The sequence below is a fragment of the Triturus cristatus genome, chromosome 5_2 (assembly GCF_964204655.1).
Source record: "Triturus cristatus chromosome 5_2, aTriCri1.1, whole genome shotgun sequence".
NCBI lineage: Eukaryota > Metazoa > Chordata > Amphibia > Caudata > Salamandridae > Triturus > Triturus cristatus.
This window is the reverse complement of record NC_140588.1, coordinates 881,601,053-881,673,141: the sequence shown is the minus strand read 5'-3', so window position 1 is coordinate 881,673,141 and position 72,089 is coordinate 881,601,053.

Here is a 72,089-nt window from a genome sequence, read left to right as displayed (position 1 = left end):
TTCAGGTGTTGTTCCCTGGCACCGCTGGGTCTTAAGAATAACCCAGTCCTTCAGTTGGCGCCCAACGTGGGGCGACATCAACGGTACCGGTCCAAAGCCCGACGATCGTGAGGAACTTCGTGTGAAATCTCCGAGGGAAGGTGCACCCCGCTTCATCGATCCAGTTGTCGAAATAAGTGGCCCGACGTCTTTTCCCGCGAAGATCCCCGCCTCCTGACGGCTGCGACGGACCGATGCCCTGACTGTCGACCTGTTTTGGCGCCTGGCGTAGTCCTTTGTACGGCGAGACGATCGACGGGCCTTCCTGGTGACGCCATTGTTCTCTCAGTTAAGTATTTGTGGGTCGCTCCCAGTGTTGCTTTGTTGTTTGCATGGTTCCATAGCATTCGTGGTTCTTAGTAGTTGGGTTTTATTTGACGATTGCAATTGCCAAAACCGAGGGTCTTGCATTTTTGTGAGGACATCGTAATTCGATAAACCCTTGAAGTTTGTAAACTCGGTTAGTGTGCACGATGCCTGGCCGTAGTACTTTGTTTGGGTTTCTCAAATGTTGCAGCATGGATTCCCGGCTGGAGGATTCATGTCCGATACCTCCGGTTGGAACTCCGATTTACGAGCTCTATAGTCGTCATGGCGTGGGTCCTATCGTATATAATGAATATTGGGTCCGCTACACTAAAAAGGATGGCGTCCTCAGTTGGCCATCTCATGGTAGTTTCGAGACTGCCGTTTTAGATAATTTGGAAGCTAAATTGTTTAAAAAGAAAGCTAGGCCGGCCATGTTTGATTCCTTTCGGTTGTGGCGGAAAGAGGCCAAGCAGAAAGAAATCAAACAGAATAAGAAAAATAAAAGAGAAGGTGTTATTGCAGTGATGCGAAATGCAGAACAATATCAATTAGACAAAGATGAGAAAGAGCAGGAAGTTAGTGCTCGGCTACACCATATGGCAGTGGATAAGTGTTATCCGGTGCTACCTTCTAATATCGATAAGACAGGAGAAGAAGCGATGGAGGATCCGCTCTTGTCTTATCTGATGAAATCGCCACCTCCCTATGCTCCCGATGTTATGGGTCCCGTGCGTCCACCTCTTCCTCAACCCGCTGTTTTTGCGGCTGCTGGTCAGCCCGCCGTTCCTCTCGTACTCCCGAATCCCCTTGGGCCCCAGATCGTACATCCTCTTGTTCCGGCTTCTCTCCCTACTGCACCTTTCCAAGTCCCTCCTCAGCCTGTTGTTCCCGCTGTTCCTGCTGCTGCGTCTACTTCTACTGTTTCCACCCCTATTGTTGCTGCGCCCGCATCTTCTTCCTCTTCTCCTTCTGTTCGTAGTCGTCTTTTGACTGCTGTTGCTTCTCTTTATTCTCCGCTTTTTGGGCCGATACTTGGCTCGACTCTTTCAGATGTCGCTCAAAGGCGCAGTCAGCTTCCTGATGGTAGGGAACGTGAATCGTTGGTGAAAACGGCACGTAGATGGATTCATAACCCTGTTAAATACACCTCACGTGTAGTGTTTGAAACGTTCTCCCAGTTTAATGTGCCTACGCAACGATTTGTGTTTGAAGAACTGTGTAACTCGTTGAAGGAGGAGTGGGACGATGATGTGACAGATAATGTACCGTCAGAGGTTTCTGAGCTGCAGCATCGGTTTGCCTCGGGTGTAATCGTAGGCGACAAAGTTCGAGAGGCTTTAGAGCGCTTGTTATCCTTTCGATGTACAGTACAACCTCGTGCGTTGTTTAAGGACGAGACTGCAGAATGGATGGCACAACCTGGTCAATATCCTATGCGAGAAGTTCCTCCGGTATGGATGCCAGGTGATCCTGCTGCTAACCCTCCTGTTCCAGGCCGTTTCCAGAGAGTGTGGATACACCTCCCTTGGAAACGATCGGAAGTTTTACAAGTGAAGCAATCTTTGCCCGATCCCCGTAAGAATCCTGCAGGTTATTATAAGGAGCTGTCCCAATTGGTGGATGCTACTGTTATGAACCTAGCCGATATTGATATGTTGTTTGGTAATGTGGTGCCTCAGCCGATTTGGGCAAAAATTCATCACGAGAATCACGCAGCCGAGTTAGGCGGTGACTGGGCTGCCCTTACGGCGGCAGATGCCCAGCAGGTCGGTGGGGCTAAACCTGAACAGCTTATAGTGGCTTTGCCTCAGAGGATAATTACCCTCATGAAAACGCTTATGCCAGCGATGCGCGTCAATTGGGACAAATTATCAGCATGCAAGCAAAAGAGGGATGAAAGCGTTTCTGATTTCTTTACGAGATTCGAGGAAGCGTTTGTTGATCATAGTGGTCAGGACATGGGATCTGAGGGTGGTCAGCGGCTGTTTGTTGATAAGTTTGTATCGAACTTGCTGCCCGACCTTAGCAACAAGTTGAAGAATTCTGAGAGTTCGTGGGCTGTTTCTACCACTGCCCAAATATTGGCTACGGCCCAATATTACGAAAACAGAGAAAAAGAGGAAAGTGAGCGTGCAGATAAGAAAACGAAGGATCTTAAAACTAAGGTCTTATTGCAGCAAGCCTATCCTCCGCGTTCGCATTTCAGTGATACACAACAGCAAAATAGATCACAATCACAGTTCTCCAGATCGCAGACGCGAAATGCTCCCCCCGCACCTCGTTTTGTGCTGGGATATAATCAATGCGCATATTGTCGTGGGGAGGGCCATCTGAAGTTTGATTGTCCGGTTCTCCGTGATAGGAACAATGGTGTGTCGGCTCGAGGAGGACGTAGTGGCCCTCAACAGGCTTCCCGTGGTAGAGGTCGTGGAGTTACCCAGAATCAGGCCGAACGCTTTGCAACGTCTTCAGACTCGCAAAATTGTTTCGATAGGCGCGAACCATCGTCCGGTCGGTCTGCACAGTATCATGTGGATGACTGTTATGTTGAGTGTGATGTTGATACGGATGGTATCTACTAGGACAGCCATAGACAAAGGAAGGGAGAAGTATCAGTTCCGGTTGATCAGAGAGGGCCTTATGTTGCAGTAGCCACTTTGGGCGTCGTTGAGCCTTTTCTGTTGGACACTGGTGCAGCAAAAAGTTCCATCATGCATTCGAAACTCCCTGGCGCGCCTTTGTCTGGCTTAACGAATGTTTCCGTTGGATTTTCTGGCGCCCCCGTTAGCAATCCAGTTTCTAGCCCTTTGCCCCTTACAATTGGGTCTCATGAGCTAGAAGCTCCTTTGATTTTGACTACTGGTTGTGGTGAGAATCTTTTGGGTCTGGATTTGTTGAAAAGGTTACATGCGACTTTGTACTGTTCTCCTACGGGTGTGGAGCTTACGTTGGGTAAGAGCGTGATTTCCCCTATGTATTTATCGATCGACAAGCTCCCACCAGAATTGAGATCTCTTCCGGACTCCTTGTGGGCGACAGGTCCCAATGACGTGGGCCTGTTGGATATACCACCTTATGTTGTCCAACTGAAAGTTGGTGCGCGTTTGCCACGCATACCCCAGTATCGTATTTCCCTTGATGGTGAAAGGGCACTATTAGCGATCATTTACGACTTGATCGGTAAAGATGTTATTGAGGAGACACGGGGTAATGTGTGCAATAGTCCCGTGTTGCCTATTCTGAAACGAACGGATCCCTCCAAGCCTCCTGTGTACCGTCTAGTTATCGACTTACGGGAGGTGAATAAAGTCGTTGTTCCGCAATTTCCTGTGGTACCAGACATTACAGCTTTACTGACTCTGATTCCGGCCACTGCGTCATGGTTCTCGGTCATCGATCTGAAGAATGCGTTCTTTAGCATTCCGATTGCTGAGGAAAGCAGAGACTTGTTCGGTTTCTCATTAGGTGGTCGCAGCTTCAGATTCAAACGCGCACCACAGGGCTACTGTGAGAGTCCATCAATCTACAGCCAAGCTCTTAAGAGCCAACTTGATGCGTTTGTGTTACCGGCTGGTGCAGCCTTGATTCAGTACGTTGACGATCTGTTGATCGCTGCTGACACCGAACAGCTTTGTAGGACTGCTACAGTGTCACTGTTACAGCATCTTTGTGACTTACATCATAAAGTGTCACCTTCCAAACTGCAATATTGTTGTCAAGAAGTAACCTATCTAGGTCACTTATTGTCAAAAGCGGGAAGAAGGTTGACCCCTGAAAGAATTGCAGCAATTGCTCGAATGTCTGTGCCAACAACTCAGAGAGATGTGCGTGCCTTTCTAGGTATCACGTCATACTGCAGACAGTGGATCCCGAACTTTTCACTGTTAGCGAAGCCATTGGTAGCTCTCACGTGCAAGGACGTTTCGACTCCTTTGCCATGGACGGAGGAATGTCAGAAAAGTTTTTCTGAATTACGTGACTCATTGTGTTCGGCTCCTGTGTTAGGTACTCCTGATTACAGTAAGCCTTTCACATTATACGTCCATGAGAGGGACGGTTGTGCGTTGAGTGTTTTAACGCAACAATTTGGTGATAAACAGCGTCCGTGTGCATATTTTTCCTCGACCTTAGACCCGGTAGCTAGAGCGTTGCCGAGTTGCTTGAGGGCGACAGGGGCAGCGGCGGCGTCTATTCGACAGTCCGCAGGCCTGGTCATGGATAATATGCTCATAGTAATGGTTCCGCATGCAGTTGATACGCTCTTGAATCGGACAAAGACTCAACATCTGACGAGTGCAAGGTTGTCTGGGTACGAGCTGACCCTTTTGGCAAGTCATATACAGATTAAACGTTGTAATGTACTGAATCCGGCGACATTGTTGCCGATTAATATGGCATCAGATGATGTGCTGCCACATGATTGTTATTTACGGACTGAGGAAGAAACAAAAGGTCGTGTGGACCTGAAAAACACTCCCTTGGCAGATCCCGATGGTACTTTGTATGTGGATGGTTCTTGCTTCAAATTGCCGAATGGCGATGTGACGACTGCGTATGCTGTAGTGACGTTGAGCACGGTTGTGGAAACTGCGAGATTGAATCAGAATTCCGCACAAGCGGCAGAGTTAATTGCATTGACAAGAGCGTGTGTTTTGTCGAAGGGAAAGCGAGTGAATGTGTTTACTGACAGTCAGTACGCGTTTGGTGTTGCGCATAATTTTGGAAGGTTGTGGAGAGAAATAGGATTTATGACATCGCATGGTACGAAGATCCAACACGGGCAGCTTGTGAATGATCTTTTGGATGCACTTACATTACCTAAACAAGTGGCGATCGTTAAATGTAGTGCACATCGGAAAGTGACGGATGGTGTTGGTCGTGGTAATGCGTTTGCGGATGAGATTGCTAAGGAAACGGCTAAGAATCTTGCGACTCGAATGTATGCCACGAGTCCAGTGAGGTGGCCGACGGAGACTGGTATGTGTGAGAATACTGTTGAGAGTGTGAAAGCAATTCAGAACGAAGCTACTGAAGCTGAAAAGACCAAGTGGGAAGAAAGTACAGGAAAATTGGATGTGCATGGATGTTGGGTTGACCTGACGGAATGTCAGAGGTGGATGTTACCAGATGCGTATGTATTAGCTGTTGTGACGATGGCTCATGGGTTGTCACATATTAGTGCGAAAGGAATATGTAAGTTCTTGTCCCCTGTATGGAGGAATGAGGGTATTGCTAAGTGTGCCGAAAGAGTGGTTAAGAATTGTATGGTGTGTTTGATGCACAATCCCGGAAAAGGTACCCCCACTCCGCCTGGTCATTTCGCTCCTCCTGCTTGTCCCTTTGAGGTTATCCAGTTGGATTTTATCCATATGGAGAGATGCAATAACCTGAAGTACGTTTTGGTTGTGGTTTGCGCGTTCTCCAGATGGATTGAGGCCTATCCTCTTAAGGATAATACTGCCCTGTCCACAGCAAAAATCCTGCTGAAGGAGTACTTTCCTAGGTACGGAATGCCACGGATTGTGTGGTCGGATAATGGAAGCGAGTTTGTGGGAAGTGTGATGCAGAGTGTGTGTAAGGGCCTTGGAATTCGGCAGAAATTCCACAGTGCTAATCATCCTCAGGCAGCGGGTTTGGTTGAAGGGTACAATGGTACCCTAAAGCTGAAACTCGCTAAGATTCAAGCTACGACTGGTCTGTCATGGCCTGATGCCTTGCCTCTGGCTCTCCTATCGACCAGAGCAACCGTACACTCTCGAGTAGGGCTTAGCCCATATGAGATTGTGTTCGGTCGCCCTGCGAATATTTGGGGAGTCCCGAGGCCTAGGGCTTTTGATAGTCTTGAGTATCTAATGTTGATTGATTATCTGCATGATTTGACCACTAAACTACGGTTAATCCATCAACAGGTCTTTGAAGCTCTACCGGCGCAGACAGAGGGTTCTGGACACCAGCTCCGGCCAGGGGACTGGGTGGTTACCCGAAATTTTGGTCGGAAACGTAACTTGGAGCCAAGATTCGTTGGACCCTTTCAAGTTTTGTTGACGACGAGGACAGCGGTTCGACTGGAGGGCCGGAAAAACTGGGTCCATGCCAGCCACACAAAGAAGGTACCGATCCCTTTACCAACTGACAGTTGGGTGAGGACTGGGATTTCGGCCACAGAAACTGAGACTCCTTTGCACTTTGTGCCGTTTAGTGACGCTCAACTTGTGGATGAGGATTCGTCATTGCCAAACCCATATGTGGAGTCATCAGTAGCAGAAAACCCAAGGTCTGACTCGTTGTCCACTTCATCGAATCCTGTTGCGCCAGCTGAACAATTGTTTGTAGAGCAAACTCGACCTGGAAGAAATCGATACTTTCTTCGTTCAAGGACTAATAAAAATTAATAGTACGGTGGTTTTTGACGTTACGAATATTATGGACAATTACATCCTTTCTTTTTGAGTTTTTATGTGCCTTTCCACTGCTAAGAGATTTGTAATAAATTTGAAAGTTTCGAGGAAACCTCTCCATCCGGGTTACCGTAGGGCCGTGCGGGTACTTCTTTCTGTTTAGCAGGTTTCTGACGCTAGGTCGGTTACTTTTGTCGATCTCTGGGAACTCCTGGGGATTGATAATCGCTATTCAGAACGAAGTGCGTCAAGTACGTCACGGACGGTTTGTAGAGGATGGCATTCTCTAAGCTGTTGGAAGAAGAAAGGGTGTCGGCACAGAGATTAGAGTTATGGAGGGTTGTACGAACAAAATGTTTTTTGTTTCAGGTGTTTCTACTGTTTCTGACTTTATCTATGCTATTGGTGGGTGGAGTGTATTTTGGAGTATCGTTGTTCTTGCCTGTTGTTTCGCCTACCTTTTCTCCTAACCTAAGTTCCCTCACCACTGTCTCCCCACATTCCTTTCATCCTTTGCCTCAGCATGAGCAGGTTAGACGTGCGGAATTCATGAATAATTCCTTTGTTCAACTTCTACATCAGCATCAGTTGGTGGTGAATACTACCAATTGTTGGGTATGTGGTTTAATGCCACACACTATGGATAGGGGTATTCCGTATTTGGTCCTTCCTTACAGCTCCCAGGGTTCAGCTCGAGCATTCCAAACTATGTTCCGTAGTGCACTAGATTCCTACCCTAGTCGAGAGCCACGGTCTGTCAATTTTGGTCCTGGGCCGTACCACAAGCCTTTGGCGATAGCCATAGCAGATCTGGATAGAGATGTTTTTGATGCATCACTCATTCCAGATGAAGAAGTGCAGGCCTATAAGGATCTGAGTGAGACTGAGTATAGTACGTCAGTGGGTGATAGACAGCTTAAGAGCTCGTCCCCGATATGGATTGTACCGCACCTTGGTAATTTCTGCTTGAAAGGTTTGGGTCGAAATCCGAGAGCACAACTTGGGAACAGTGCTTGCACTGATACGTATGTTCTACCCATGCTCTCCTCCCCTGTTTTTCTGACTGCTAAGGGCACCTATTTTGTATGTTACGAACGCGCATATACATGGTTACCCCGCGACTTCTCGGGTACCTGTTATATTGCGAATCTTTTACCTCCGACTTTCACAGTTGCTTCAGACTACCACAGAACTAGAGTCGTGAGAGGCGTTATTAGCAAAGAGGACACTGCTGGTCAAGAAGCAGGAGACTTCTTTAAAGGTTTCTTGCCGTTTTGGGGACCTATGGTTAATAGCAGGAACCTAAGACAGTTGACCCGTGTAGTTGAGTCGACCGCTAATATTACTGCAAATGCCCTTGGTAATCTAACAGCTGAACTACAGGCGGATAGACTCATGACGTTGCAGAACCGTATGGTTCTAGACGTTGTTCTTGCAGATAGAGGGGGTGTGTGTAAAATTATCCATTCGAGTTGTTGCATTTTTATTCCTGACAATGCTCCAACTGTATACCAAGCCATCTCGAAGTTGCACAAGATTTCCGAGTCCATACACGTGGACGAAGGTAATTGGACGCTCCTAGGATGGTTGTGGGGCCTAATGTCAACCTGGGGTTGGAAGATTCTAATGGTCGTAGGGGCTGTTGTAGCGTTTCTGTTCACGTGTTGTCTTTGTGTACAGTGTGGTCCTGCCTTATGTGGCCTATGTGCTGCGACGTGTATAAGGCGGCCATCTGTTACCAAGGAGACATTGATGAATAGGATGATGTTCCAGCAGCAGCTGAACGATCTGATGAATATTGACATAGATTCAGATCTTGACTAGTGCTTGCCTACATGAGGGCAAAAGGAGGGTCTGAGGTTCCGTATGACACGGGACCGCAGTTTTGAGTGGTAACGAATATGGATGAGTTTGGTATCTACGAACCGCAAATGACGAGTATAATGGGTGTACGCAGTTTCGCTATGCAGCCACGTATGGTTCGTCTCATTTTTGGGTTCGTTCATCTGGACCCTCGGGTTCCATTTTAGATACAGCATCCATTTTGTTTCTTGCCCTCAGGTAGCCAGCGAACGGGCTTCTTGTCCGCTCCGTGACCCTGGGACTCTCAAGCTTACACGAAGGACACGTGTTTCTTTGAGGTGACTTTTACGATGAGGGAAACGACACGACTAAGGCAGATGGCCCCGCTCGAGGCTCATCTTGCCGCGCCGGTCTATTGTTTCAGCCATGCATACATTAGACATGAGGTCTTTGACCCCTCTATCAAGTTTCCTTTATTGCCCCCAACACTCTTTTCTAACCTGTTGTGCATCCTTGTCCTTTCCTTGCATCTGTTTTTCGTCCTTCCTCTTAATGTGTTTATGGTTAGGATGGAATGTGTTTATTGCGGAGGAAATATGTTTTTACAGTTGGGAACCGGCAAGACTGTCGTAATTATGTTCCGGCCTCCTGAGACATGAACGCGACCCTTTTGAAGTTTATTGTGGGAACTGAGTTGTAACCTTTGTTCGCCATACTGCGCTATGGCAAAAACCTGTATAAAAGGACCGACCCACTTCTACGAATTTGAAGCAGTCTCCGAGAACCTACACGTTGTGTACTTCTTGTGACCTCTGTATCCCTGCAGTAAATAAACGCTGATCTCTGACGTCGCTGGAAGTGTTCCGTGTCTCTGTGTTTAGTACGCCAGAACAGGTAACCCACGAAGGTTTCAGGTGTTGTTCCCTGGCACCGCTGGGTCTTAAGAATAACCCAGTCCTTCATGACGCTTGTCTGCTGTTCATAGAATAGCACAATGGTCCTAGGGCGCCTATTCACAAACTGAATTTTGTAGTTCATTTTGTAGAACTACAAAATGATAGTCACAGAATTATGTATACGATTTAATAGTAAATGTGGAAGGGGCACCATGGAGTGGCTGGAAAAGGAGCAATATGTATGAATAAAGCGAAGGGTATTTAAGAGGCATAAGGAGGGCTTTAGTGAGGTCCAGGCAGGAGCTTAGGGAGGAATGCCAATCTACCTACAAAACAGTAAGCTTATAGCGATTCATAAACTGCTCTTCATTAATCACTACAGACAAAATTTCATTTAAATGAAGAACTAAAAAATGGCACTGCATCAATAACTAATTTTTTCATTAAAAATGGAGTTATTTAAAATACATTGAATTACATTAAAATTATTTTTTTCAAGGTTACAATAAAAAAATTAATTATCATCTATGGTAAACAGATTAACTCTTTAATTGTGCATTAATAAATTTTAATTAAAAATAATCACTATTAAAAGTTACATATATAATTAATTAATTATAATGTAATTAATTCTATTTAACATAAATAAATGACATCATTTTTTAATTGCAAAAAAGGTATTAAAATATTGTCATATTAAATTAAACATATATACTACTCATATATTTTTTTATTAAACATTGAATTATATTTATTTATATTTTAAAATATTTTAAATAATTTAAATTAAACTAACATTGTTTCATATGTGGTTTACGCTTAACTCCCTGCCTCTATTATTATCTGTTGGAGGTTGTAGCACTACCAGGGGTTGTCCATGTGTGGCGCTAAATGTACTACTGTATTTATTTTTGTAGTAATTTGCATTGTAATTTTCAGGAGGGGAGACGTGTAAGTCTACACTTTTGAGTAACTTTAAACTTGAATTTTATGATTAGGTAAAAGTAGTTAAGTTACTCAAAAGTGTGAGTGTAAATATACACATATACATTTATCACAAGTGTAATTTGCCTTTGTGAATAACCCCACTAGTGACTACCCTTATTGCTATATTCTGTTTGTTGTCCCTTGTCTTTAGGTGCAGCATTTTTATCATGTCTGCCTGTGACCGGTGCAAAATGGTCGGATCAATTTTTGTCAGAAAGGATGGACACCAGCATGTCATATAATGGTTTCACCCATGTGGCATAATACGACAGACAAACTCTTCCAAGTTTTAAAAACCTTATAAGGTTTTGTTAAATGTATTTGAAGTATGTAGGGTGGCACATTACGGTAGAAACTCCGGCCTAATTCTCCGGACTTCACTGGATGACTCATGTCCCAAAAAGGGTTACATTACATCGCAATTGGGATGTTATATCACAGGTTAGTACTGTCAGAGCCCATGCAACTCAGGCCATCAACAAGGTTAATCCTGCTTTCTTTCCTTCTAGGTGGTGTTATTTCCTGTATCACACACCAGCAAAATAGTGGACACCTGATTCTGAAGAGAGAAAGAGAGGGTGTGGGATTAGAGTGTGAGATCACTTATTTCCAACAGGGTGGTTGGTAGAAGACCTGGACTCTGTGAGATACAGGATGGCACTGTGTCTGAGAGTCACTGTCAGGGCCGGACTGGCCGTAGTGGGCACCGGGCGTTTCCCCGGTGGGCCGCCAGGGTTGGGCCGGCTGTGGGCCCCGGGGGGCTTTTTACGTTATTGAGGGCCGGACTGGCCGTGGTGGGCACTGGGCGTTTCCCCGGTGGGCCGCCAGGGTTGGGCCGGCTGTGGGCCCTGGGGGGCTTTTTGTGTTATCGAGGGCTGGCAATATCGATACACTGTAACTAAATCGGCCGAAACCGTCCCTAGCACACAGCTCGGCTGCACCCCTCTAACCCCCCAGGGGGCCGGCCGAGCAGTTTGCCAGGGCAGGGTTAAGTTCCCAGTCTGGCCCTGCTCACTGTCAAGAGAGGAAACAGCAGATAGAGAGTATCAGATAATTGAATAAGGCTCTTATCATACTTGAGGCTGCTTACTCAGTGTGTTGTGAAGTGCTGTTTTAGCTAACACCAAGGCAAAACTGGAAAATGGCCCCAAGAAATGAAAAAGAGTAGCATTCAACTCTATGGAAAAGCTGAATCGTAATCGCCAAACCAAAAAACAAAACAAAAAAATCTTGAGGCAGGTGTGAAATAGGTTCCAAGTTGATTAAGTCAAATCACAGGGGTTAATCGGATCGAGATTGGCACAGGCATACTGCACCACAGAACTACGGATCCTGGCCCTTATCAAGGAGGCCACATCCGGTGTAGTATTGCGATTTATCGCACCTGCCAGACAGACACTTCTTTTTACGAACACCACAAGCATTCTCGAGCAAGCTCGCATCACACGTATCACAAGATACGATGACAGGAAGCATATTTCTCTTCACCGTCCCAGCAAATACGATCGCCCTGAAGAAGTTCATTGCTTAATGAACGAAACGTGTTGGCGGGAACTTTGTATTGTCTGATGACATTGAAAATAAAGGATTGATTTTGATAAAACAAAAACAAGTGAACATAATTTATTGAAAAGACCACCTGGGTAGTGCACCACTCCAAATTTTGGTGTAATACCCAAAATATCTGAACACCCAGCCTTCCACAGGCCAAATAACTTCCACAGTCAGGCATGGCATGGCTGCAGGGCCTGGCAGGAGCATGTGTCCTGTGTCCAACCCTCCATGGGAAATCAATCCTGCTGTTCATGGCATTGGCTATATGCAGTGAGGGTTGGTTGGAGACTCTGCACCCAACCCTCTACAGGTGCAGCCTCACCTGCCATGGGTAGTCAACCCGGATGCACAAGCCTTCGCCCTTGCACAGCAAGGATTGCTGCAGGACCTATCTTCCGGCCATATCCGTCTTCTTTCATTTTTTTACATTTAGCAGAAAACAAATTTGGAAGGTTTTGTGTAGATTTTTCAAACAGCTTCAAAGTTGTTAAGGAAACAAAAGATATTCAGATTGAAAATATACTTCCGGCATCAAAGGGTAACTGTAGTAACATGGTTATCTGTATTCTGCTTTTAGAATGTATAGAATGTAGAATGTAAATGTGTCATCTGGAATGGGTATTAATGCTGGGGCTTAGAATGTATTTCTTCACTGAGAGGTAGCCCTTTGTTAGTGCTGCATGCATCCTTGTATTTCACCAGCTATCTTGAATAAAGAAGAGAACTGCACTCTTTTCCCTGTGTGGTTACTACAGTAACCAAAGCAACACCAGCAAGCAATGTACATGCGGACTCCCAGAAATGACGTAAAGACCGTGAAGAGCTCTATGCACATGAGAGATATACACAAATGCCCCCGCTCCATAAACGTCCCAAGGAACCAACAGACTTGTATTACAGGAAATATGATATCACATACCTGAACCCACCTGGCGGCTGTAAATCAGTACCGTCCAGCCAGATGAAGAAAGCTAAATAAAAATCTGAAAATTACGCTAGGCAATGCCAATAGGCCTGCCTTTTATTGTTCGGTATAAGCCATATCCACGGGCTTTGCTGCAGCTGCCGGGAACGCTAAATGTGCCTTTTAGTAGCAGCCCTCTGTCAGGAGCTGTGGAGCTGAGGTGGTTGCAGCATAGTAGCTAGCCAGCTGCAAAATGTGGTTACTAGAACCAGTGCTTTAAATGGGCCAGTACTTTCCGGTACTGTACAGGCACTTATTTGGGACTTTAAGTGTAAATATCTTAAGCATGGGAGCATATCAAAATTTGGAGTTTGGTGTCTCCGGACTTACAATTTAAAATCTCAACTTATAGTGAAGACAGATTTGAAAATATAAGTCTGAAAATGTCACTTTTAGAAAATTGGCTTTTTTCTTAATTTAATCATTCTGTGCCTCTGCCTGTCTCTAAATACACAACTGGGTTGGGTGACACTTGGGCTCTGTGCATTCCCTCCAGACAGTCACACAAAGGGAGAAGGGGTGTGACATTTGCACCAGGCTAATAGGCCTTCCTGAAGTAGATTGGGAGGGAGGAGCTGACACTTGTACCTGAACAGGGCTGTGTCTGTCCTCACACAAAGAGCTGCGTACCGCCCTGTAGTGTTTCTCGAGCCAAGGCAGGAAAGGAAGGGACATTGTTATCTTCAAAGGCCTCTTTGATATCTCCCCCACTTCAAAGGCTCATTTGGGTATAAGTAATGCACCTCTGACATCATTAAATCAGAACTCTACCGGAACCAAGGACATTCTGGCTGGAATAAAAGTTGCTGTGCTGTAGACGGGCTGGCACTTTGCTACCTGCATTGCTGCGTTGGTTTGCTGTCTGCTGATTGCTGTGCTACAGGAGGGACTGACAATTAGCAACTTGCTCTGCTGTGCTGGCTTGCTGCCTGCTGCTTTTTGCCTAGGAGTGAGAGGGACTGGTCCTGCTTTCTACATCCTGGAACTCAAGATTCTCCATGGGCTTGCTGGCTTATGTCCTGTTTTCTGAAGACTCAGGGACACAAAAGACTTCTTGCAACTTTGCTGGAGCTGTCACACTCTGCCATCTGTGAGTACTACCCTTACCTGGGGTGCCCTCCTCAGTCCTAGGCCTCAGAAGTGGGTTCCCCAGCTGTTTATCTGTAAAAAAACAGTGCAGCGACCTGACTCATGGAGAAAAATTGATGGATTGCTTCCTGACGCCGATGCAGTGTCGAATCAATGATGATGCAGGTCCTGACTTCGAGGCTAGATGACTACGCAGTGCTGATTCTTCAACCCCGTCTGCGAGGCTCGTCACCGACGCAGTGATCAGACTACGGGAAAAATTCGGACACATTGTGTACTAGATGTCGATATGTTGTTCGATACAAGAGGCCACATTTACTATATTTTGATGCACGTCAGCGCTGCAAGCCTTCCTGCTGTGCTGGCCTGCGTTAAAATAAAAGGGCAGGAATGCGCTGTATCTTCAAGATACGGTGCATTCCTGTCCTTCTCCCCTGTGCCAGCGCACAAACAGCAGCTGTGCGCCAGCCAGACACCTTTGAGTAATTTTGCAAGGCTGCCTGCGCTTAGGGGATGATTGTTTTTGTGCAGGAAGAGAAACCTTCCTTCACAAAAACAATCATTAAAGGCATTTCCCTCTTTTTATGAATTCTGCAGAATACAGCACGCATAGAAAGCAGAAAGAATGAGGCGAAATAAAAGTATTTCTCCTCGTTGCGCCTCTTTATTCCTCCCCTGGGGAGGCATAGGATTCTGACACATTCCCAGGTTTACAAAATGTTGTAAATCTTATAATGCGTCAAGTTCAATGGATGTTGCGTGGGAACACCCACAGCAACACCCATGGAATGCCCCTTTCACACAGAGTTATGCGTGAAAGGGAAACATATTTACAAGGCCATGAAAAGTCACCCAGGATGACTTTTCATGGCCTTGTAAATATGTGGAAGCCCATTGTGCTGCCGGTGCATCAATAAAAGTGACGCACCGACAGCAATGGGTTTGAGCTGAACTTCGGGTTAGTAACGGTCCCTCATGACCTCAAGTAACCTTTTGACCACTGAATTTTTGTTGCTTTGGTTTTGTTTTACTCAGATATTCTCAATTTTCTAAACTGGTGTGGAGTCTTTTTGTGGTGTTTTCACTGTTACTGTAATTAAAGTCTGCACAAATACTTTACACAGTGCCTCTTCAGTTAAGCCTGTCTGCTCTGTTCCAAGCTACTAATCGGAGAGCACAGGTTAATTTAGGTTGTGTATCTGACTTACCCTGACTAGGATTGTGGTTCCTGCATATGCTGTATACACTGCCAACTAGAAACCTCAATTTCTAACTCTAACAAATCACACTAGGAGGACAGGTTACTCTCTGGTTGTTCGCTTTCATTGTTTTATGCTTGTAAATAACTATGTTTGTTTAGTAGATTATAAAGATTTGAAAATTCATCTTGGTATTTTGTATATGTACATAAAGATGTTTAAAAAATGATGCATTTTGTATTACCTCTTTTTGCAAATTCACATCACAAAGCAACCAATGATAAGTCATACAGGTCCTGTAAGCCTACAATACCAGATGCATCAAAACTGATTCAGTTGTGCCCTGATACCAAGGAAGTGCCTCACGACCTAGGCGACCTGTCTTTTTTGATTGTTGTGCTTCCCTGTGCCCCACCCCTCCAAAGAAGACAAGTCTAGTTAATTTTACTGGGACCCAAAGTTTGAGTCCCATCCATTTTGTATCTGCAGCCTATTTATGGGTTACATGACAAGCTGTAGTTGGCAGTTTGCCGTTTTGCATTCTTCCCATACATCCTCACATTAGAGGGTTTGGGTGTTGGTAGAATGGGCCATATCTGACTTGATGGAGGGTGGAGCTGTCACCTACCACACTTATACTTCAAAGGCACTGGTTCAGCACACACCGAAAGAACCTCCAACTAGTCTATTGTGCCCCCACACAGACTGGGACTAGGGAAGGGATGCAGGAAATTCCAGAAACCTCTGTTGGGAAAAGCTCCAGTAGCTTCTCCCACTTAAAAGTGGGTTGAGGTATAAATATTGTATCCTCAGGGGGCGAGGTTGTGGCAGGTGAAGTTGGCCGCACAGTAAGCGCGCTGCTAGTCGACGAAGATAATCCCTAAATATCTGTCATTATCGGAAAGTAAGAGGGCACAGACAAGCGGCAGCGGTAGAGAGGAGAGCGGAGGTCCGATCGACAACCCGAGCCGACCACAGCAGAGTTGCAGACAGCAAAAAGAAAGGAATGCGAAGGTGGCTCCAGGGAAACCATGATGGCGCCAGCTGGCTCAGAGTGAAAGCGCACGACCAGCCTTTCCTGCTGAGAGCTTCGACAGCAAGGCCTGTGCATTCCTAACCCAGCTGTGAGCAAGCACCTGGGCACCTGGGACCGGACGTGGGCTGTCTACTAAGGCCCCGAGTAGAAATCCCAAAGGATCCAGCGCCTTGTTGATGGGGCAACATGTAATTAAGCCAGAGGCATGGCGGGCCTGTCGGGGCCCGAGGCGGTGCACGCACAAGGAAGAGAGACTGCCTGGATCTGTCCCCTGGAGGGAAGAAGCGCAACGGTGGTACACCGAATAACTGTGGTGCCCAGATGGAGTAGGCACAAAGAGTAAAAACAAATTACCTGCTGAACCCTGGAATCGGTGGGCCGATCAGAAGCTTAGACACAATCACCTGTTCGACAAATAGACCGCCCACAGGTCCTGTTGCAACAGGGGGCACCACGAGGGACAGAAGACACCAATTGAAGTCCCAGGTGAAACACTAAAGCACCCACATTGACATTTAGAGCTGCCCTCCTCCTCTCCCCCGTGGGTAATAGGCCTTAGTGCTGCCACATTGCTCTGACCCTCGCGTTGGTGGCGTACGGCAGCATGCTTGGGGAGGACCCGCCCTCCAGCACCGTGGACCTCGCCGTGATGTCTGATGGAAGGGTGCACAGAGAAGAACGCAGTGCTAGCTATCTAAGGGAAGAGGCCACTCCTTTGGCCTCCCCGGGCCCCCTGTGGCTGGTTCCGGGCATCGACTTGGCGAGGAGTGGCAAGGCGATGCAACGAGAAATGACCGAGCTGGGCCAGAGGGTAAAAGTGGCTGGCTACGGTCAATAAAACAACAGGAGTGAGGAGGAATAAGAAGTTGCTGTGTGGCCCACTGCGAGATCTTGGGCTGTGAGAGCTCGGAGGAGACACCGGTCATTTGCCCAACAAACTTTAACGAAGCTGCCTGAAGCTGGGAGAGAACAGAAACAATGGTCCGTCCCAAGAACTTGGGCCAAAGTCAGGCCAACCAAATAGACAAGTACATGGTTGCCGTGGGCCGGGAAGGGACAATGGCGGGAGCTCCGGCACTGGTCGAAGAAGCACCCTACCTAAAAGACATCATGAGAGCGATCAGAGACCTCCGAGGTACCCTGGAGTCTAAACTTGACTCGGTAACGGAAGAAGTGAACCTCCTCAGGGTGGACTTTCGGAAACTAGCCAAGGCAAGCATTGTGGGCCTGCAATCCAAAACAAAACACCTAGAGGAGCAAGTAACGACGCTAACGAAACAGCAAACCGAAATCATGACTCACCTGGAAGATCAAGAAGGTAGAGCACACCGCACACCACACACCGCAACAACATCCGGGTGGTGGGGGTTCAGGAGGGAATGGAGGGCCAGGCGGGAGACCTCTTCTTGGAAAACTTGATTCTCAACACTCTCAAACCAAAACATCTGTCCACCTTCTTCTCAGTGGAGGGAGCTCATCGGGCCCTTGGGCTCGCCCATGTCTGGGAGCTCCCCCCGCACAATTATAGACTGTGTACTGAACTTCAGAGACTGAGATGCTATCTTACAGGCAGCAAGGGGGAAAAGCAATCTTCACTACAAAAATGCCACTATCCGATTATTCTCAGACTTCATACTCCAGGTCCACCGCCAAAAGCGTACTTTCAACGCAGTGAAAAAATCCCTCACATCCAAAAAACCTGAAGTATATGATGCTGTTCCCAGCCAAACTCAAGGTGATAGCAGAGGGTAAATAGTACTCCTTCACAACGCCTGAAGAAGCATGCGATTGGCTGGAAGGTTGAAGGACGGTTGGGTGGACGGACGGCCGAGAATGGTTACCCGCCGCGACTGAACAAAATCGGAAGAGGCGAGAACCCGACTCCCTACCTGGCCAGTCCCGCCAGCTACAGGATCCAGATAAGTGATTCTGCCGTGGTGTTACAGACCGATGTGCCCGTTCTTTGGGGTTGGGGTTGGCGGGTGGAGGGTTGTGCAGCTGGATCATTTTGGGGGTGCAACGAGATCTCTGCCACTCAAATCCTAACCTGAGACTAGAGACTGTACCCCACTACTACTCAAACTGTTACGGCGCTTGTCGCTAAGTGCTCGCTTCTAGAGATGTAGGGGAAGTGTTCTATCTGTCTTAAGGACCAGACACGTTGACGCTGGCGACAGGTCCACTACCCCTCAAAAGTTGTTATGATAACACAGTTTGGGCGACAGGCTCTCTGCATGTTGGGGAGGTGGGAGGTTCGTAACTCACCTAGCAGGAAAGCAGGGAGGGGGAGGGGTTAAGGGAATTGTTTGTGTTTGTCTTTGTTGTAAAGTTAGTCATTGTAGCTCATAACAGAAATAGCCGAAACACAGTGCAACAACTCACTAGGTGTAGTAGGGGCGGGAAACCATGCACAGTCGCAAATCGGCGACTTCCAGGATGCAAGAGGAAACTACTAATCTACATGCGCGGACTTGGAATGTAAATGGTCTGGGAAACAAAATCAAACATACGCTGATCCTGCAGCATATTAAACGCCACACCCCAGACGTGGTACTGCTGCAGGATAAACACCTAAAAGGAAATTATTACAAGGCCCTAGATCGCTTTGGATATAAACTGGTGGCTCACTCAGGGTACTCGACTGGGGCCCGTGGAGTGGGCATCTTAATACTTTATTTGCTGCCCTTTATAGTCAACAAAACCTGGCCTGATGATGTGGGGTGTTGTGTGGCAGTATCAGACAGATGGGAGGGGCATCATCTCGCGTTTTGCTCGTTCTATATACCGCCCGGATTGCACACAATAATGTTTCCCAAAATGAGTGCGTTGCAGGCAAGCCTCCGCACGAGTACCCTTTTGGCTGGGTGAGATGCTAATGCAGTAATAAATCCAGACTTGGACCGGTCGAACGCAACTGCGGGACAGGTTGGAGAACAGACCCTGTTGGGCTTTCCGACAGCAATAGTATTGGCAGACCTGTGGCGGCCCACACCCTCAAGGAAAACAATATTCATACTACTCGGCGCAACACAGCTTATTTTCGAGGATAGATTTCTTCCTCACGCACCGTGACCGGGTCGGGAGCTTTTCACAGGTGACACATATGGCTAGGGACATCTCCGACCACTCTCCAGTGAGCCTTCTCCTAAATGGGCCACAGCCCAACAAAGCAGCATTGCCCAGAATAGACCCATGGTTCATACAAGACCCCGATTTTAGAGACAAATTACATGAGGGAACAAACCTATATTTCAAAGAGAATGAAGGATCGGTACGATCCCACGGGACACTCTGGGAGGCCTTTAAAACAGTGTTAAGAGGACAGGCACAGATGTTGATAGAGGGGAAGAAAAAAGAAGATGTGTACAGACTCCTGACCCTTGAGCAGGAGATACAGACACTGGAACGGGATGTGGTCGCTGGGAGGAGTACAGAGCTGAGACACACATTAACAATACGTTAGCAAGAGCTGTGTGTCCTAGTGGATAAGGCATCTCGGTCGCATGCTCTGGCCACACAGCACTGAATTTATGAGGTAGGGGACAAAGCCTCCAAACTGCTGGCTTGGCAGGATAAAAGATACAAAGAAAGGTCATGGGTAGTGAGCGTGGTGGACAGAACTGGCGTACTCCAGACAACGAATGTGGGAATGGCTGAGGCCTTTGCCTCTTATTACGAAGGGCTGTACGCTCCAATTAGCACTAGATCCGACAGAGATTGTTGAGAACTGCTCGCGGATTTCTCAGTTCGGACATTAACCGCAGATGTGAGAGACGCCTTAGAAGAGGATCTCTCATAAGAGGAACTTTCCTCTCCCCTGGTGTCACTGAAGTCCGGGAAAGCAGTGGGTCCGAATAGGCTCCAGATCAAGCTATTCAAGAGCTTATCAACTAGAATCGCTAAACCATTACAGCCGGGTCTGGTGGCACAGTGGACAAATGCATCCACTGTAGGGGCCTGTGTTCGACCTCATGGTCACAGGTTCTAATCCAGGCGGGTCCACTCAGCCTTTCATCCATCTGAGGTCGATAAAATGAGTACCATTGAGTTGGGTAACAATATACATCTGCCATTCAACGCCTTAATACTTTCGGGTGATACGTGCGCTATACAAAAGTACATGTTATGTTATTATGAAAATCTTTGAAGAAGCAAGAGAAGTAGGTTCATTGCCTGTAGATCAGTGTACGTCCGTAATTGTAGTAGTGCATTAGTCAGGTAAACCCCCGGAAAGTTGCAGTTCATATAGGCCGATTTCCCTTCTTAATGTGGAAGAGAAGGTGCTCGCAAAGGCCCTAGCAAACAGGTTGCTCCAGGTAATAGCCCCAATTATTCATGTGGACCAGTCAGGCTTTATGCCGCATAGAAGCACGCGTCATAACCTATGTCGTATCTATGGAGTACTCCACCTGACGAAGGCTCTCTTGCCCCAACTTACGGCGCTAATGGCCCTAGACGCCTCAATAGCCTTTGATAGTATAAAGTGGCCTTACTTGTATGCTGTTCTATCGAAAATGGGCTGTGGCCCAAAATTCTGCACCTGGGTAAGGTTGCTCTACCAAGGTGCATTGGCTAGGGTGAGGGTCAACGGAGCGTTATCGAGAAGCTTTCCTCTGCGTATGGGCACCAGACAGGGTTGTCACCTGTCGCCGCTCCTATTTACTCTGGCATTGGAGCCCCTGGCGCACTAGATTAGAACTGATCCGATGATCTGGGGCATCCCGGCGATGGGGGGTAGGAAGAACATATCTCCTTATAAACCAACGATATTGTCTTGTACCTCTCGAGGCCCTATTGCTCCATAGCATGGGTCCTTCACATGTTTTAGCTATTCAGGAGCTACTCTGGTTAAATGATTTACTGGACCAAGTCGGTGGTGTTCCCCTTGTTGGGCCCTCCCTCGAGGCTCCAGGCAAGGTATGCTGCTCCAATAGTGGTAGAAGGCATTAAATATTTGGGCATCCATGTAACACGCATTCAACAACTATTCCTTCAACTGAGCCTCATCCCCCAGCTGCGCAGACTTAGTGCAGACGTGACACATTGGCGCACCTGCCGCTGTCTCTAATGGGCAGAGCAGCTCTATACAAGATGATGACGCTACCGCGCCTCTTATATATACTACAGAATACCCCATACAGGATCCCTCTATCCTTTTTTACGCAAGTAGCCCAGGAGCTCCGTACTCTGCTGTGGCAGGGGAGTGCACCTCGGATTGCCCTACTGAAACTACAAAGGCGGGTCTATGAAGATGGCCTAGCAGTTCCAGACATTAAACTCTACTTATGAGCATCACAACTGATGGCAATAAATGATTGGGTCTATGCTGACAAGAAAGAGCCAGCCTACAGAGTAGATAGAAGTATGATGCCGAACGGGAACTATGAGCCCCTTCTCTACACGCGAGGGGCACGCAATGACTGGCCAACCCACACAACAGCAGTGATCCAGTCCTGGAAGGAGGCAAATAGATATTTGGGATGGCAGGGACGGTTGACAGGCATGATACCCCTGTGGTCCGAGGACAGATTGAAAGAGGTAACTGCTTTGACAGGGTTCAGGGATGGCAGAACATAGGCATCGGCCATCTCGGCAACGTGTGGAGGGATGGGGCTCCCATACCCTTCGACGTGCTACAACGTGAATATGACTTGACACCCGCTCAGAGATTCTCCTATATGAGACTCATGCACGTTCCGAAAGGACATATACAGAAGGGCACCACCATTCCAGATTATTCCCCCTTATAGGACAGATTCCCTATTGACCCGATTCCCACAACTGGAACGTCAACAGTCTGTCAGAAAATATCGAAAAACGCACGTGACCTCTGACCTCTATTCGAGGTGCCTGGATGGAAAATCTAGGGAACATTGACTGCGAGGACTGGGTTGAGGCCCAACAGAGCCTCAGGGAAATTGAGATTTGAGCACGGTTAGTACAGCTCAGGATCCTACATCGCTCATATTGCCCCCGCACACTCCTACACAGATGGGGGAAAACACAAACCTCTCAATTCACAAGAGACTGTCAACAAGAGGAATCCTTTTTTCACATCATATGGGAATGCCTAGTAATCGATTTGTTCTGGCGAGGTGTGACAACAGTGATATCTAGGGTAGTGGGGAAAGAAGTTTTGATGGATCCCAGATGGCTCCTTCTGATGATCAAGGGCACAGTACACTCTGGCTGGTGTTATCGGCAGGTGTTGCAAAGTGTAATATAGCGAGGCGCTGGGGGGGCGTCCATCTCACCATCAGTGGCAGAATGGGAAAAAGACCTAGACTGGTGCCAGAGAGCAGAGGAAGTAGCATACAAGAGTAGGGGATGCATAAATAAATGGGAAAAGGTATGGTCTCCCTGGTGGAGCTACAGTGGTTTTTAGAGGGTCTGAAGCATCCCAAAACATTGTTCCATGCACTACACATTGCAGGGAAATACGCAAGTCATGATCATAATACAAGATAGATTCTTATAGGATAAAATTTCAATTGTTCCAAATTAGACTGTGACGACATGTTTCAGTCAAGAATGTATAATTGTCTTTATTTTGTCCAGGTGTTTGGCTTTTGCTTATATGTGGCTTTGTAATGACTAATGAGCTGGTTCAATAAAGAGAGTTATGAAAAAAAAATATTGGACCCTCAAACTCACTCTTCGGACCACTTTTGGACCCATGGAAGATTCACAAGAACGACTGTTCTGCTGCTTTGCTTCACGAAGGACTGCTCTGATACCCTGCTGCTCTTCTGCCGTGCTACCCTACTGCATGAGAAGGATTGAACCTGCACCTTGAGCCCAAAGTGATTCCAAGGATGGGTTGGCTGGCCTCTTGATCAGAGCCTCAGGGACAGAAAAGTCTCCAACCATCCTGAACCCTGCAGCTGGACTCGGCTGTGAGTCCTAAACACACAAGTGGTGCCTCTTCATTCCCAGACCCTGGCCGAGAACTAAGGGGTGGTCAGCCAGCTCAGCTGTGGACTTCACCAGAACTGACACAGCACGCTGTGAATCTGATGCAGACTCACAGATCCTCATCAGAACTGACGCAGCGCAATGCAGCCTCAACGCAAGCCTGCATTGTGGCCCTCGAAGCTCCTCATCGGAACAGACACAGCCTCTGCATTCTGGACTTAAGGTACAATCATCGGTGGGCCTAACTTGGTCCATGAATCCAGGCTGCATTCCATTGCAGTCAGCCTGAACTTGTGACTTTGTCTCGATCCGGCGTGACCAGATAACCACATTTGGCGCTTTGTGCTTTTAAGCACTATTTTTGCCTAAACATTTAAAATTGCATATCTCTAGTTCTCCTAATTGGATTTGAACCGTTTTGGTATCAAATATTTTATTCAAATGTGCTCTTATTTTTCTAAATTGGTTTGGGACTTTTTTTTCCTTGTTTGTGTTTTCACTTTATTACTGTTTATTACTTTTTGTGTGCTGAATACACACTTACACGTTGCCTCTAAGTTAAGCCTGACTGCTTTTGTGCCAAGCTACCAGGTGGATAAGCACAGGTTAATTTAGTGATGTTTTGTGGTTCACCCAGACAGGGATTGTGGCTGATGCTTGAGCAGAGTTAACATCACCTTCAACCAACAACCCAATTTCTCACAGCCACTATGTCAATGGTTCCACTGATCAATGATGTCACAAGAAAAACTTTCTACCACCTCTGTCATCATCGACCAATCCTACACCAATATGTCTCTAAGAACTCTGCTGTTTATTGCCGTGACAAACTCCTGCACTGCTTATGGCATTGAAATATATGATGACCTTCCTAAAAAAACTATGAGTAAACTTCAAAGATCAAAACCACACAGCTCAGCTCCCCTTTAGGCACACAGGCCTTATCACTTCTTCTCTGATCTATCTTCACTGGCTCCTCAAAAATAGAACATAAGGCAGAGGCCAGATACCAGTGGTGAAGATGCGTGGGAGCTTTTGTGGCCATTACTGTTGCCTCGGGGTGGAGCCCTCGCCACCTGGCCATCAGTTTCAGTGGAGTGGCGGTGAGTTGGGGCATGCCCTCCTCCCTTACCTCTGATTAATGTAGCTGGTGCAGGCGTCCTTCTGCAGGCCCCCTTAACTTCCTGTGTCTTACTGCCTGGACTACCTGAGGCCTAGTAACCCGACCCTCGTGGCACTTGGTTGGCCCTTGTGTGATGCCTCCTAACAGCAGCTGTTGAGACCAAATTAATGGGCCTACCAATGCATGCATTAAACTTTGCTACTAAGGGAGGGAGCTGCCCCCTGGAGGTCCCTGACATATATTGCCCCATTGGGACCACTGTACTGCCTCTGCCCACCTGTGCTGGAGCATGCAAAGCCTGTATGGCCCCCCCTGCTTACTAGCAGGCCCCGGCTGAGGAAAGAGGCACACACACTTGGATTGGTGCCTCGCCTGTTGGGGCCCCTGTGACTGCCTGCTGCACACATGTTGCGCCTGTTCCTTCTTGGGATGAACAAGGCAGTGCAACTGTGTGGATTCGTCCTGGCTTGGCGGTGGTGACATACCATGAGGTCTGAGCCTCACACCATTAAAGACTGTTACTTCCCCCACCCCTACTATGACATTGGTGCTTTTCTTCCAAGAGTAACAATAGTTCTTTGATGAAAAGCCCCTCTGGCCTGCATCGCCTGGGTATAGTTGCCCACTCATTGGGTGTGTGCTGGGCCCAGGGGGAATTTGTTGCAACGCCACATTACTCCAGCCTCGCTGCCCACCTGAAATATCACACCGAGGACATTGCTCCATCTCTTCATCCTGGCGCATACAGAACTTCCCTGACTTCAGCCACTGCCTCTTGCCTTAGCCCATCTACACTGGCCTTCATACATCTGCACTAGCTTTCCACTGCGACCTGCCCAGTCAACATTAGCACACTCCCCCTTGGTGATTTAGTCTGCTCGACATCTTCTGCTGTATGGTACTAGGCCTCACTCAGACTTACTGATCCGGCCACACGCCGCGCCATCCTCGATAGATACAGGGTATCATTTGGATAAACTCCTCTCAAATTCTCCTCTGCATTAACGCTGGCCATGGGTGCTGGCCTGCTCGTGCTGTGAGGACTGGTGCCAGTCCAGCACTCACAAGCAGGTCCACACCCCATGCTGATCAACGTCACTGTCGTGACTCACCAGAGGAACACTCACAATGGTGCGCCCCACAAAGATTTATGGGTCCACATGATCTCGCCCACCCCCATTGGCCTTTCACACAACTCGGGTGCTGCCCATTAGCCAGCAGATGCAGACACCTTCGCTGGCAAACTAGACGTGGTACTGGCGGTTATAGAGTGATCATGAACCTCCATGGAAACCAAAATTGACGCTGTTGCGATGGACCTTGCCCTGCTACGTGATGAACACCAATAACTGTCTGACAGGGTAAATTCCACAGGACAAATAGTCGCTGTTCTTCAGCCACAGACTTCCGAGCAACATAAATATCTCAGGGCATTGCAAGACAAGGTCCACTTCCTGGAGGAGCATGTGGAAGATGCTGAGGGGAGGTCCAGGCGTAACAACATCTGAGTGGTGCACCTTCCCAAAGGTATGGTGGGTAGTGATGTGGAATACTACTTGGACACCTGGATTCATAGCTTCGGTCCCACAGACCAATTGTCTCCTTTCTTCTCTGCGGAGTGTGCCCATAGGAACCCTACAAGGAGACTCACACCAGGTGCCCCGCCTTGCCCACTCGTTGCTCGTCTTCTAAACTATCAAAACAAAAACTCTGTCCTCAAGGAGGCACGCAGAAATGGGCAACTGAAAATTGACAATGCTCTGATTCTGGTGTTCTCAGACTGTAATGTAATGTAATGTAACTTGAATTTATATAGCGCAGAAACTGTCCCCCTACGGGTATCCTGGCGCTGCGACTTACCAAGTTGTCACTGAGCAAAAAGATAACCTATTCGCCGGTTATGGGGAGATCATTTTACTCATCCCTCGGGAAGAGCCAAGTCTTTAAGCATTTCCTAAATGGAAGCAGATTTAACTTGTCTGATGTTCAGGGGAAGATCATTCCAGAATCGTGAGGCTGCTACACCGAATGCTCTGCCACCCGTCCTGGACTTCTTGAAACTAGTGATGGTTACTAAATTTGCACTAGAAGAATGGAGATTTCTCCCAGGAGTGTACCAGGTAAATTTCTCCTGCATGGACATTGGACCCAAACCATGTACTGCTCTATACACAATACAGAGGGATTTGAATTGAATTCTCTCATTGATGGATAACCAGTGAAGGTCCTTTAAAGCTAAAGTCGTTGAGGACCTACGCTGCGTATTTAATGCCAATTTGGCTGCTATGGACTGGATCCTCTGCAGCTTCAGTAGCACTGATTGTGGTGCTCCCAAGTACAAAGAGTTACAGTAGTCCAGCCTACTTAATATTATACTCCTCACTACTAGAGATCTAGTAGCACTGGGCAGTAGTGGGAGAATCTGGCGTAGTGCTCTTATCAGGGAGAAACAGATGCCAACTGTTTTGTTGACTTGTGACTCCATTTGAAGGTTGTCATCCATTAAAACCCCCAGGTTTTGTACTGTTCTAGCTGGAGTCAGTGGTTTATCCATAGGGGTGAGTCTGAACTCGGATGGCAAAGGCCGCGGAACAGTATTCTATCTCCGTTTTATCTCCATTAAATTGTAAGGAGTTTTTCCTGAGCCAATTGGAGGTGTTATACATCCATTCCTGGAACTTATCTAGGGATACTGCTTGATTTCCTTCCAGGGAAAACACCAGTTGTGTGTCGTCTGCATAATTGACTAGATCAGTGTCAAAGGACTTAATAATTGGGATCAGAGGGCGCAGATAGATATTGAATAGGATTGGGCCTATTGCTGAGCCCTGTGGCACCCCGTGTCGCACAGGGGTCTTCGGAGATGTAAATGGTGAAATGGTTACCACCTGTTGCCTGCCCGTCAGATATGATTGCAGCCACTTCAGTCCCGTCCTTTCACTCCGATGTTCTCTAGTCTTTTCAGCAGTATACTGTGATTCACCGTATCGAATGCGGCCGACATATCCAGTAACACTAATACGGACAGATTACCATTGTCGGCTTGCATTCTCAGGTTGTCAAGTACCGTCGCTAGGGCTGTTTCAGTTCCATGCCCTGGCCTAAAACCAAATTGGTCCTTGTCTTGCAAATGGTTTTCTTCTAGATATAAGGACAGGGATTTACTAACTGCCCTCTCCAAAATTTTTACTGGGTACAGCAGGAGAGAGATTGGTCTGAAACTCGTTGGACTTTTAGGATCAAGAGACAGTTTCTTGAGCAGCAGAGTCATCACTGCCTGCTTCCAGACTTCTGGAACAGTTCCCTTTTCTAGTGATTGGCAGCAAATCTGCCGCAGCCAGGGGAATAGTTCTAGCTGAAACTCTTTCCATTTTCCATGTGGAAGGGGATCCAAAGGAGAGCCAGAAGATACACTTTGAGCAAGGTTATTAAATATATCCTCAGTAAGGGTTTGAAAGCACTCTAGAGCAGGCGGCTGACGGCTATTAAATGCCTCTTCCTGTTGCTCTTCTGCTAATATCGTAGGTGGTTCCTTTTCCTCATCCAGGTTGCTATTGTTGTTGGAGTTTAGACCCCCAACAATCTTGTTAATCTTTTCATCAAAGTAAGCAGCAATGTCATTGCAAAGTTTTTGTGTCGTGTCCACCTTATTACCCACACATGCTTGATTGGATAAGTCCTTTATAATATTAAAGAGCATTTTTGTACTATTAGGTGCCTGCAAGATGGTTTTAGCATAGTACTCTGCTTTGGACCTAGAAATAGCTTCCTTATATGAGGCCTGCAGCAATTTCAGCTCCTTTTTGTCTAATTCCCCATATGACCTTCTCCATTTCCTCTCAGCCTGTTTACGTTTTTTCCGCATCAGTTTTAGCTCTTCACTATACCAAGGGGCAGAGGGTTTCTTTCTGTTCTTCAGCCTTTTTACTGGAGCAATCTGATCTAGGGTACAGTTTATATTATCACAGTAAATGTGATAGTTTTCTTCCACTGATTTACTGGATGCAAATAAATTCTGGTGGGGGGCATAGTCGGGCTTGTGGTGAGCACCCGAGGCGCTTAGCCCTGCCTTGCACCATGGATCAGCGCAAACCTCCTGAGGGACCTGAGTCCGTGGGTGCTGGTGAGCCGTGGGACTGCCGAGCTCATTGCCTCGGTGATGTTCGTGAGGTATTGGTCTGCAATCGGGGACGGGCTCTGCACATGGGCTGCTGCTTTCGGGCACAGTCCTGGTGTTTATCGTGATTGGTGCAGGGTGTCGAGCTTTCTCGGCTCGTTCCTTGTTGGCAGTAGGGTGCGTTTTCTCCGTCCTGGCAGAGCGGTTCCTAGCCTTGTGGGGATCTTAACATGTGGAGATTGTTGTGGGGAGAGTGAAGCGGCTCATTGCTTTGGTCGGAGACCAGAGTGATTGGGCTTTGTCGATCGCCCTGTTCTACTTTCCAGACATGTTGATGTGGGCATCTCAGGCTCTGTTCTCGGATGTCTTGGACCCGACGTAGAGACTCGTCATGGGTGGCTGCTTCTTTTTCAGTCTGAGTCTGAGCCGGCTCTGGCAGTGTGTTTGGGGCTGGCGATGCTGCGTGAATTGCTCTTGGTGCCGCGAGCCCACTTGGAACCGGGTTCTTCCTGTGGAATGCCCGGACGGCCTGTCCAGGGTCAGAGGGTGCCCCAGGTGTTTGGTGCTGGCGTGGGGGCATGCTGGTCCCTTGGAGGATGCTGGTTGGTTGACCATTGGGGCGGGGGCTTGCACCCACCTTAAGTTGCTCTCCCGATGCACCCTCAAATCTTTGGGCATGGTTGTATACGTTTGTGCAGTGTATATATAGTTTGCTTGTCCTAGTAACGGAGGGCCTTCGGCGGTGCAACGGGAGCCTGCTGTTTTGTGACAACGATGTTGTATTACGTTGCTCTGCCGGTACACTCAAATCTTAGGAACTACTGAGCTTGGGTCTTAAGCAGGGAGTAATGCACATTCCAGAATGCTGCCGGATATGGAACAGATGTTAAGGTTCCCTTTTCACGGCTATGTGCGGGGATATTGGGGCGCAATCAGTTACAGCGTGGTACTAAATCAGCATGCTTGAAACTCTGATCCCCAGACTGGCATGTTATCGAGAATCGCTTACATAGTCGGTGTCGCCATGGCAATGCTTTCCGCCCTGGCTTGACCCAAAATGGCAGCCGCCTCCCACGTGATGTGCAATTGTGGGTGGTTGCTTGTAGCGCTTGGTGGTAATGGCCGAAGCATTTATTATCGCAAGCGCTTTCCTCCAGACCCAAAGAGTGCCTACAAGCTAGAGCACCGTTGAGGTTAATTAGTATGCTAAGGGGCTGTCTACTGGGAGGTCAAGAGAGGCACAGGGTCCCACACAGGTAGGTGACGGTGAGGGGAGTGGTGTGCCTGCCTGACCTCTTCTAACTTTTGCACATATGAAGCACTTTGTCAAACTCATTGTGTTCATTTGCATGTTTAATGTAAGTTGTCCAAATAATTATGTTTTATTTTCAGTTAAGTTTTACAAAAATTTGCTGTATGCTTTTTGCGTTGGTACATCATCATATGTATTTTTGTTGCTAACCTGTGTAAGGCCACCTATCTACCTCCTCCATGTCCTTCTGCCCACACAGATTGGTCCATAGAAATTGTCTTCCACGCGCACTCGTAAATATTATTATTCTTTTCAAATATTGTATTTTGAGTGATATGACCATGAAGGCCCTGATTCTATTTTAAAAACACAGCTTTGCACTATACCATTTCCTGCTAAAAGGCAATATTTCTCTCCATGTGTTCCCATACCTGGAGTATCACATAGTTTGGTGCTCACTTTCCTTCCATATTAAAGAACAGTAGATGTTTCAGCACCCAGGCTAATATGCCGCATTGCTAAATACATATAAGGTCCCAACGGCGAGACCGATGCATTGCAAATGCTTGTTATGTTTCTCTCCATTAACGTTTCCCTCTCTCCCTTTCACCCTCCACCCTGTTCCAGGTTTATCACTTATTCATTGTTTACTATTCCAAAAGTAGCTTGCTCTTTGTCTTTCTATTCCTTGGCATCCTCAATTCACAATGGTATTCGCAACTGGACTGATTATCGCAATTTTTCGGCACCTTAACGTAGCCAAAGTTGCGATACACCTACCACCCCATTCACAAGCTGGTGCTAACAGCCGACAACTCCAGTTTTCCTGCGATATCAGCCTCAAAAAACATCACCACAGATTACCCCAGCAACTATCGCTAATGAGATGCAGAGTAGGCGTTCCCGAGCAAAAAACCGCGACAACACCACTCCACAACATTCACAACAACCAGCCACATCAGCGATAAGAACACAAAACATGCGATAAGGCGCATTAGCACCAGGAAACTAACACCTGCTCAGACCTGGTGCAAAGTCGGTTTCACAGCCTGCACCACAAAAGCGAGCCCAGCCCGGAGCCACACCTGAAGAACAACATATGCCATGGAGCCACTGAACATGCGTGCCGGACACCCAAGAGGGCCACAACACCCACCGCCACCACCCCCAGGAGCCCAACCCCCAAAAGGCCCCTCCACCACAGAGACAGCGCAGACACAGGCAGTGGACCCCCAGGAAACACACCAGCCTCACAGACCCAACACCTGACATTGTCATTGTCCACTATAGACCCAAAAGGACAACCATCCTACGCATCCTGACCATCATCGCCCAACAGACTGACGGCACCAACACAGCGGACAACCAACATCCCACGCCACACAAAGCTGCTGGCTGTGCTGCATCTGTTGGCCACTGGCACCCCCCAACCAACAACCGCCAGAGTCGGAGGAGTCAGCCACATCCAAGTCCCTCACACCTGTCCTGGACATCACCATCAGCCTGATACTCCAGTCCCTATATGACCAACTCGATGCGCGGAAACCGCTGGAGACCAAGCAAGGACCATACGCCATGTGTTGGGGGCAATCCACAGCACACATGTCATACATGTACCCCCTGGTGACACAGCACACAATCACCGTAACAGAAAGCACACGTCTCACATCAATGTGGAGGCAACATACGAACACCGTGGAATCTCCACCAATGTCATCGCCAAATACCCAGCCAGTGTGCATGATTTCATCATCCTCCGACAGTCCAAATTCAACCCGTGCTCCCAGGATGGCACAAAGGGAAATGCACAGCCCCTTTGCAAGACCCAAATGAACACCCCACACACCTTAACACCACAACCATGCAGCTCACAACTCTGGCAATGCACACGTCACAAGATCACATACAACATGCAAAACAACATGCCCACACACCAGACACGACAGAACAACTTACTATGGTAACCTGGGCAAGCCGTGAACATGAGCCATCAACAGCATGGCACCTCAGCCAAACAATAGCGGAATGAGGGGAGAGGTGGGAAAGAGGCATGTGTGAAGGAGGCAGGAGAACCATAATTGGGAAAGCACACAATGCCGACCTTGGCAGCCTCCTCAGACCATCACGGCCTCCACGACACAGGCAACCTTTAGTTCTTTCTCGTTGATGTACTCTACTGCTGCCTCCGGCCTACACTACGGTCAAGTAGGTCACACATTTGGAACTGAGTCTTGATCATACATTGTCCGTGTATGCACAATATTGAAGATTCTGCTTCTCTGTACTCCCTACGATCAGGTGGCAGCAACCATGTGCATAGCATCCTAACATGAATAAAACAAAGTTAACCAATATTTTTGATCTTCTGCTTTCGAAGTGCTGCAACATCTGTTGCACTGTGTCTGTCGGTGCCCATTTGTAAATTCAGAACTGTATGGGTCAGGAAATCCTTTCCCTATAGATGTGAGCACCTTTCTGTTGAAACGCTATGTTTCTTCTTCATAAACATTCAAACAATATCCACATGAGTCTTTTATCATTTACTCATCAAAATTTGTTATTCTTGATTACTTCCTTGTGTTAACTTCATTTAGGCATTTTTTATTTCTCTGATGTAAAACCAAACATTTATTTACAGAGTTTTGTAAACCCAATGCATTTCAGGTCCCACTCGACCCTTCATCAGGGGTCTGAAAACCAAATACATGGATAAACCAAATCATTCCTACATCCAATGATGTTTACAGTGTTTAACAAAAAATGTCTAGCGAAAATATTCAAATCAAGTAACTTTTCTTATGTTGTGGAGGCATTATGGTATTTTCAAAATGAGCTCTTCACTAATTGTGTATCATGGAATGTTCGTGACAACAATCCCAAACTAAAGTGACCTCAGGTGTATTCTAAACAATGTTTTACGAGTGTTCCCCAGACGCGAGTGATGTGCGCGGTAAGAGTTCACTTGTATCCAAATATCAGATACAATGTATTCCGAATGGCCAGCGCTTACGCTATACAATGTTTTGCCAACCGCGAGAAAAACCTGTGGTACATGCTGACTTGTATCATAATATCCGATACAATGTTACACAGAAGTTAAACTCTTACGCGGTAAACGTGTGCATGCAATTCTTTCATTCTGAGCTCGGAAAAAAGACTTCTGTCTAACTAATCTGGCAGGATAATTCAAAAGAACACCACTTACTATACAAACACTGCAATACTCGTCGATGAACTCTGTTTGGCGGGCATTAGAATCACAGCTTTTTCAATTTACGCGCCTAAAGTCATTCTAAACGCTAAGCTCTTAAAGCGACCTGAATTCAAATGCATGGTTAAATGCTTAAAAGACTACGTAGTCCATGATGCCCATCTTTAACATTGATGGTTATGTCTAGCATCTCCGATGTTGTTAACAAAAACTAAACTAAAACCCGCTGTTAACATTATTAAATGATGAAATATAAATAAAGAAGGTCAACTTGTTGCCACCCATGGATGAACAGGAAAAAGGGGGGGAACGGGACACGTCGTTAATTGCCTGAACTTCTATATTGTGTGTGTTATGAATACATTGTGTGTGGTGTTGAGAGTAATCAAACCTATGTACACAAAAATCAAACGAGCTCCTTGCCTGTGTATGTCTGATACCAAAGGGTGTATGTGCCACTCCAATCAGTTTTATAAATGGAAAAAAACAATCTTCTTATGCAATACTGTTTGTTATCATCTAGAGGGCATAATTAACCATATTGTTAACATTGCATCAGAATCTTTTTGCAATTCTTGACATTACATCTCATTTTAGTTCATAAAAAACAAGACAATTCAATCCGGTCATTCATTCCGGTTGGTTGCATTGATTGTAATTTCCTAATCCAAAAGTATTCAGTCTGTAATAATTGTTTTTGTGGATCCATATCAAGACGTGGTTGCACGGCTTCCAAAATAGTGAATCTCAATTGGGAGATTTGATGATTAGCTTCTGCCCAATGTGCTTCCACTGTGGATTTCAGATTTTTTTGTCTAATGTTGCTTTTGTGTTCGGTAATGCGAACTTTCACTTTCCTTTCTGTAAGTCCAACATAAATGTTGCCACAGGGGCATTTGATCACGTAGATGACGTTCTTAGTATCACACGTACTTGTGTGTCTTAATGTAATTTTTGTGCCTTTGGTTGGATGAGAAAATTCGTTACCCACCATCACATTATTGCAATGTGTACAGTTCTCACATCTTTGCAAACCCTTAAACTTATCTTGTAGATTCCGATTTTCCTTGTTTGACAATATTTCCTTGATGTTTTTTCTCCGCCTGAAGGCGAATGTGATTCTCTCATCATATAAGTTATGTAGTTCAGGTTCATTGAGTATTAAACTCGAATGTTTGGCCAGAATATTTTTAATTTTCTTAGCTTGTGTTGAGTATTTCAGTATGCAAATTGTCGATTTCTTTCTCTCTTCACCTGATCCACCAAATAGAGATTCTCTAGTCAAAGAATTTACACGTTTAATTGAAGCTTCAACAACCTCTTTTGGATAACCTCTTTGGATATATTTTTTCCCAAACTTTCTTATGGTTTCATTCACTTCTTCTGGATCGGATGTTATACGTTTTAATCTGATGAACTGTGAAAATGGTAAATGATTTTTCAAGGATTCTTGGTGGAAACTTTGATAATGTAGACAATTGTTTCTATCCATCGTTTCTGTGAATACATTGGTTTTTATGGTATTCTTTTCAATTGTAATCAGAACGTCTAAGAATGCTATCTGATTTTTTGCAATGTTATGAGTGAATTTTATATGCTCGTTGCAGGAATTGAGTTGTGTTATATTGTCTTCAAGATGTTGATATTCACCTTTCCAAATGATGAAGATACCATCAATGTATCTTTTAAATATGATAAGTTTGTCACTCCATCTGGGATTCTGCAGAATGTTATCATTTTCAAATTTAGCCATATAGGTGTTTGAGTAGGAGGGAGACCCCGCAAACCCCATAAAAGTTCCATTGCATTGGACATAAAAATGTATCCTACCATTGAAAATAGCTGTGGTACAAAGCATAGTTCTTCAATTCTAGTAGAAATATTTTGTTCGCTCCTTCACAGTCATTTCTCAGCAGGCTCCATTCTAAAGCTTCCAGACCTTCATTGTGAGGGATCGATGTGTACAGGGCAGTCACATCCACTGTACTTAACCACCAGTCATCCATATTTTGAGTACCAATAGATCTTAAAATTTGTAAGAATGCAGTGGTATCTTTAACATGGGTTTCCCATTCCTGCACAATAGGTTGTAAAAAGAAATCGATATATTGTCCAACTGGTTCCAATATTGATCCACATGCTTATACTATAGGCCTGAATGGAGGTAACTGTAGATTATTTTGTATCTTAGGGATCATGTACAGGTGTGGTCGACAAGGACATTTTTTATCCAGAAATTTGTATGTTTTAACCGAGATCCATTCCATCTCCAATGCTCAATCTAAGATTTTCCTCAGTATTCTTGGAATTTCTTGGTGGGGTCCTACTCGAGTTTCATATAGACTGTTTGATCTTCTACATGCATGTTTACGCTGTTTTCATAAAATGCCGTATCCATCACGACCAGTGATCCACCTTTATCAGCTTTTTGAAAGGTGATATCTTCATTGTTTATCAGACCTTGCAATGTGCTCCAGTCATCTTGAGAAAAATTACTTTGTGTGCCACTATCAAAATGTATTTGCTTGATTTCTGATCGTACCATCCTTTCAAAGGAATCAATTGTTTTATGAGATATCGGAGCGCAGAATGTGCTTTTTTCTTTGAATTCTTTATATTCTGTAGGTTCAGAAGACGTAAAAGTAGGTTGTACAACATCAAAGAAATATCTTAATCTTAAAGATCGTATAAATTTAAAGATGGCTATTTCTGTTTCTCCAACACTGCTTTTTTGTGTCTGAACAAAAGATGTTCCTTTATTCAGCAATTTCTCTTGGGCTGGGGTCAATGTAATGCTTGAAATGTTGATTATTAGACTGTCTTCGTTTGGCTCCTGGTGGTTCTTTTTTCTATTTCTTCCACGGTTTCCTTTGCCCCTCCGGGTTTTTTCGGATTGTGGAGCATTGTTTGCTGCTGGGCTTGTGGCTAAAAAAGATGCTTTTTGTGCTTTTGTTGATGGTGGTTGCTTGCCTTTTTGTTTTGTGCTAATGACTCAGAGTGGTCGCATGCAACCGCTGATTTATTTCACGTTTACTTATGTATTCGATTTGTATCAAGAGTTGCGCTACTGTGTTCACTTGTGGACTGAATGATCTGGCTTCATGTATGAGTCTGTACATTTCTGAAGCTGCTTCATTAGAGTAAACCAGTGTTTCAGAATTTTTGGCTGTGATTTGTGCGATTTCTTCAAAAGACATGTTTTGTGATTGGTGCACTTTGAAAGTGGTAGACAGTCGTATATGAATAAAACAAAAAATTATTACAGACTGAATAATTTCGGATTAGGAAATTACAATCAATGCAACCAACCGGAATGAATGACCAGATTGAATTGTCTTGTTTAATATGTTATGTTATGGTAATAAAATTTGTAGAGCGCAGCGGTTACCCTGGGGTGTCCTGGCGCTATGTACTGCCTAACCGAAATGGGGAGGAGGTCATTGGGTAAACAACCAGGTCTTCAATCCCTTCCTAAAAAGAAGATAACTGGAGGCATTCCTCAGGTGGAATGGCAGATCATTCCAAGCTTTAGATGCACATGCAATAAAACTCCTACCTCCCCAACTGGTCTTTTTAACAGAGGGCGATAAGACCTTTTTCGCTCCAGTAGAAGGGTCCTACTGGGAACATACCACTTGAACTTATTCTTCAGGTGGCCTGGGCCTGTACCATTAAGGGCCTTAACAACTGTACATAGGGCCTTACAGCATACCCTATGCTTCACGGGAAGCCAATGTAGCCTGGTTAGTTCTTTTTTTTACCGAGACAAATTTGGGAATGCCTGACAGCAGCCTAGCAGCAGCATTTTGAGCTATCTGCAGCCTGTTGATAAGATGTTTTTGGGCATTCAGAAAAATACCATTGCAGTAATCCAATCTTGACATAACGAGTACCGTGACCACTGCCCTGAAATTTCCTTCTGAAAGGTAGGGTTTAATTCTCCTTAAAATTCATAAAATCAGGAAGCAGGCGGATACCACCGTACTTTATGAACTAAAATGAGTAAATGATTAAGCATTTAACTTCTGTGTAACATTGTATCGGATATTATGATACAATTCAGCATGTACCGCGGGTTTTCCTCGCGGTTGGCAAAACATTGTATAGCGTAAGCGTTGGGCATTCGGAATACATTGTATCTGATATTTGGATACAAGTCAACTCTTACCGCGCACATCACTTGTGTCTGGGGAACACTCGTAAAACATTGTTTAGAATACACCCGAGGTCACTTTAGTTATGTTTGGGATTGTTGTCACAAACATTTCATGATACACAATTAGTGAAGAGCTCATTTTGAAAATACCATAATGCCTCCACAACACAAGAAAAGTTACTTGAATTTGAATATTTTCGCTAGACATTTTTTGTTGAACACTGTAAACATCATTGGATGTAGGACTTGTAATGATTTGGTTTATCCATGTATTTGTTTTTCAGACCCCTGATGAAGGGTTAAGTGGTACCCGAAATGCATTGGGATTACAAAACTCTGTAAATAAATGTTTGGTTTGGCATCAGAGAAATAAAAAATGCCTAAATGAAGTTAACACAAGGAAGTAATCAAGAATAAAATATTTTGATGAGTAAATGATAAAAGACTCATGTGGATATTGTTTGAATGTTTATGAAGAAGAAACATAGCTTTTCAACAGAAAGGTGCTCACATCTATAGGGAAAGGATTTCCTGACCCATACAGTTCTGCATAGCATCCTAACGACACGTGGCTGTGGGCCCTTGATGACTACGCCGTCGGCCTACACTGAGGTCCAGCAGGCCTCACTCCAATCCACTCCAGTACCTACTAGGCAGGACACGTCATCGTCGCTGACTGAACACCCGCTCGGCTCTGGTGCTTTTGCCTCCGTCAACCACAATTCACACCCGAATGTCATCTCAACATCGTGTGTCAGAGTTCCTGGAGGGGCTTGCTGAAACGTGTCTGGCCCTTGGTGACCGCTTCCTCCGGCCTACACTACGGTAGAGTATGTCACACACAATTTTGAATTCAGCCTTGATTTATTTATGGCTGACTTGATGTCATTGTACAGGCATCATGGCAGACTGCATCCCCTTTCAGCCCCGGTGCTATTTAGTCTGTTCCCCGAGACCCATGGACACTTTCTGGTTGGACTTTGGTGACGACTGAGTCCATGGACTTGTGGTTGTCGTCGCCATCATGTCGGTGATACTGACTTTGTGGTGAAAATGATGCCGTGGCATTCCACGCCTCCATTTGCTGCTTTCCGACAGCCTCCACCCTCTGCATCATGACGTGGAAGACAGCTTCCACTGTCCCCCACAACCCTCCGCAACATACACCTCTGACATTGATGAGGACCCGCTCAGGCCGCATGGCCCATCTGACTGCACCGCAAGTCACCATCCCTTAGCTGGGTGCCTATGCCGGCCGCTGTGTATCCGGGGCCACTAACTCTGTGCTGGACAGGTCTGTGACCCCTTCTCCTAGGATATTTGATGGCCTCTGAGGCGATGGTCTTGGGGTCATCAACGCCATGTGTCTGTGGCCCTTCGCTGTCCGCTGCCTCTGGACTCAACTGCGGCCCACCAGGGCTCACTCATCAAATTGAGTCCTGACGGGCCCGGACGTCGCATCACCGCAGGAGGCACATGCCACCACCGCAAGAACCACCTCCAACCGCCATCTGCCAGAGTCGGAACGGTGGTCCTGACAGACATACGGAGTTGCTCACACCTGTCGTGGATGCCATCTTCTGCCAGATCTCCTGCTCAGCACTCCAGGTGCCACTAGCTCAGTGCACCACGAATCATCGTCCGTTACTGATTGAGTTTTGTGCTGTGAAGAGGTTGCACAGCAATGTCACCTCAAGCAGTGTGGGAGAACTGGGACGTTGATGAAGAAGATGATGCAGGTCTAACACACCCCACTGCATCTGCATCAGGAATATCTCAAAGGGACACAATCCGAGACTTTTTCTTTCACATGAGCGCGCTCATCTCTAGTGCCCCAACCCCAGTGCACTGCAACTCATGGACACTTATGTTTGAATGTTGGGTGTCCTCTGGGCTTCCCCCGGCTCCCTTCATATTGCTCAGCAGTTGACTCTGTTATGCAGGTGTTTTCAGTTTCCGTTGCACTGGTGTACAATGTTCAAGTGGTTGCAATCACCAAGCATTCTGTGCGGGCTGGCTTACACTAACCCCACACACATCCAGCACAGGCGTCACCACAGGCAGCGGGTTACAGCTTGGACAAGTAGCTTTGTTGTCACCAACTCAATTCATAAGGGGAGTGGCCTGAGCCGTCGGACGCAGAGCCAATGTTGGTGTGTGACTGCTATTTGCGTGCTCCTGGGTGTGGTTCTGTACTGGCAATGTGCATCTGCATGTGTCTATGGCAGTGTGGGTCTCCTTTGTGGGGTGTGTGTGGTCCCTGAAGGGTAATAGACACCAACGTATGTGATCTAGTTCGCCTTCTATGGGTTCGGAACCCACCCACACCTGTTCGGCAACCTCCTTTTGGCGTGCTGACACATGGCATTGGGGTGCCATGGGTGTGTGGGAGTGTGGAGTGTCGTGAGCAAGCTGTGCTTGTGGGTGCTTCCTGCTGTTTGGTCTGTTGCAGGTCCTGTGTTCTCCTCTGAGTAGCTTGGATACCGGGTCCTGGTGGTGGGTTGCGTGGGATGTCAATGGGCTGTTGTAGGGCGTCGGTGTCGAAGGTGTGGTTGTCCACTCCGGCATCATTGATGTGTTGTCTTGTGTGCTCTGCTGGAGGTGTTGTGTGCCCATCTGCAATGTGAAGGGGAGATGCATGTTGACATTGTGTTGACATGTATGTTGGTGCATTGTTCTGGTTTACAGGCAGACTGTATGACAATGTACATTGTGACTGTTTGGGAGGTGCTGAGTACTGCTGCAGGACAGTGTACATTTGGACTACATGACGGATGTGCGAGCGTACGTGTACTTTTCCATTTCACAGTTTCCTGCCCTATCAGACGTGGTAGTTATGTTTCTGTGCATGTGCAGAGCCAGTTGTGTCCTCTGTTCTGCAGTGTCGGCTTTGCGCATTGTACCACGTTGTCGTCAATGTGGGTGTGCTGTTCTTGCTATGTGTGTGTGCTGCAGTGTGCCAAGGGGATCAGGGACATGATCTAGGGTAATTGTGGGTGTGCAGTGTGCTACTCCTCATTGGGCATGTGTGCCATTGTGCCCATCTCTCTCCGTCTCCCCAGTCCCTGGTCGTTACTCACCCTGTTTATGTTGTGTCCGGTCCTCTCGGGATGTGTCTGTACTCCCTACTCCTTGCACCATCCTTGCACCATCTCCACACTGATGACTGTGGCCTAGCTTTCCTCCAGCTCCTCCTGTGGCGCAGGGCGGCCACCTCCTGTCGCCGTTGCAGCTTTCCTGTTTGCGGCAGGTTTGTGCCTGATTTAGGTTGTCATATCATGCCAGCGCCTCTTGGCCTCCTCGATTGGCCTCCTAGGCACTCCGATTGCATTCCAGGTGGTCTACTTGTGTGTCAGTTATTGGTAGTGTTCTGTCACCTCTGTGACACTGATCTGGTTTTGCTGCGGACTGCACACAGTCTTCGTCTCACTCTTCTCCTCGGCCGACCCCGTTGTTCCTTGCTGGTGGTCTGTGGTTGTTGTTGGTTTGGCGTTGGCCTCTGCGCTGGTTCAGGGTGCATCTATGGTGCTGCGCACTTTGGATTGTTTCTGGTGTGTTTTTCTTGTTCTGCTTTTATAGTGCATTTTCCCGCCAGGCGCGTGGGATTTGCAGGCCTGTGGCTAGTTTTTGCAGCTTTTTGTATCGCCCTTGGCCTCATCGCAGCTTTTTAGGCGTTTGTGTTTCGCATTTTTGCGGCCTGGCGGTAAAGCGGCCATTTGGCGTGTTATCTGGTGACTATCGCATGGTATTTGTTGTGAATACTTGGTTAACACGGTGTAAAGTTCCCACATTCGACTGCGATGTTGTAGGTTGCGTTAAGTAACTTTTGCGATGGTTATCACACGTTCTTGATAATATGCCCCAAAATGTTTTAGTCTTCGCAACATATTGGATGTATGTTTATCTTAAAATGCCAAAATAACGCCTGCTAAAAAAAAATCAAACAACATTTAATATTCAAGACTTTATACCTTATAGACAAGAGGCCAGATGTACTAAGCATTTTTATGATCACAAATGCTCCGATTTGGTATTTGCCATTTTAAAAATGCTTTTTCAGATGTGCTAATCCTATTTTAGGAGTCAGAAAGGTTTTATGACTTCTAAAATGATATTGTGAAAGGATACCAAAATTCGGTTGCAAAACAATTAAAAGTTACTGAAACAAGGTGGTAATCCATTTGATAAAGTGAAAAAGCTTGCCTAGAACACTCCCTATTGTGAATTAAAACGGTTAGTTAGGGAATAGGCAGTGATCCATAGGACTACTGCCAACTGCCAAGCAAACAAAAACATATTTTGTCTTTAAACACAGCCCCATTCCATTTAAGGACAATGGGCTGCATTTGTTTTGAAAAACGTGTATTTTTTATTTTAAAGTGATCACAGACATGGTGGTCCAATTAACATGGCTGACCACCATCCTTGTGATGGCCTCCAATAGTAGTAAGTTGCAATTTGTGACCTACCTCATTAATATTCATGAGGTAGGTCGGAAAGTTACCCACTGCGATTAGAAATTTTACAAACCAACCTATTAGTGCATAGGTTGTTTCGTAATATTCTGTAATGGTAGCAAATATACTGATCGCAATTCGTGACCAGTATTTTGTGACCAGTTATTTGTACATCTGGCCCCAAATCCCTTATTGCCAAGCTCCATCCTATATCTCTAGAATGCTGTAAATATACCAAGTCACCAGACGCTTAAGGCTGGCTGTGTATTATACGCTGTTATACAACCTCTGAGCTGCAAACAGTGGTGGATCATTCTATGTTCAAACATTTCAGTTTTGGACTCACTTTCTCTATCCTTACAAACCAGAGGCCGTTTCCTAGAGTTCAAGAAATCTCTTGGGACTTGCTGCCTCTGTGAGGCTTTGGTTTTACTTCCTGCTGACGTTTATTATAGTATTAATTGACTATGAACCAATCCCCAGGATGCCTCGGTGCTACAGAAACAATGGAAAATGCATGCATTATCTTTTCTCTTCTTTTTGTTGGCTGCGTGTGGTAAAGTCCAGGCCCATTTACACAATTTCTTCCCAGAGAGGATAGGTCTTTCTAATAGAGTGAGTGGTGAAAAAAATAAAATAACTGTTGTCATTTTAATACAGTGGAACCAATGTGGCTACACATTAATCTACTCAACTCTTTGATTTGCGTTTAGTAGGTTTAACTATAAATTCAGAAGCAAGTCAATGTAGCTCATTCTCAATAGAATCATCTGAACGTACAAAAAGATCAGAGTAAGTCCAAATCTCCTTAAGATGTACCCTATATAGTAAAAAGCAAATTACTAACTAAGAAAATTACATGTGATAAGAAAGAAAAAATGAAGGTTAAATTGCATCAGTTGATTCTCTTTAATGAGCATGAGTATTCTAACTTTCCCAACACTACCTTAATAAGGTCGAACCTAAATTAAGAGCATTTGAACAAAGACAAAATCAAATAAGGAAAAAGTAAGGTGTCAGCCATCAGTCTTCATATAATAACATCTGCCGTTGTCTCACATGGCTCCTCCTTGGGAAATTTCCATATCTCAGGAGGTTGGTCCGTGTTAAGCACGGCGCTTTTTTTATCGGACGAACTGCACCCTGCACTTTTTTCACTGCCTTGCGTTTCACATCAACTAGTTTGCTGTTTTTAAACTTTTACATTACTATTTTTTTTTAAAGAATTGTGCACACCTTATTCTTAGTTTGGGCTTTAGGAGGGAGAATCCAGTTATATAGGAAGTGAGAAAGTAAGAGCCTTCCGGTTAGACAATTAGAGGTGCCATTTTTTTGGTTGTGGGTCCTTTTGTATTGCCGAGGTTCTATGTTTAAAGGCAGTCATGCTGTGCTGACGTGCAGAGGACGCGTGCAGCGGCACGCTGCTGGCGCGTCGTTGGCAAACCCATCTGCACCCATCAGCGTCCCAGAAGCAGCCAGCACCAGCCTTGCTTCCCATGAGCTTAAAGATCTCAACAAGGCATGGGGGTGGAAGGGTTTGGCAGGAACAAAAGCCATGAGTTTTTGCATCCTGATCTCTCACCAACAATCAGTAGCCGGAGTGCTAGTCTACAGGCCATCGGAACCTGCTGGAGCTTTTCTGAAGTCTTTGGCTCACGCTATTGCCCACTCAGCCCTTAAATATGCACACTATATGCTTCACAGAATGGTCTGATCTGCAATGGGAAAGCTTTTAATAAAGTAGATCCGCAGGCATTCTAGTGGGTTTTAAAGCAATACCCTCCTGTACTAGCTGGCATTATGAATGGTGACCTTGCTAAATATGATAGATGGATCAAGATTTGGCCCCGGTCCTTTAAAGCAAGAAACATTGAAGCACACCTTCTAGTCCATGGTTTATAGCTGCCCTTGCGTCAGATAAAAAACTTTGTAAGCCATTAGAGCGGAAATGGATAATTGACTATAATCTTGCAGTCAAAGAGACCTTTAAGCAGGCACAAAGACAACTATGCGGCTATAACGAAAGCAAAGCAAATTTACTTTGGGGAGCACATAGGAAAGGTAGGAAATTCTTCTAAGGAGATCTTCTCTTTTGTCAAAAGCTTTATGTCCCCAGTGGCCTGCATGTATATGAAGATATCCTCAATAGACTAGTGTGAAAGCTAGGGAAGCTTCTTCGCTAATAAAATTGAAAGCATTCAAGCCATCCTAGCTAGGGGAAGGCTTTCTGAGGTGGATGCTGAAATCTTACGGCTGGCAAAGAAGACTCCAACAGCAAGGACCAACCTTGATGGCTTTGAGGCCATTCAGTTGGATTGCATGCTGAGGGCCCTCAAGACCATTAAATCTGACTTTCCTGATGACCCATGTCCCCCGGCATTGTTGGCTTCGGGGGCAGAGATCAATAATCCAGTAGTAAATTAGATTGTTAATACCTCTTTAAGATCAGTCTCAGTTCATTTAAGCTGGAAACAGGCAAAGGTCCTCCCACTTATTAAAAAGCAACAGTGGACCCGGACATCCTGGCCAGTTAGAGACCAATCTCCTTTCTTCCAGCCCTTTCCAAAATACTTGAGAAGTAAGTTAATATGCAATTGTCTAACTTCATGGAAGTCAACAAACTGCTACATCCTAGTCAATCGGGCTTTAGAGTCCGCTACAGTACAGAAACGGCACTGGTCGAGGTATCAGAATTTATCAAAGGAACCATGGACAGGGGAGGAACAGCGGTATTGATTATGCTGGATCTGTCAGCTGCATTCAATACTGTACCCCACTCACAACTGCTAGAGCGCCTCTAGGATGTGGAAGTGACAGGGCATACTCTGGTCGGGCCAGCTTCATTGTTGGCTGATAGAAGCCAGCAAGTTTTGATTCCGCCTTGTATGGCCAGCCCCAGGAAAGTGAAAACGGGTGTCCCTCAAGGCTCGGCACTGTGTCCATCACTTGTTACATATACCTTTCACCCTTTGCTTTTCTTGCAGAAGAACTTGAAGTGAATGTGTTGTTTCATGCAGACAACACTCAACTGCCTTTCTCCTGGAGCAAGGGATCAGAGCCCAATGGCACCCTGATTAAGAGCTGCCGCACCACAGTTTTTTACTGGCAGCAAAAGCTCAGCTTACATGCGATGAAGTTAAGACAGAAATTCTCTCAGGAACATGGCGGCCACTAGCTAAATGGCCGCGGCTCTCTCTTCCTTCATTCACATATTATGAGTTCTTGTTAGAGACTTTTTGTGCCCCCCCTCTCGCTTGTTTTGATGTATGTTTATATACATACGGATATGCTTCTGGGTGAAGTTCTTTTTGGCGGCGGACCCCCGGGGCTATCGGGAGCAGGCGGACCAAGCGGAGCGAGTGGAGCCGGTGGTGAAGGCTGTAGCTGGCTTTGGCGCTGGAAGGAGGCTGCTCGAAACCGCAGGAGACGCGACGCGGCCCTGTTCCTGTTCCGGGTTGCGGGAGGAAGAGCCGGAAGAGCCGGTAGTGGTGTTGACTCGCCAGTAAGGGCGCGAGGGATCGGCTGTGACGTTCACGGTTTGGACGCTAGCCTCCAGGTAGCGAGTCGGCGTCTTCAATTTTGCCTTCCTCCGGTAGATTTCGCATCAGGGAGGAGTGAGAGAGGCGAGAAGCAGGCTCACCTCCCAGTGTATTTTTTCGAGCCTGGTGAAACTGGTGAGTCTGGAAATATAACTGTGTGTGATGGAACTGGGATATTAAATATAAACAAGTGTATGGATGTCGGAAAGGTTTTTAGCCTCGGCAGTCCTGGTTGCCTTGTAGACTCAGTAGGCCCTGGTAGTTTCAAGGGTATAACAGTAGCAGCAGAGATAAAAGATATCCAGGTGCCTAAAATAAATAGATATACCTTACGCACCAGGGCTGAACATGATATCGAAAAACCTGTATATCCCCCTCGTATTTCCCCACCAGTTTCTGAAGTGAGGGCTCTTAGTAGACGAGGTAAATCTAAGGATAGTAATACAGACGAGGGGAGAGAGTTCAAAGGTAAAAAGGGAGACATTGCCAAGAGGAAGGGTAGGGGAAAGAAGGGGTCCCCCTCCAAAATAATAATCACTCCATCGCTTAAAACTTTTTATAAAGTTATGTCTACCACCACCACAACCACCATACTTTCCCCCCAGACAACCTCCATTGATGATATTCCCAAAAATATGAGCCAGGGTAATACCCCAGAGCGTCTTAGTACCTCGAGTCTTTCAAAGGAGAGGGCTGAAGATATGCGATTGGACACAGTTTCAACTATGATGCACCCGGCAGTAAGTCTGTCAAATAGGTATTCGGTACTGGCAACTAAGGAACCTGTAATTTCTCCCGCAGAACAATCTAATGTTTCTAGCATAGAACAACCTGATATTACAGTTGACAATGTAACTACTAATAGTGTAGGTACAGCGGATACAACAGGCAAAGTGAATACGACATCACATACTTTGGCGGACATTCTTCTTGCGATGAAAGGTGAAATTGCTAGCAGATTCACGGTGTCCGAAACCAACCAGGCGGAAATGACTAATAGATTTTTAATTTCCAAAGATAACCAGGCAGCAATCCAAGCCTCCTGTGAAGTATTAACTAAAATACCAGATGAGGTTACAATAAGAACGGAAGCAATCGAGCAGAAAATCCCCAAAATCGAGGATTCTGTGTGCTCTACTGAGGCTGAGTTAGCCAAATTATCTGCTCAGAATAAAGAACTGAAAGAGGACCTTGAACGCTTAGAAAACTATTCTCGGTGCAATAACTTGAGGCTTTTAAATGTCCCAGAAGCCTTGGAGGGATCCGTCATCAAGGGTTTTGTGATATCTATATTAAAGGGAACAGTTTTAAAAGGTGCGCCAGAAGTCGACCTTGCACATGAAATACAAAGGGTGCATCGCGATCCCTTTAGGAGGAACCTCGCCAAACAAAAACCCAGAAAGATATTGGTCAATCTTTTAACGCATTCGGTTAAGGAACAGATCTTGTCCTCTGCCTTAAAAGAAGGCTCTATCTCTTATAACAGCTCTAACCCCTTCTCTTTTCAAATAAGATCAGGTATTTCTCATACGACTGCAACAAGACAGTGGGAGCTGGGGAGAAGGTTGGAAGAGTTGAATAGTATTGGGGCCAAGGCACAGCTGAAGTTTCCAGCATTACTTTGTGTGATGTGGAACAACCACATGTATCAGATAAAATCTGGCGAGGAAGCGGATGCTCTTATTGAGAAGATCAGGGACGAGCGAGGGGGAAGTAAGGTGGGGGTTAGTGATTAACGGGGAAGCTTAGCTTCTCTCTGAAAAGTATGCTCCTAGCAAGAACTCGGGATTAGTTAATTTTTTCTTTTTTCTTAAGAGGGGGAGAGAGGGGCCGAATAGGCTTACGCCTATCGGAAGGGAGGGTTCCTCATGGGAAGAGCAGGCACTAGGGGTTTTGGGGGGGAAAGGGGGGTACACCGGTGGGTTGCAGTGGGAAAAAAATGAAACAAATTAACCTCATCTCATCTTAGCTATCAGAATATCTTGTCTAGTGGAGATCGTAGCCTTACAGGTAAATGGCAGGAAGGCTAGGTCAAGGGGATAGAAGGACCATCTTTACTTCCTGGAACGTGAATGGGTTGATGTGTCCTAGAAGGCGAAGGTTGATCCTTAAACATCTGGAACTTTCTTCCACCAAATTTTGCATATTGCAGGAGACGCACTTGAGCTACACAGAAAGCTGTCTAATTTTCTCTAAAATCCCCTGGATAAAATGCTATAGTATGTCGTATCAGACGTCACACAGTAGAGGTGTGGCAATTCTGGTTAAACATGGTGTCCTCTGTTCCATAAATAAATCACAATCAGACTTTTCTGGAAGGTGTTTAGTAGTTCAATTAGTGTTAGAGAACACAGATTTAGTGTGTGTCTCTTTTTATGGTCCAAATGTAGATGACCCGACTTACATATGTAAATTACAATCATTGCTGACTTTGGAATCCCCCCCTTATGTTATTGGTGGAGATTTTAATGTTCTGTTAGATCCATCAAAAGATAGGTCTAATTTGAGTCACTATATAGGCGCTCCGAAGATACGACGTGCTTTATTAAATATGATACAAGATCTGGATCTGGTTGATGCATGGAGGGCCAGTAAGTGAGATCAGCAGGGGTGTACGTTTTACAGCAAAAAATATAGTCACTCCTCCAGGATTGACTATATATTTATAGATAGATCAACCCTGAATGGTCTGGATGGGATTTCTGTCATGCCAAGTCACCTCTCAGATCATGCCCCAGTGCAATTTGTATATCAGGTAAAAGGGTTGCAGCTCCAGCCAAGATGGACTTTAAATAGAGCTAAGCTTCTTGACCCGGAAGTCATAGAGGTTGCGAAGTCTTCCTCTTTGGAATTTTTTTCTTTAAATATGGGTTCCACATCAATGGATTACATCTGGGATGCATATAAGGCGATTTTATGGGGGAAGCTTCATGGTATTATTTGCTTTAAGAATAGAGTGGAGGCTGGGATACTAAAGGTATTGAGGGGAAAATAAGTCAGTTGGAGAATGAGAGAAATGGATTAAGTAATGGAGATCCAGAGCGTTTATCGCAAGTCCTGAGGGACTTAGACGAAGCACGACAGGAATATAGATGGAAATTGGACACAAAGTATAGAACTCAATGGCATTCTAGTAATATGGAAAATTTTGAATACGGGGAGAAACGGTAGCCTTATTGGCCTGGAAGGCCAGAGTTGATCACGCTAGGGAACAACATCAAAGAATAAACAATCAATAACAATGGGGATACATCAGGTAGCTTTGAAGATATGCAAATGTGTTTCCTCTCTCTTTATTCAGATCTTTACAAAGAGGATTTGGCACCACCCTTGAACTCTATACAATCATGGCTGAGCAATAAATTGTTGCCCTCTTTGTCAGAGGAGAGTAGGAACAGGCTAGATGCCCCATTTACCCTGGAGGAAATAACCGAGCAAATTAAAAAATCTAAGAACAAAAAAGCTGCAGGTCCGGATTCACTTCCGAGTGAAGTGTATAAACACCTCGCAGAAGAGTATTGGGTACTATTTTTAACTCAGTCTACTGCCCCATGGGCAGGGTCCCTGAGTCTTGGAAACAGGCAACAATTGTTCTTATCCTGAAACCAGGCAAGGACCCATCTTTATCCAAACACTGAGGAATTGCTATCAGGGAGCTTCAGCTCGGATCCTTTTAAATGGTTTATTGACTTCAAGTTTTAATATTCAGAGGGGAACCAGGCAGGGATGTCCGATCTTGCCTCTTTTATTTAATATCTATATAGAACCACTGGCTCAAGCCATTAGGTTGGATGATTCAATTTATCCCTTTAGGTCTGAACATTACAGTTGTAAGATAGCTTTGTATGCCGATGACCTAATACTATATACAAGCGATCCCGAGGTGGTTATTCCCCGGGTAGAGGCGCTTTGGCTGGATTCGGGTCCCTGTCTGGTTATTCAGTCAATGGATCAAAGACAGAGGTAATGTACTGGAACCTGGTTAGTACTGAGTTTAGATACTTAGGAATTTATATTGTTAAAGCTTTGGGAATGATTCCCCAGATAAATCTTAACAAAGTTACTATAGAAATAGATCGCCTCTTTAGTCGATGGAGGAATCTTCCCTTAACCATTTACGGGAAAAACAATTTAGTAAAGATGGTCATTCTCCCTAAGCTTTCCTATCTATTTTCTACTATACCTCTTACCTTTCCAAATAAGAGTATCAGTAAGGTGCAGAGTAAGATCTGGAGTTTTTTGTGGGGGGTCAAGGGGGTCCGGTTGGCCTGGAAGAAACTAAGACGCAGACTTAGTAAAGGGGGGTTGGCCCTTCCCGATATTAGACTTTATGCGGTAGTTTTCCAGTTTAAAAGCATCCGGATGCTAATTGTGAAACCAGAGGAGTCAGATTGGGGTAGGCTGCTGGGGGAGATGGTGAGAGCTGAAGGAGGGGAAGGGGGCAGGCTTTTTTATATAAGTTTGGTGCTCCAAAGTTCTTCAAGCGAGTTCGCCTGAAGGTTTTGAGGGCAGCCTTGGAGTTGTGGTATAAGGTCAGACTCAGATGGGGGATAGGATACTATTCTGACCTTGCCCCCATATGGGATGCGCCCGGAACACCGGGCTGTCTCAGAGACAGTTTGGCGTGGCCTATGAAGAGGGCCGGTATTAACACCTGGTCTGAGTTGGCAGACTCCGAGGGGATTCACCCCTGGGAATATTTGAGAACCAGGATCGGAGCTGGATTTTCTAGATTTAAATATCTACAGTTAGTGACCTGGTTCAATGCAGAAAAAGGGGAAGTTAGAGGAAACAGGGAGGTTGAAAGGTTGTGTCAATCTGTCACTGTGATCCAGCATTCCACATAGTCATTTTAGATTATGATCATCAAATATGTCTGTCCATTCAGCAGGTGGTGTTTCAAAAAAAATGTTTTCTTTATTGAGTTCTTCTCTTTTCATATATAAAAGGACACATACAATGTATCAGACGCGTATAAATGCGTCGGCTACATTGTATGTGTCCTTTTATATATGAAAAGAGAAGAACTCAATAAAGAAAACATTTTTTTGAAACACCACCTGCTGAATGGACAGACATATTTTATGATCATAATCTAAAATGACTATGTGGAGTGCTGGATCACAGTGATATGTTTACGAGTTGTAGGATCTTTGATCCTAAGGGGGTTTAGGGGTATTTAACCTCATGATCCTTGGCACCCAAAAAGGTATACTTTTGACCTGATTTTGATGATAAGTGCAATCACTCTCTGCCTTATACCCCGTTTCTTTTGTGTTTTGAAGGTTGTGTCAATCTATCCACCCATTGAGGAAGGAAATCTCAGTATGGTATCATCATTTATTAGAAGGTGAAGATCAGGAGATTCCTTCTTCAACAATGGTGTGGACCCAAACCCCCCTTGGCTCCTCAATAGAATCCCTTTTTGAGCCCTCCTTGAAGGTATTATATAAGCATGTCAAACCTGCTGGTCTAAAAAATAACCATTTCTTTGTTAACAATAGACTGGACTACACCCCAGCAAAGATAGCTAAGTTTGTCTCAGCTCCCCCTCCCAAGTGTCCGAGATGCCTGCTACCTTTGGCCGACGATCTACATGTCTTTTTTGAGTGTCCAGAATTGGAAATCTTCTGGAGGGAGGTTGGTGACTCTCTCCGAGATATTTTTAAGATCAATATTGATGTTAACATCCCATTAGTTTTCTTTGGAGATGATGGTATAATTTGCCAAACAGTTTCACAGTCACATAGAGGTCTATTACTATATCTGGTTCTATTAGTTCGGAGAGAGATTTGTAAGAAATGGAAAGACCCCTAATCACCGAAAAGGGAGGACTGGCTTAAAGCCACGTTTGCTATGGCCGACTGGAATATGACGCTGTAGAGGATAAGCCATCTAACATCTGGCATCCTCTTATGAGTTGGGGTCGTAACTTAAGATTAATATAACTGGTCCAATGATTACACCAAGCTCCCTTATGAAAAGGGGATTGGTCGGGGGGACCAATGCGAATGCGGTAAGCCGGGAGGCCCACAGTTCGTTATAGTGGCTTCATAAGATCCGCAGAGGCTTAAATGGTGAGATGAGGACAAAATAAAAAAAAATACAAAAATAATAATAAAAAAAAAAAAAGACAGAAATTCTCTTTTTTGGGACTTTTCCACCTGACTTTGAGTCAGCCATGTGGCCAGATGATGTCTTCCTGCCTAGTCCTCAAAAGGAATCATTCAAAAATGTCGGCATACCGGAATATCTTATGGACAAATTGCAGTTGATCCAGAATGCTCCAGATTGCCTTCTGCTGAATATTCCCAAAAAACAACACATTAGTTGTCATTTGTGGGGACTTCACTGGTTGCCCATTAGGTAGAGGATTACATTTAAGGCTTTGACACTGATACATGACGCTTTGTATCAAACAGGCCCTGATTAGCTCAGAGTTAGATTTAGCTTTTACAACCCAGCCAGACTTTTACGCTCCACAAATAAACTGCGAGCCTTGGTCCCAAAGTACCAGCACCAAAGAGCTGGAGGCTGATCACTAGCTTTCCTGGGTGCCTCTGCATGAAACCAGCTCTCAATGGAGCTATGGTCAGTTGATAACTCATTGCTGTTCAGGAAGAAACTTAAAACTTGGCTCTTTGTGCAATTCTAACCTCCACCCGCCCGACCTCTCTATGTTTGTGCCAGGACACTCTTGGGAGTAGCTGTGCGCATTATAAATCGCCTATCATATCACATTATATCTGGTACAACTGGATACTTCAGCTCCCCTTTTCAAACATATAGCACTTTATTTCTTCTTATCCTTGCCCATTCCATTTACATGTGAACTCCTCTCCTCGCATGTTACTGCGATTACCTTGGCCGACACTTCGTTCTCATGCTTTTCTTTCTATTAACAAAAGTTCTTTATTCTAAATAATGAGGCTTCTCCACACCTGCAATAGAAATGACTCAGCAGCATACAGTCCATGCTTGAAGGTTAAATGTAAATTTCAAATCATAATGTGAGCAGCAACTGAACAAATATCTTCTTGAGGCCTAGTTTGCTAAGTTAACAAGTGCACAGGATTACAGAATATGTGCACCCTTCTAAAATAAATGCAACTTCTCAAGATACGCATAAATGCAATGAATTCTAAATGTCTCAGTATAAATGCATTTTCATACGATTAAATTCAAAGTACATGTATCAATGTTAAATATTAGTTGTATACATCCTAATTCGGTACTTGAAAATATGTTATTTCCTACTACCACATTAATACCTAAATTGTCACGTAATGTTATTAATCACATTCTAAATACACATTTCAAACAAGTGTATTTCAATCTACCCCTTTTAGTACATTAGTCACAACAGAATATATTTGAGTGCTGACTTTGCATGAGTATGATGTACTCATACATTATATGGGATCAAGATTACACTTCTACATGTGCAAATTCCATGTAGTACTTATGCTGGATGATGCAGCCAGCCCTTCTTCTCTGCACTGATGCAATTCCTTCTGTCTTAAACATGTTTCATTGCAAGAGGTTACCTCGATACCCCAAAGGAGAGCGCAGCTCTTTTTCTTTTGTAATGAAGACAAATCCTGAAGAAATCTTCACAAAAACACGTCTGAATAACAATTCAGTAATTACATTCAATAGTTAATTTTATAACACTAAATATAGTAAACAGTAGCACTTTATATTCATAAAACAATTCCTTCACATATCATTATAAGCTGAAATCTATAGAATTCTTAAAAGTAAACAAAGTATTAAACAAATCCACTCGAGGCATATTTATTGTTTCACTTAACTTGAATAACTCTTTGAAAACAAATCTATAATGAAATGATAACATGTATTCTCCATTACTCAATGTACATTTAAGAAATACTTACCCAATATTTATTGGACTGTGAAAGGTCACCTTTTCCTGCAACTCCTGACAGAGCACCAACAGTTGTGGGGCCAAGGTTTCCTTAAATGCTGCATAATCTCCAGCTATCATGCCTCTAGGGCCAGGGGTCTCCCGCTGATAGCTGAGTGTATCGTACAGAGATGTATGTGCTCATTCACGGCTTATTCATATTCTCCTTCAACCCATGCCAGTGTCACATTCTCTGGGTAACTGGCGATGGCTAGAACAACTCCAATATTTGGTCACTATGGTATTGAATCTCCGCCCAGTGATCTTTTATTTCTGCGATGTTGTGTGCCCCAGTTCAAGGCCTTAAAAGCAATACGAAAGTCATTGGTCATTCTCCTACCCCCAAATTTCCTAGCTAGGGCTGGCTTCCCAAAAAAAAACAGGTCTTGACACTGCCATCTCTCTGAATTTAGCCATAGTCTCATTCAACTCAGATATCGTTGCACCCTCGCCTTATTTGACATATTGGTTCATCAAACCTCTACCCCTGCCCATCTAGAGATGCTCATTCCTTTGATGAGAGCCTAGAGTGTCTCTAAAACAGTATACTATTCACACACCAACCCTGCGTTGTCTTGAAATATTCATTTATGTTCCCCATTATCTTATGTTTATACACCAAGACTCTGAGAGCTTCTGAGGAGAATCTCCAGAGCCATCCCATAGCTCCGCGAAGAGGGACTACTATAACCATTTGCATCGGGGAGTAATCCGATAATGTACACAGTAAGTAGCATGCATCTTTTACCCAAGGCAACAAGCATCTGAACAACAGTCGGTAATCTATCAGTGACATGGAGTCACGAACTGCGGGATAGTAGGAGTAGGGCATCTCATGATTGTTTTGCTACTTCAAGACATCTGTTTAGAATTTTAATACTCCCTATCAATGCCCTGGAGCTGCTGGGAGTCGCCTCTCCACTCTTTGGGATCCGTCTAGATGGGATGCAGCACCAGGTTGAAATTGCCTCCCCAGATAAGGTTGTTCGCCTGGATCTGCCTGCATAAATTCAATATCCCTTCGAAAGAATCTACGTTCTTCTACATTGGACCCCTACACTTTTATAATGGTAAGTGGAGTGTCACAGATCCTCCTCTGAAGTATAATATATCTGCTCTCGTGGTCAGAAAGGGCTTTATTGCAAGTGCATATTCTTTTGTATATGTTTTGCAATCCCCCTTGCATAGAGCTATATGAGGCAAAGAATTTCTTATCACCCCATTGTTTGCAAACTGAATAGGCCTTGTCCAGTCCAAATGATTTTCCCATGTAAGAATGACATCAGTAGCGTGTCTCTCAATATATGACAAAACTTGTTCTACCTTCCGAGAATTTTTGGTCCATGGAATTCCAAGTCCTAAGGGATATCGTAAACTATTCACGTGGTGGCATGCAAATGCAACTGTAGATATGCTTATATGAGATGATCAAACAAGTTGCCCTACCACGGATCCCTGCAGTTTAATATCATAAACTATTAATAAACCTTCATAAAAAGCTCAAGCCCAACCACACCGATTCCCCATCGGATTGCCTAGACCCTATTCTAGATATCCCTACAAATATCACTATTGACAATGGACAACTTGTGGCAATGTAAATCGCGGGGTACGACACCAGGTCCCCCCGTCCCCCACACTGTGTCACAAATGAATTCGGTGGATAAAGAGGTTTCCCCTAGGTAGGTTTGCTAAAGAAGTATAATAGAGGCCCTCATTACTATGAGTAGTAGACCTTATTTGGACATTCCTAACTATGGGGCTCATTACGATGGCTGGCGGACCTGAGTCCGCTCGCCATCGTTGCGGTGTTTGGGACCGCTCGCCAGACATGCGGCGGTCCCACCACTGCAATTAGGATGCAACCGCCATACTGGTGGGCGCATCCAGGGCAATTAACTTTGCGGATGGTGCTGTTGCCTGCAGCACCGTTCGCAATCTTAAAATGTGATGCACTATGTGGCAGGCACTATGCGGTGCCTGCCACGTAGTGCAGGGAAATGCAGGGGGGTACCGTGGGTACCCCCCCCCGGTGCAGCAACACCTCCCCCAAAGAAGGGAGGGCCCGCAATGGGCTCCCAATCCCAATCCCCAATGGAAAGGCCTTTTTTCACCCACATCCAAATTTGGTGGACGGTGCCTGCTAGGCACCACCACCATTTTACGCACCCTGCACCGTCCGCTAGGCAATCGGTACGATGCCTTCCGCCATCCTAATTGGCCCCTATATCTACCAGCAGCCTTGCTCCATAACGATACCTCTTTACTCCTAACTAGGTGCATCTAACCCAATCCTTACTACTTATAAAGCAGAGTAACAGAAGCATACATATTTACAGGCCCATATTTCTATGTTCAGAGTGAGGTTGGCTTTTTGCAGGGTATTATTTCTCTAATTGTACTGATTATCACCAAAACTCAATGATTATACGCATTATTCGGGCACAGGAGAATAACACCCTGGAACCTTGTGGCAATAACTTTATCACAGTTAGTGTGTGTGCTGTGTTCTTAGTTCTTGTTTCTTTGCCACTGTTTCAACCTGTCAAAGGCTTATTATTTGCAGATCTTCCTCACGGCTAATGGTTATCTCAGAAAATACTAAAAAATGAAAGGGTGCAGAGTCATTTGTGTAACAATATAAAAGGTAAATTCCCAGATAGCAATTAAGTTCCATGATGTATACAAATAAGAAACATACAAATAAGACAAAACTTTATAACAAACTTAAAAAATCTAGACAATGAGGAACTAAGAACAATTAATATTGGAATTACAGCTGATTAACAATAGAAAAGTGGCCACTGTTTAGGGACACGAGTTTCATTGATTGGTATTTAAACCAGATTTTAGTTATTTTATTAGCTTTTCGCTATATAACAATATATAGAATGCTATGATCCGAACTTAGATTGCTACGTGTCATCGCACAGTGGTAACTACAATGTTAGATGTCTCAAGTACAGTATATTGAAAGAGATACTTCTGTAGAAACTTAGCATAGCATGATAATACAACGTAAACAGTGTGTTGGTGGGGTTGAATGTGATATATGTACCATAGGGTTGCAGCTTCAGTCTGGGTGAAGTAGTGATAACTCCTTATTGGCCATCAGTTCACCTATGAGGCAAGTATGGAGATCATCAGAGACTGTTTAACTCGGCCTGGTGGGCCATTTGGCGCTGGGGGGGGAGTCCAATACCTCATTTGTAGCAAGTGCAGCTGCCCCAGCCTAATAGGTGCTTAGTGGGGCACAGATATTTCTGGGTCGGGACATCGGGGGATGCAACTCACCATTTATTTAGCATTTGGTATTCAAGAAAGTCAGATCCTTCAACTAGTCTTGTGTGTGAGGTGAATTGGTACTCTCTCAGCACATGGCGATTCTCCTTCTCGCTAGTAGGATGGCCAGTGCCACCAATCAATCCACCCCTGACAGGATGTCCTTGACATAGTTCAATGGGACACCAGTGGTTGCAGCTCAATGCAATAGTCTAGTATAGCTGACAATGTATCCACCACCACCCTACAAAATGTCTGTATGGCTTGGCACAACCAAGCTAGCTGCCTGATGTCTGCATAATCCCGGCCACATCTGGGAGAGTTGTGTGATCTAGTAGCATCTATCCTAGCTCATTTAGAAGGTATAGAGTAGGTACAGTGGATACATTAGAAGTGTACGAGTGTATGGCAATGGTTAAGGGAGACAAGTTTGGTCTGCATGCAACAGAATCACCAGTAACACCTATGTCTCGTTCCCATCCAATTCTAGTGCGGTAAGTGTGTTATTCTTTAAGTGATGCACAATTCAAGAATAGCCTGGAGTAGCCCATGAATAGCATATTTGGCTCATACAAATAAGGGAGTTCAGTGGGGTAAAGTCTTCTGGTTCCTCTGGGAACCCGTGGAGTTGTTCTCGGGTCATGCGTCGCAATCTAGTGTATAGGAACAGATCTAGCACAGTCGTCCAATGGGCTGATGTAATGTGCTCCACAGACATGTATGCCTCCTGGTCATACATGGTACCAAGGACATGCTGCCCCCATCGCTGCAGGGCACTCTGTACCAGTGTTTCTGTAGTCAAAAGCAGAAGTGGGTTCTGTAATAAAGGGAGTGCCAGAGAGTAAAGGGATGAGTAGCCCAGTCACTGGCCCAGCCTTTTCCACGTCCAGCAGGTCATAGCCACAGTTGTTTTATCTTTATGGTCGAGAGGTATGCCCTTGGGTAATAACGCGTTTAGGGGGACACCATCCGTTTGGTCATGTTTGGTTTTAAAGTAAGGCAGTATTTCATTTGGTTGGTACCAGTGCTTGGTGAAGTGGGCCTGTGCCACGAAATAATATAGTTGAAAGTATGGAACCTCTAGCCCACCCTTCTCATACGATAGTGTAAGAATATTCAAGCTGATCCTTGGCTTTTTGCCAGCCCATACTAATTTTAGCAATGCACTTAGAAGTGTATTGAAGAGATGTTGCATAAGTGGAATAGGGATGTTCATAAAGAGATATAGAAAGCGAGGAAGAATCACCATTTTTATAATAGTGACTCTGGCAGCAAGAGACAGAGGGAGTTTGATCCAGAAATATATCTAGTACAAGAGCTGGTCCATAGCTTGGCCATAATTAAGGTGAATGGTTGTCTCTCTATTCCTATTGAGTATGTTGCCCAGGTATTACATCAAATTAGTCAAATTAGTTGCCTATCCCATATCTTCTTGTGGGGTGGACTCCGTGAGAGGAAACAGTTCAGACTTGGACCAATTAATGGTTAGGCAGGATAATCCGCAACATCTAATCATTTTACAGGCTATGGAAGTAATGTTCTCTGTCCGGTTTTTGACAAACAACAGGATGTCGTTCGTGAACAAGGACAGCAAAGGGTGGCCCGTGTGGAAAGTGAGGCCTCTGTGTAAATGTCTCTCCAGCATTAACTGCGCCAATGGTTCTATAGCCAGGATAAATAACAGGGGCAAGAGAGGTTGCGCCTGCTGTGTGCTCCTGTGGATGGCGAATGGATCAAATGTGAAGCTGTTTACTTGAACTCTGCCAATGGGTTGGGTATATGAAAGCTGCACCAGTTTGGCAAATCCCTGCAGCACCCCCCTTTAGGTAATAATTCCTTTAGGAACGTCCATTCCAGTGAATCAAATGCCTTTTCGGCATGTAGGAGTACCACAACTGCCTTTAATTTGGGGTTCAGTTGATTCAGGACTACAAAAACTGTGCGGAGATTAACTGCCATGGACCTGTGGGGCACAAACCCAGACTGAAGTGGATAGATTATCTATTCCCATTAATACTGATAGCCTAATGGGCATCAATGTGACGAGTATTTTATTATCCTCATCCGATAAAAAGCCTGTATGAGACACATGCTGTAGTGTCTTTGCCAGATTTAGGCAATAGCATGATGATGGCTTCCTGAAGGGACTGCAGCAGGATCCCCATCTCAATGGCTTCGGCGTACACCACAAGGAGGTAGGGAGACAGCGCATGACTGTATGCATTGTCGAATTCCCCAGTTAGGCCATCAGCACCCACAGTCTTGTGGCCCAGAGAAGTCTCCACGGCAGCTTTCTCCTTTTTGTGATAGGGCAGGCCAGGAATTGACTGTGCGTGTCATCCAGCCATACTATGGCAGTGTTGTTAAGAAGATATGTGTGTATGGTAGTCGTAGTTGACGTCAAACGCGAAATTTATAATTTGCTTCAGTAACCAATAAACTTAGGGGCAATGTCTTCATTTGTAACAAATGTCGCCTCTCCTGATGTTCACAGTTAAGCAACATGATCTCTATGTCTGTCCTTCCTCAACAGCCATATCAGCTTCCTCCCCGGTCTCTCCCTCTCTCCATATTGTCTGGCCTGGGCATATTTGCATAGATATTTTATTTCATTGTCTGCGAGAACACTGTTAGATTGTATAAGGCAATGGCAGGTAAGGACATACATGGTATTCTCCATTTGTGTTACTGCATTACCAAGTTGCTGTTTGTCAAGTTCTGCCTTCGGCAGTTGTGTGTTGATGTCTTTCAACACTCTGGCCTGTTGTGCTATGACATTGCCTTGAAGGCATTACACAATGTTACTTGGGGCAACACTGACCCCTCACTAACATGGAAATACTCTAGGATTGTCTCCCATATCTCAGAACGAAAAACCGCATCATATGGGGCATCATTCGGGAAACGCGTCTTCGGCCAGAACAACCTAGAGCAGGGAAAAGTTAGGGCGAGTTTGACTGGAGAGTGTACACAGCAGATGAGCAATATCTCACTGACTCAGAGGGTTACTGCTCTTGAGATAAGTCAGCAATCTATGTGAGATTCCATCCCATTTGGGGCAGAGTAAAAGGTACATTCAATGATTTCTGCCCACTGGGGGCCGATTTGTAGCTGCAAAAAGGCAAGTTAAAATAACCAGAGAAATTATTCTTGCGAGTACAGAGGACTGCTGGCTCGCAAACTGTAGCCTAAAAGCTAAATGCCAAAACTCCAGCCATCCTTGGGGCTAGGCTGCGGAGCCCACCACGAACTCAAGCCCAGAGCCAACCAGAAATAATAAGTCAACTCCCTTGATATGGCATGGGCTGCGGCGGGGGCAGGGGTGATAGCGACGGGCCTGTCCATGAGGACAGCTGGCTCTGCTGCCTGACCAGGTGGTACATCCCCGCGCAGCGCTGAGAGGGCACAGGCAATATTCCGAAGCACCTGAAACAGAGGCCCCTGCAGTTCAGCACAAGCAAAGGTTCTGAAGAGGACCCCAAAGCATCAATGGCTGAGGATGGCGAGATGCCGAGTGCAACAAATACAGCGCCTGCATGAACAGATGCTCTCATGCTGAACCTCAGGGCGGACTTCAAGGCCCTGTACGGTCGCTTCGCCTCACTGGATAAGCGATTAGACATGCTGGGGGTGCGCATCGACCTGTGTAACAACTGACTTGATACAGTAGAAGGAAGGATCTCGGACCTGGAGGATGGAGCCGCACAATCGGTCAAGAAAATGGATCGCATTGACAGACTCCTTAAATCCGTTGCAGTGAAGAATGAAGATTTGGAAGCGAGAAGTCAACGGAACAACATTCGTATCCTAGGAATCCCTGAGTCCACTAACACTGGTTGCTTAGATCTGATTCTAGAACAACTACTGGCTGACCTATTGAACAAAGAATCCTTCATGCCTACCTGTGTTGAGAGGGCTCACCGTTCCCTGGGGCCACGCCCTAACCCGGGTCGCACCCAAGGCAGCTCATTGCTAGACTGTTAAATGTCCGGGGCAGGGTCACTGCCCTATGACTTGCTAGAGAAAAAGGCCCACATACCTGGCAGGGACATATGGTAAGTGAACAGTTAACTCTTAGAATTGTTTTCAGAGTTGGGATGCAGGCATAGGGTTGCCACCCCCTAAGTGAGTTTCACACTTTACAGATAAATGAGTAAGATACCGCATGTATTACCACTCATGGCAACACTGTTGGGGTTGGGATGTCCCCGGCACAAATTTAGCAGGGATGGGAGGGCGGCGGGAGGGGAAATCTTACGGTTGAGTGGAAAGTTACGTAATGCTTTGTTGTTAAGGTTACTGTTCTCAATGCAGTGCAGACTTCAACACCAGTACCATGTCTTAGAAGTCCCCCCCAGTGACTACACATACTAAATTATACCCCTTTGCTGACATAACATTGGTAACCTGGACTATAAGGGGGCTAAACAACACAAGCAAAGGTAAGCAGGTATTACACTACCTACAGAGACATCAGGTTGATATAGCCTTTTTTCAGGAAACACACCTGCCCCCTACACCATCACTGTGTTCTGTGTTCACATGGGAAACTCACCTGTACTTTGCAAGCCACAGCACCTATGCCAGGGGAGTGGCCATACTAATACAAAAAACAAGTAGCATTCCAAATCTCTGCACTTCACTGACACGGAAGGACGCTATCTGCTGGTGGCGGGCCGCCCTTTAGAATCCCACCTAACCCTGATCAACGTATACAGGCCTAACACCGATAGCCCAGAATTCTTTCACAATCTGCAGGCCCTATTTGGCCTGACTGAAGCGACCTATATTTCTTTTGGGACCTTAATTTATTACTAGATCAGCAAAGCGACAGTACTGCAGGCACCCCAGATGCCAAACCAGGAGCCCATCATGCAATGGGTGAACTATGCGATACACATAACCTTATAGATGCATGGCACCACCTAAACCCAACACAATTCACTTATACACACTATTCAGCGCAACATGACACCTGGACCCGATTGGACTACTGGTTGCTTACCCCTACGTGACACCATGGACTAACTCCATGCAGCATCTTCCGAGAACACTATAAAATCACTCCCTGGTACTTTTAATGCTGTGCATACCGAGGGAGGGCGGAATGGAGAAACAGTGAAAACTCCCCAGACTGGTGTTAGGGGATGAAGTGTTCAGGGCAGAATTACGTGAGGCCATTGTGGAATTTTCTGTGATGAATAAAGGTTCAGTAGACTCATGGGCCACACTATGGGAAGTCTTTAAGGCATATGTGAGAGGGATATGCATTTCTAAACACGCAGGGATCTTAAAAGATCTGCAGAGCAGGACAACTGAACGCAATAGATCAAGCGCAGGTGACACACGGAAAACAAACACCACTACATCGCCGAGTATCCCCATTAGCCAAATTCCGCAGAGCAGCCAAAAGAGAAACACACTTTTTAGGAAGCACGCCGCAGCTAGAAATAAGGGGAAGGAGAGAGGCCAGAGCGTACACTCGCTCGCCTGTTGCAGCCCCTTAGAACTCAACCCCACATAACTAGTCTCCAGCAGGGGGACTGAACATTGTCACAGACACACTCGACATTCAGAATGCAGTCCTCACCTACTACACAGATCAATATACCGCCTGGGTCACAGATGAGGCCACAGACAGAGCACAATACTTAAATGAAATTGTTATGGTATGGCTAAGCTCCGCACATCAACAATTCCTTAGAGACCCTTTTACAGTAGAGGAAATAAACCTAGCCATAGAGAAAATGGATGGTATAAAGGTGCCTGGCCTTGACGGATACACTGGCATTTTATTAAACCCAAAAGCACACGCACCGCGCCCACTCCCCGTGAGTGAGCCCAGGCTTCCCCCGCTTCTGCCGAGTTTCTCCGCTGCCCTGCAGCTGAGTTCCTGGGCCTCTGTATTTTGTATTCTGCCTCTGTATTTTGTTTCCTGCCTCTGAATTTTGTTTCTGTGCTTGTTTTTCTCCTTGTTTGCGCCATTACTGTGTCCTGCCCCTGCCGCGTTTCCCGCCCTTCTCCCCGCCGCTGCTCCCCTGCGGCCCGCCCCTTTTTCTTCTGTTTCCCTTACCATTCGCCGCCCTGCTCCCGCCTCCCAGCTGCTCCTCCCTCCCACTTGGCCATTTATGGCGGAGTGCACGCGGTGGTGAGCAGTGACCCTTGACCCTGTTCTGGGCCGGTCGCTCCACGCACCGCGCACACTCCCCGTGAGTGAGCCCAGGCTTCCCCGCTTCTGCCGAGTGTCGCCGCTGCCCTGCAGCGGAGTTCCTGGGCCTCTGTATTTTGTATTCTGCCTCTGTATTTTGTTTCCTGCATCTGTATTTTGTTTCTGTGCTTGTTTTTTTCCTTGTTTGCGCCGTTACTGTGTCCTGCCCCTGCCACGTTTCCCGCCCTTCTCCCCGCTCCCTGCCGCTGCTCCCCTGTGGCCCCGCCCCTTTTTCTTCTGTTTCCCTTCCCATTTGCCGCCCGCTCCCGCCTCCCAGCTGCTCCTCCCTCCCACTTGGCCATTTATGGTGGAGTGCACGCGGTGGTGAGCAGTGACCCTTGACCCTGTTCTGGGCCGGTCGCTCCACGCACCGTGCACACTCCCTGTGAGTGAGCCCAGGCTTCCCCTGCTTCTGCCGAGTTTCGCCGCTGCCCTGCAGCTGAGTTCCTGGGCCTCTGTATTTTGTATTCTGCCTCTGTATTTTGTTTCCTGCCTCTGTATTTTGTTTCTGTGCTTATTTTTCTCCTTGTTTGCGCCGTTACTGTGTCCTGCCCCTGCCGCGTTTCCCGCCCTTCTCCCCGCTCCCCGCCACTGCCCCCTGCGGCCCTGCCCCTTTTTCTTCTGTTTCCCTTCCCATTCGCCCCCCCGCTCCCGCCTCCCAGCTGCTCCTCCCTCCCACTTCGCCATTTATGGCGGAGTGCACGCGTACGCACAGCGAGCCCGCACAGCGGGTGCGCTGATTGCGCGCCAAAGGCGCGCCAAAGGCAAGCCCTTCTACGCCCGTCCGCGCCTGGACCGCGCCCAGCGCCAGGAATCCTGGTCCTCACCGACGCAAACCCTCCCGACTGAGCTACGACGCCGCCACCCTCCATGCTCTCAACACCGGCCGTATCAACGACTGCTACCGAGCCACCCCGAGACGCACCCACGGACCCTTCACCTGCCAAGCCTGCAAGTTCACCTGCCTCCGGACCTGCACCGCACCCACCAAACCCGGCACCAGCAACAACCACCTCAAGTGTATCCTGCTCAACACCCGCTCCGTCCACAGGCAAGCCGTAGAACTCTGGAACCTCCTGGACACAACTTCACCAGACGTCGCCTTCCTCACAGAGACCTGGATGAACGCCTCCTCAGCCCCCGACATCGCCGTAGCCATCCCGGACGGCTACAAGATCACACGGAGGGACCGCGTCAACCAAACCGGAGGAGGCATCGCCATCGTCCACAAAAACACCCACCGCATCACGACCAACTCCGACAACAGCCTCACCGACGCCGAACACCTCCACTTCCAGATACACACCGACCCACAAGACCACCCTCAGAAGCACCCTCATCTACAGACCCCCGGGACTATGCACACAATTCAGCGAAGCAATCGCAGACTTCGTCAGCCCGCACACACTCACCTCATCGGACTACATCCTCCTTGGAGACCTCAACTTCCACTTGGAAAACGACAAGGACCGCAACACCGCCGCCCAGCTGGACAACCTCGCCAACCTCGGACTCAAGCAATTGGTCAACACCCTCACCCACTACGCCGGCCACACGCTTGACCCCATCTTCTCCTCCAGCAAGCACAGCTCCTTCAGCCACTCCACCGGACTACACGGGACAGACCACAGCTGCGTCCACTTCACCTTCAGGAGAACAACGATCCACCACCACCCGCAACAGGCCACCCGCAGAAGCTGGAGCAAGATCACCTCCGACCAGCTCACTACCGCCCACAGCCGGAACCCACCCACCAACACAACGGACCCCAACGAAGCAGCCCGCAACTTCGCACAGTGGCTCACCAGCTGCGCCGATGACCTCGCACCACTGAGGAATCCTCCCAGCAGACCCGGCAGCAGCAGAACCCGGTGGTTCACCGGCGACCTCAAGAACTCCAAGAAAACCTACCGCACCCTCGAGAAAACCTGGCGCCACAACCCGACAGCAGACAACATGACAGCCCTCAAGGACGCCACCCGCAAACACCACCAGCTGATCCGCACCACCAAAAGGACGTCATTCAAAGAACGGCTGGACAACAACTCCCACAACAGTAAGGAACTCTTCAGCGTCGTTAAAGAGCTCTCCAACCCCAGCGCCAGCAACAACGACATCACTCCCTCGCAAAACCTCTGCGACTCACTCGCCACTTTTTTCCACCAGAAGATCGCAGACATACACAACAGCTTCGGCGCCCAGACCACGCACCCAACCACTGAAGCAATGCCCCCCACTACCACCATCGGCACCTGGACCCCCGTCAGCACCGAAGACACCACCTGCATGATGAACACCATCCACTCCGGATCCCCTACCGACCCCTGCCCACACCACATCTTCAACAAAGCCAACTCCATCATCGCACCCCATCTCCGGGACATCATCAACAGCTCCTTCACTTCCACCACCTTCCCGGAGAGCTGGAAACACGCCGAGATCAGCGCCCTCCTGAAGAAACCGACCGCGGACCCCACGGCCCTCAAGAACTTCCATCCCATCTTGCTCCTCCCCTTTCCTGCCAAAGTCATCGAGAAGACCGTCAACAAACAACTCTCCGCCTTCCTCGAGACGAACGGCTACCTCGACCCCTCACAGTCCGGCTTCTGAGCGAACCACAGCACCAAGACCGCCCTCATCGCTGCCACCGACGACATCAGGTCCATGCTCGACAACGGGGAAACAGCGGCCCTCATCCTCCTGGACCTCTCGGCAGCCTTCGACACGGTATCCCACCGCACACTGATACAGCGACTCAGCAACTCCGGCATCCAAGGAGCGGCCCTAGAGTGGATCATCTCGTTCCTCACCGGAAGAACCCAGAGAGTCCGCCTCCCACCATTCCATTCCGAGGCCACCAAAGTCATCTGCGGCGTCCCACAAGGATCCTCACTCAGCCCCATCCTCTTCAACATCTACATGAGCCCTCTTGCAGCCATCGCACGTCAACACAACCTCAACATCATCTCCTATGCCGACGACACCCAGCTGATCCTCTCCCTCACCAACGACCCCGCCTCCGCCAGATCCAGCCTCCAGGAGGGCATGAAAGGCATCGCGGAATGGATGAAGCTCAGCCGTCTGAAACTGAACTCAGACAAGACGGAAGTCCTCATCCTGGGACCATCCCCCTCCGCCTGGGACGACTCCTGGTGGCCCCCGGCACTGGGCACCGCATCCAAGCCTACGGACCACGCACGCAACCTGGGCGTCATCCTGGACTCCTCCCTCACGATGACCAAGCAAGTCAACGCCGTCTCATCAACTTGCTTCAACACCCTGCGCATGCTCCGTAAGATCTTCAGATGGATTCCCACCGAAACCAGGAAGACAGTCACCCAGGCCCTCGTCACCAGCCGCCTGGACTACGGGAACACCCTCTACGCCGGACCCACTGCCAAACTTCAGAAAAGACTCCAACGCATACAGAACGCATCAGCACGTCTCATCCTGGACGTCCCCCACCACAGCCACATCTCCGCCCATCTGAGAGACCTGCACTGGCTCCCCGTCAACAAGAGGATCACGTTCAGACTCCTCACCCACGCACACAAGGCCCTCCACGACATAGGCCCGAAGTACCTCAACAGCCGCCTCACGTTCCACACACCCACCCGCCAGCTCCGCTCTGCCAGCCTCGCCCTCGCCTCCGTTCCACGCATTCGCAAGACCACCGCCGTGGGAAGGTCCTTCTCCTACCTGGCGGCCAAAACGTGGAACTCTCTTCCAACCCACCTACGGCTGACCCAGAACCATCTCTCCTTCAGGAAACAACTCAAGACCTGGCTGTTCGAGCAGTAGCGACCCCCCCCAGCGCCTTGAGACCCTTGCGGGTGAGTAGCGCGCTATACAAATTCACTGATTGATTGATTGAAACTCACCCAACATGTTCTGTTCTCGAACTTTATTAGGATGCACTTGCGCGCGAGATCCTCCCACCCACGCTCCATGAAGTGGTAATTATTCTACTCCCTAAGCCCAGCAAAGACCCGCAATTATGTGGATCATACCGCAAACTCTCCTTAAATTAAATTTTGATAATATAAACTTAGCCAAAATGATTGCGACATGGCTTTCGCTACTACTGGACGAAATTATATCTTCGGTTCAGTCAGGCTTTATCCTGCACAGGTTAACTGCCTTGAACCTACGCACATTATGCACAGTGTTACACAGGATCTAACCAATCAATCAATCAATCAATCAGAACATTTGTAAAGCGCACTACTCACCCGTGAGGGTCTCAAGGAGCTGGGGTGAGAGGTGTGCTTCTACTGCTCGAATAGCCAGGTCTTGAGTAGCCTCTTGAAGGTTAGTAGGTCCTGGGTCTGCTGTAGGAGGATGGTGATGGTGTTCCATGTTTTGGCAGCGAGGTGGGAGAACTATCTGCCGCCGGTGGTTGCTCTTCAGATGCGGGGGACGGTGGCGAGGGCGAGGTCGACGGAGCGGAGCTGGCGGTTCGGGGTGTAGAAGGTGAGTCGTCTGTTGAGGTATGCCGGTCCGGTGTTGTGGAGTGCCTTTTGTGTGTGGGTGAGGAGCTTGAAGTTGATCCTCTTGTTGACGGGAAGCTAGTGCATTTCTCTCAGGTGGGGTGTGATTTGGCTGTGGCGAGGGATGTCGAGGATCAAGCGTGCCGAGGCGTGCTGTATGCGTTGTAGTTGTTTCAGGAGTTTGGCCGAGGCTCCTGCGTAGAGGGCGTTTCTGTAGTCCAGCCTGCTGCTGAGGGCCTGGGTGACCATTCTTCTTGTTTCGGTGGGGATCCACTTGTAGATCTTGCGGAGCATGTGGAGGGTGTTGAAGCAGGAGGATGAGACGGCGTTGACTTGCATGGTCATGGAGAGTGTTGAGTCGAGGATGTACCCCAGGTTGCGTGCGTAGTCGGTGGGTGTTGGTGCTGCTCCCAGTGCGGTCGGCCAGCAGGAGTCGTCCCAGGCCGAGGGGGTGGAGCTGAGGATGAGGACCTCCGTCTTGTCCGAGTTCAGCTTCAGGCGGCTGTTCTTCATCCACTCGGTGATGACTTTCATTCCTTCGTGGAGGTTGGTTTTGGTGGTGAGGGGGTCCTTGGTGAGGGAGAGGATCAGCTGGGTGTCATCCGCGTAAGAGATGACGTTAAGGTTGTGCAGTCAGGCGATGTGGGCGAGCGGTGCCATGTAGACGTTGAACAATGTCGGGCTGAGGGATGATCCTTGGGGTATGCCGCAGATGATCTCAGTCGCTTCAGAACTGAAAGGGGGGAGGTGGATGCTCTGGGCTCTGCCGGAGAGGAAGGAGGTGGTCCATTCCAGAGCCTTGTCTCGGATCCCTGTATTGTGGAAGTGTGTGCGTAGGGTGCGGTGGCAGACAGTGTCGAAGGCGGCTGAGAGGTCCAGGAGGATGAGGGCCGCGGTTTCGCCATTGTCCAGCAGGGCCCTGATGTCATTGGTGGCAGCGATGAGGTAATGTGGTTGCTGCGGAACCCAGACTGGGACGGGTTCAGGATGCTGTTCTCTTCGAGGTGTCTGTTGACGGTCTTCTCGATGACCTTCGCTGGGAACAGCAGCAGGGAGATGGGCCGGAAGTTCTTGACGTCCCTTGTATCCGCCTTGGGTTTTTTGAGTAAGGCGTTGATCTCGGCGTGCTTCCAGCTCTCTGGGAAGGTCGTGGTCTCGAAGGAGATGTTGATGGCCTTGTGGAGATGGGGTGCAATGGTGGTTCTGACTTTGTTGAAGATGTGGTGTGGGCATGGGTCTGACGGAGAGCCGGAGTGGATGGTGTTCATGATTTTGATGGTGTTGTTGTCGTTTATGTTGGTCCAGGTGAGCAGGAGGTCGATGTGGGTGGTGGCTCTGGGGTCAGAGGTCTCGGTGGCAGTCGGGCGGACAGGTTGTTTAAGCTGTTGTGGATGTCTGCGATCTTGCGATGGAAGAAGGTGGCAAGGGAGTCGCACAGGTCTTGCGATGGTGCAATGTCGTTGGTGTTGGAGCTGGGGTTGGAGAGTTCCTTCACAATGTTGAAGAGCTCTTTGCTGTTGTGCGCATTGTTGTCTAGGCGGTCCTTGAAGGAGGCCCTTTTGGCAGATCAGATGAGGTGATGGTGTCTGCGGATGGTGGACTTGTGGGCTGCATAGCTGTCCGGTGTCTGTTCGCGTTGCCATTTCTTCTCTGGTTTTCGGCAGGTTTGCTTGGAGGCCTGGAGGTCCGTGGTGAGTCAGCTGGCTTTCTTGTTGGTGCGTCTGTTGGAGGGTTTCTTGATCGGGGCGAGAGTGTTGGCGCAGTCATCGATCCACTGTCTGAGGTTGCGTGCGGCGGTGTCGGTGGGGTTGACGGGTGGGTTTTGGGTGAGTGTGATGTTTTGCTGGTCTTTGGTGATTTTGTTCCAGCTGCGGCAGGGGATCTGTTGAGTGCGGTGGTGTGTGGTGAGTTTCCTTAAGGTGAAGTGGATGCAGCGGTGGTCAGTCCAGTGGAGTTCGGTGGTGTGGCTGAAGGAGTCGTGGGAGCTTGCGGAGAAGATGGGGTCAAGCGCGTGGCCGGCGGAGTGGGAGGGCGTTGTGACGAGCTGTCTGAGCCCGAGGTTGGCAAGGTGTCAATCAGGGTGGTGGAGTTGGTGTCGTTGTTGTTCTCGAGGTGGAAGTTCAGGTCCGTGAGGAGGATGTAGTCTGTGGAGGCAAGGGCGTGCATGCTGACGAAGTCGGCGATGGAGTTGCTGAACTGAGGCCGGGGGGTCTGTAGACGAGGGTTCCTCTGAGGGTGGTGTTGGGATCAGTGTGGATCTGTAAGTACAGGTGTTCGGCGGTGCTGAGGGTGTCGTTGGTGCTGGTCGAGACTCTGAGGGTGTTCCTGTGGACGATGGCGATTCCTCCTCCTGTTCCGTTGGGGCGGTCCCTGCGGGTGATCTTGTAGTCGTCAGGGATGGCTATGGCGATGTCGGGTGCCGAGGAGGGGTTCATCCAGGTCTCTGTCAGGAAGGCGACGTCTGGGGAGGTGGAGTCAAGTAGGTCCCAGAGTTCGATGGCGTGTTTGCGGGCGGAGCGGGTGTTGAGTATAATGCATCTGAGGTGGTTGCGTCCTTTCTCGGTGGGCGGTTTGGTGGCTCGGGAGGATGGTGAAGCTGGAGCTCCGGCAGGAGAAGGGTCCTTGGGTGCGCTTCGGGGCGGCCAGGCCCCATCCACATTCTCTCCCTCCACCAATATGATTCCCGGCGAAATAGCCACTTTTGAGAAACTCATACTGAATGACTTAGCCATTTTTGAGTCCAAAAGAAAGTTCATTCCCTATAACATCACCCTTTTGGAAAAGAAAGCCATTGACTCACTTAAAATGAATGATTCATTAGTCATAAAATCGTCCGATAAAGGCGGAGGGATGGTGCTACAGGAGAGGATCACATACAAAGGAGAAATCTTGCTTCAACTATCCAATACAGATCACTACGGGAGACTACCCACAAATCCCACAAAAGAACTACAGACACTGATCTTACAGATTACTACTGAGGCCAAATCAGAGGGCTTCCTTAGCCAGAAGGAATATCTCTGTCTGAATGTAAAATCCCCACGTAAGCCAGTGATTTACACTCTGCCAAAGGTCCATAAAAACCAGACCAACCCCCCAGGACGGCCCATAGTCTCTGGATGTGGTTCAATTTTAGAACCATTGGGCCAATACATTGACCACTTCATTAAGGATTTCGTACTGATGACCCATTGCTATGTTTGGGCCAACATGGCCATGAGTAATTTGATTGAACACCACCCATTTGACCCTACCAATGACATACTTTGTACGATGGATGTGGAATCCCTCTACACAAATATTCCACAAATTTAGGCACTGACTGTGATCCAAGGGGTCCTTGACTCTAGACCACATCTCCACCCTGTCCCTATTTTGAGAATGAGTACTATCAGCAAGTGAAGGGTACTTCAATGGGCGCTGTCTTTGCCCCCAATCTAGCCATTCTGTTCATGGATCACCTAGAGATGACTTTCATTCCCTCAACCACCAACCCATTCCTGACCTGCGTCACTTTGTGGCGTTGTTACATAGATTACATTTTTTTGATATGGCATCAAAATGAAGAAACCCTCTCCCAATTCTCCCACTGGCTCAACAACAACTGTTCAGGTCTCAACTTCACAAGTACACATGACAGATCGCAGATTCCATTCCTCAATCTAACTATCTACCACTCAAATGGGGAGTTACTTACAAAACTATACAGAAAAAGCACTGAGAGAAACACTTTACTCAGATACGAGAGTCATCATCCATGAGCACTCAGGGACTCCTTACCACAAATTTCTACGCATTAGGCGCAATTGCTTCTCGAAGGAAGATTATTTCTCTGAAGTTTCCACCCTGACCAGTTAGCTTAGAGCACATGGTGATCCAAAAAGGCTAGTACGGAATGCACAAAAACGGGCTTGGTATTGCCCAAGGGAAGTTCTGCTATCTCCTAAACAGAAAACCAACACCAACCGTATAGTTTGTGTCACCACTTTCTCCCCTGTCTCTAACTCTATCCGCAAGTCCATCTTGAAACACTGGCACGTCGTGAATGCTGGTAACCTCACAATAGAGCGGCCACTTTTCGCATTTCGAAAAAGCCGGAATCTTAAGGACCATCTAGTATGGGCAGCTTTACCATCCTCTAGACCCGCCACGACCCTTGATGCCCATTGGGGCTTAGAGCCCCTAATTGGACATGCCAAATGTGGTAATTGCAATCTTTGCAGAACAACCATGGAAGGGAAAGATTTTATATTCAACAATGTGTCTATTAAACTGAATTCCTTTTCGAACTGCAATGCCTGCAATGTTATTTACTTGATTTTATGCCCATGCAATAAAATATACATTGGCCAGACCACGCAAAAGGTGAAGTTACGAATTGGACAACACAGGAGCAGAGTGCGATGCAAAACTACAAATGCCCCTCTTGTCGAACACTTTACTGAAATGGGGCACAATGAGGATGACATCAAATGGACTGTGATCAAAGTCATCAAACAACCACCAAGAGGAGACATTGCCAAAATTCTCAACAAAGAAGAATTAAGAATGATCATTCGCACAAACAGTTCAGAAATGGCCTGAATCGGAATGAGGACTGGACTAATCTAATTTGAAAAGTCTACACTGGTTCAATGTAAATTTTGCATTATTTTCCTTTATACCGACTCTCTGCTCTTGTCCTGCTATTTACATAGTCCTCATCACATGTACAGCCTTGTGTTTTTTTTCCATTTTAGGTCATTTTTAAACACTTGAGTACATATTGGTTTCACATTATTGGTTTCACATTGTTGTTTTCATGCTCTAATTGTCAGTAACTTTTAACAAGGTACTGCGTGGTACCCCATGTACATGTGTGTTAATGTATATAACTCTCCTTTTCACTCTAACGTCCGTTGGCTTTCCATACCTTTCTCTCCCGTCCTTTGTCTATCATCCCTTTCTATCCCCTCACCCAAGATGGCGCCTTATGACGCGCGTTGCACGTCTCGAGTCACGAGCGTTAAAACCTGGAGCACAGCACGAACGCACTGTCACTCGGTTAAGCACCCCTGAGGACACCGTGGGAAATCGGTAAACGCGGGCACGCTTTCTTCCTTTTCTCACGCTGGAAAGTTGTAAACCTTATGTTTGTA